Source organism: Capricornis sumatraensis, chromosome 2 (assembly GCF_032405125.1).
Source record: "Capricornis sumatraensis isolate serow.1 chromosome 2, serow.2, whole genome shotgun sequence".
In the NCBI taxonomy this organism is placed as follows: Eukaryota; Metazoa; Chordata; class Mammalia; order Artiodactyla; family Bovidae; genus Capricornis; species Capricornis sumatraensis.
In genome coordinates, this window is record NC_091070.1 from 124,989,978 (window position 1) to 125,062,066 (window position 72,089).

The window sequence follows — 72,089 nt, forward strand, 5'->3', positions numbered from 1 at the left end:
TAGTCCGTATGATTTTGATTTTCAGATGTTTATTGAAAGTTGTTTGGTGGCTCAGTACAAATGGTCTGTCTTAGTGAAATGCCACATGCACTTGAAAAGAATTCTTTAAATTGCCAACAGTTGCTGAGAGTGATGCTTTATAAGAGTGGGTTTGACACCTTCCTTCAGGTCTCACCCTCTTCCTGTGTTGTGGACATTCTCCTCTTGTCACTTGGGACTTGACTCCCAATTCCTCAAACGCCCTTGCTTGGGAAAGGCACTGAGCTACAGCATCTTGTTCTCTCAGCACTAACTAAAGGTCCTGGGTCTCACTGAGACCCATGGCGCCTATCTGAGATCATCAAAATGCATCGTACAGCTTTGCCTGCTGTAGGGATGCTGTAAGTGGGCATTTATACCTCCTATCCCCTCCAAGGCTGGGGTTGAAGAGCTAATTCCCCCAGCTCTTGGAAATGTTGGAGGCTGGTAGACTTTATCTAGTGTCTCTGAAGACCGCCTTCAGCCAAAGAAGTAGTAGAACAAGAGTTTAGAGTCGATGAGTGGAACTGATGAACCACGTAGACAGAGAAATAAAGGGGAAGGCAGATGGGGGCCAGAACCTTACTTTTGTTTTATTTTCAAACATCTTTGCTGTAAAACAAATTTACATGTCATAAAATTAACTTATTTTAAGTATACAATTCAACTATTTTAAGTAAAATTATGAACTTGTATAACCATCACCATAGTCCTATTTTGGAACATTTCTGCGTTTGTGTGTGTGCATGTGTGTTTGTGCTAAGTTCCCTCAATCGTGCCCAACTTTTTGCAACCCTATGGTCTATAACCTGCCAGGCTCCTCTGTCCATGGGATTTCCCAGGCGAGAATACTGGAGCAGGTTGTCCTGTCCTCTTCCAGGGGACCTTCCTGACCCAGGGATGGAACTTGAGTTTCTTACATCCCCTGCATTGGCAGATGGGTTCTTTACCACTAGTGTTACCTGGGAAGCCCTGGGACATTTCCATCCCCACTAAAATATCTCCTGCACCCATTAGCAGCAACTCCTCATTCACGCTCGCCAGCTACGTCAAAGCCGCTCAGTCATGTCCAACTCTTTGTGACGCCATGGACTATACGGTCCGTGGAATACATCAGTATTTCATTCCTTTTAGGTGTCGAATACTGTTTCATTGTAGTGATCGCTCATTGTCTGTTTATTCTTTTACCAGCTGATAGTTGGGATGTTTCCACTTTTTGTACTATTACAAAGCTGTTAGGAAAATTCACATACAAGTGTTCGTGTGGATGTATGTTTTATTTTCTTTTGGGTGGATAGCTAGGAGTGAAGCTGTTGGGTCATATGGTAAATTTATCTTTAACTTAAGAAATTGCCTAACTGTATTCCAAAGTGGTTGTGCTCTCTATCAGTACTGAGTGAATATTTCAGTTTCCCCACATTATTGTTTCTTCATATTCTTCAACTGACATTCTCTATTTTTTAAAAAAATTCTTTACTTTTGGTTGTGCTGGGTTTTCATTGCTTTGCACAGGCTTTCTCTGGTGGTGGCAAGTAGGGGTTACTCCTTCTGGTGCATGGGCATCTCGTTGCGGTGACTTCTCTTGGTGGAGAGCATGAGCTCTAGGCTCACAGGCTTCAGTAGTTTCAGCACGTGGGCTCCGAAGTTGGGGCTCATGGATTCTGGAGCATGGGCTTGGTAGTTGCAGACACGTGTTTAGTGGCTTTGCAGCATGTGGAATCTTCCTAGACCAGGGACTGAACCCAGGTTCCCTGCATCGGCAGATGGGCTTTTATCCACTGCGCCACCAACGAAATCCAATGTTATCTATTTTTAAAACCATAGCCATTCTTGTGGGTAAGAAGTGGTATCTCATCTTGGTTTTGATTTGTATTTCACTAATAATGAGTGATGCTAAGCATGTTTTCATATGCTTATTAAACATTCCTATAGCTTTTCGGTGAAAAATCTATGTGGTTCTTTGACCATTTTAAAATTGGGTTATTTATCTTTTTGTTTTGATTTGTAAAGTGTTTTATATTCTGTATCAAGTTCTTTCATAGATACACGATTTGAAAATATTTTTCCAAGTCTATAACTAGTCTTACCATTTTATTGATAATGTCTTTTGTTTTAATCCTTAAAACATGTTTTTACAATGTTGTGTTGGTTTCTGCCATACAACAGTGCAAATCATGCCTAATGACCCATACACCCCTCCCCTCCCTCACCTCCCCGCTCCCCCCATCCCATCCCTCCCGGTCGTCACAGAGTGTCAGCCTGGGCTCCCTGTGCTGTGCAGAAACTTCTCGCCAGTTGTCGATCTTACACCTGATAGTGTGTATATGTTGATGCTGCTTTCTCCACTCTTCTCGCTCTCTCCCTCCCCGCTGTGTCCACAGTCCATTCTCTGTACCTCTGTCTCCTTTCCTTCCCTGCAAATGCTGGAGAGAATATGGGGAAAAGGGAACCCTTCTGCACTGTCAGTGGGGATGTAAACTGATACAGCCATTATGGAGAAATGTAAGGCGATTCCTTAAAAAACTAGGAATAAATCTACTGTATGACCCAGCAACTCCACTACTGGGCATATACTCTGAGAAAACCATGATCCAAAAAGACACACGTGCCCCAGTGTTTATAGCAGCACTGTTTACAATAGCCAGGACACAGAAGCAACCTAGATGTCCACTGACTGATGAATGGATAAGGAAGATGTGGTGCATACATACAATGGAATATTACTCAGCCATAAAAAAGAATGAATTTGAGTCAGTTCTAGTGAGGTGGGTGAACCTAGAGCCTGTAATTCAGAGCGAAGTAAGTCAGAAAGAGAAAAGCAAATATAGTATATTAATGCATATGTACGGAATCTAGAAAAATGATATTGATAATGTCTTTTGAAGAATAAATATTTTTAATTTAGTCTCATTTTTCAATTTTTTTTCTTTTACCACTTGTGTTTTTGTCTAACTCAATGTCAAGATGTCAGGAAGATTTTTAATCTATTTTCTCTTCTAAGGAAGTGTATGGTTTTAGCCTTTACATTTATGTCTATGATTGATTTTGAGGGGATTTTTGCATGTGGTGTGAGTTAATGGTCTAGTTCAGATGGTCAATTGAAAAGATGTTGAGTAACTTCAGTGGGAGAAAATGATAGCCTTTAAACAAATGCCAGTGGGACAACTGGATTGTCCTCCGTCCCCTTCAAGACTGAGATTTGTACCTGTTCAGGGAAGGTCAGAGCATGTTAAGTAAGGCCGGGCCCATCTGGGTTACCACCTGTTGGCATTGGAGGTTGGGAAGAACTCCTCAATATGACACAGCATGGGCTGAATAATATGCTGCATCAGGGACACTCACAAAGGCCAAAGGTCAGCAAAGGAACAGAGGGCATGATTCCCCCATCCTTCTATCCTACACTGACTGATGCATAAACGTTCAGGAGACTGCTAGGCCTACAGTATGGGTCTGTATTCTAGTGTAGGGACACAAGCTTCCTTTATTCTTTTTTTTTTTTTTAATATGCTGTTAGTATAAGAAAGTAGGCTAATCAATAGAGGAACATGCATACTGTTGGTGCCAAGCAGTCTGGATTTGGAGTGCCAGCTATTTATAAGTTATACGAGGGGACTTCCCTGATGGTCCAGTGGCTAAGACTCTGTGCTCCCAATACAGGGGACCTGGGTTTGGTCCCTGATCAGGAAACTAGATCCCACATGCTGCTACTAAAGATCCTGCATGCCACAAGGAAGACAGAAGATCCCATATGCCGCAACTAAGATATGGTGTAGACAAATAAATAAATATTTTTAAAATAAAAAGTACTAATTAAAAATAATTAATTTTGAAAAAGAGTTGTATGGGAAAGTCAACTGCCCAGCACCTACAGTCCATGGGGCTTATAGGAAGTGTTTTCCTCTCTTCGGAAAGAAGCCACTGTTTCCATGGGATCTATTCATGGTACAGTCTCTCATGCTGGGAAGAGGGAATTCCTTTACTTGGATAAGTTGTGAAAGTCCTGGGCCACTTAGGACAATTCAGTTCCTTGTGCCACAGTTCTAGAGAGGCAAATTTGGAAAGAGAAAGTCTATGATAATTTTTTAAGCCACAGGATTAGGTGAGATGCTATACGGAAAGAATGCTTGTGGATAAAAGGAAAAGCCTCAGAACCGAAACCCAGGAAAAACTTAACAACATATAGAGGTTGAGCAGAGGAGGAAGAACCAGCTAAGGTGATTGAGCAGGAGTGGTGTAAGGCAGGAGGAAAATCAGGAGAGTACGACGTTAGGAAAATCACATGAGGGAAGTACTTAAAGAAGGGAAATGTGGTCAACTGTTTTGGATGTTGCTGAAGCATCAAGTGCGATGAAGAAAACAATTGACCATTGGTTTCGACAACATGGAGTTCATAAGTAACTTGGTAAGAGCAATTTCCATGGATTTCGAGATTCTAATTGGAGTATATTGAGGAATAGATTGAAAGAAGTCAACAGAGTGACTACAGAAACACACTGGGTCTTGTTTTTTGACCCACTCTGACAGTCTCTGTTTTTTAAATCTTATTTGGTGTATTTAGACCATTGATGCTTAAAGGAAGTATTTATATAGCTGGGTTAATATCTATCATATCATAAGAAATAACAAGTGTTGGTAAGGATATGGAGAAGAGGGAACACCTCCATTGTGTATTATTTGTGGGCATGTAAATTGCACCCACTACAGAAAATAGTATGGAGGCTCCTTGAAAAAATAAAAATAGAACTACCATATGATCCATCAGTTCCACTTTTGAGTGTTTATCCAAAGAGAATGAAAACACTAACTTGAAAAGATTTATGCATCTCCCATGTTCATTGCAGCATTCTATACAATAAACAAGACATGCAAATAATCTAAATGTCCATCAGTGGGTAAACAGAAAAAGCAATGGAGAGTTAGTATATATGGAGAGTTAGTTCAAGGAACTGAACAATACAAGTGTGTGTCTGAAACACAAGAATCTGGGAGAGGCTGGGATTAGATGAGGCTGTCAAGGTGAGCTGGGCCTTGACATGCACAGTCTTGAAGTCGTGATAATGATTTTGGCTTTCTCCTAAGAGCAATGTGAAGTCAAAGAATTTGAGTCACGCAGTGGCATGGTGAGAATTACATTTTTAAAAGATCACTTTGGCTCCTGTGTGTAGAACAGATGAGTGAGAGCTAAGAAGACTCAGAGAAATCCACTGGGAAAGGAGTTTGGAAGTGTAAGACAAAGGATGGTAACTCACTCTCAAGTAGTGATATGGAGACAGAGAAAAGGTGACAGGCTCATTAGAAATAGAAGGAAACACTGCAGTCCTTCTAAACCACATGCCAGGTACACATGTTATGGTCTGTCTGAGTATAGCCACTGGCTGGTATGTGATACTCCCTGGAAATCCACGATTATTAGCTTTAAGTAGAGTGTGCTAGTTCAGATTCATACCCCATGTTCTATGCTGTGTTAGTTGATTTTGTAAGAGGCGGGAGATGGACAGTTTGTAATAATGTCACAAGGTATGTGTTTTGCCTCCTGGAGCCAGCAGATGACAGGCAGCGTAAGGGGTGTAAGCAGGTCAAGAATGCAGGGGAAAGGCTCACCCACTCCCTGCGGGCCCATTGATTTAAAACGTTAAACGTCAGTCAAACCTGTAGCCTTATCTAGTCTAGCTGAGCCACTCTTTCTACTCACTTGACAGGACTGTTAACCGTCATTAAACATATTTGATTAGTGAAAACTTTCCTCTAAACCGTCCCATGAAATGTACCACATTATTGAAAGAATGCATTAATCCTTCTAAATTCAGTACCAATAGCTCAACACAGAACCCAGTGTAAATATACCCCAAGTATATGATAACAAGGAGGGGTACCAGATAGGGAAAAGGAGAAGCAGTATGAGAACAAACAGTTTGTCTGCTCTACTTAAGTCTGATGTCATAGCATGAAAGCTACGAGTATCAAAAATTAAGTAGATGCCACAGACTGTGTGGTCTGCAGTGCCTAAAATTTTACCGTCTGGCCCTTTAGAGAGAAAAGCGGTCTGTCTCGAAACAGAACCTGTTTAAGAGAGTAGTAGGCTTCTTTTTTATTATTAGTTTATTTATTTTTGGCTGTGCTGGGTCTTCCTTCCTGCGCGGGCTTCTCATTGCAGTGGCTTCTCTTGTAGAACACAGGCTCTAGGGCACGTGGGCGTCTGTAGTTGTAAGCACGTGGGCTCAGTAGTTTCGGCTCTCGGGCTTTACAGCACAGGCTTGGTAGTTGGGGCATATGGGCTTAGTTGCTCCGAGGCGTGTGGAACCTTCCTGAACCCGGCATTAAACTGGCATCCCTTGCACTGCAAAGAAGATTCTTATCCATTGGACCACCAATGGGAAGCCCTGCAAGTTCTTGATGTCCATGCATATATGTAGTTACTACTGTTTACAGAAACCTTTGAATAGAAATTCTATTTGGCATTAGTGACAAATGGAAATGGAATTGTTCATTGTTATTGAAGTGTAAAGCCAGACATGATGTACTGGGTAAGAGGAACTCCAGTCAATAGGCCTGTAGTGATGTGGTGGTAAGGTCTGTGTTAGGGAAAGTGTTTTCTAGTCCTGTGGTTAGTCTTGGTCTTTTGATGAGCCTGTAACCATGGACTGTGAATTTTACCAGTGCTTCTTGGTCTCGCCTTGCCCCCTTAAGTGGGACCAGGTGACTAGAGGGGGCTGGAGTTGGGTATTTTCCATCTCCCAAGTTGGTTTTGAAAAACTAAGATCATGGCATCTGGTCCCATCACTTCATGGCAAATATATGAGAAAACAATGGAAACAGTGACACACTTTATTTTCTTGGGCTCCAAAATCACTGGAGATGGTGACTACAGCCATGAAATTAAGACACTTGCTCCTTGGAAGAAAAGCTATGACAAACCTAGACAGCATATTAAAAAGCAGAGACATTACTTTGCCACTAAAGGTCCACCTTTAGTGGGCCATTGTCAACGCTATGGTTTTTCCGGTAATCCTGTATGGGTGTGAGAGTTGGACCATAAAGAAGACTGAGCGCCAAAGAATTGATGCTTTTGAGCTGTGTTGTTGGAGAAGACTCTTGAGAGTCCCTTGGACTGCAAGGAGATCAAACCAGTTAATCCTAAAGGAAATCATCCCTGAATATTCATTGGAAGGACTGATGCTGAAGCTGAAGCTCCAATGATTTGGCCACCTGATGAGAAGAGCTGACTCATTAGAAAAGACCCTGATGCTGGGAAAGGTTGAAGGCAGGAGAAGAAGGGGATGACAGAGAATGAGATGGTTGGATGGCACCACCAATTCAATGGACATGAGTTTGAGCAAGCTCTGAGAGATGGTGATGGACAGGGAAGTCTGGTGTGCTGCAGTCCACGGGATCTCAAAGAATCAGACATGACTGAGAGACTGAACAATAAAAACAAGTTGGTTCAGTTCAGTTCAGTCGCTCAGTCGTGTCCGACTCTTTGCGACCCCATGAATTGCAACATGTCAGGCCTCCCTGTCCATCACCAACTCCCAGAGTTCACTCAAACTCATGTCCATTGAGTCGGTGATGCCATCCAGCCATCTCATCCTCTGTCATCCCCTTCTCCTCCTGCCCCCAATCCCTCCCAGCATCAGAGTCTTTTCCAATGAGTCAGTTCTTTTCATGAGGTGGCCAAAGTACTGGAGCTTCAGCTTTAGCATCATTCCTTCCAAAAAATTCCCAGGGCTGATCTCCTTTAGAATGGACTGGTTGGATCTCCTTGCAGTCCAAGGGACTCTCAAGAGTCTTCTCCAACACCACAGTTCAAAAGCATCAATTCTTCGGTGCTCAGCTTTCTTCACAGTCCAAATCTCACATCCATACATGACCACAGGAAAAACCATAGCCTTGACTAGACAGACCTTTGTTGGCAAAGTAATGTCTCTGCTTTTGAATATGCTGTCTAGGTTGGTCATAACTTTCTAGGTTGTGATAAAATCCTAGTACGTGAGGGTCTGGTAAAATGGTTTCTCTTGAGGGCATGCTCATGTTCAGTTACTCAGTCATGTCCAACTCTTTGCGACCCCCATGGGCTATAGTCTGCCAGGCTCCTCTGTCCATGGGATTAAATCAGCAAGAATACTGGAGTGTCTTGCCATTTCCTCCTCCAGGGTATCTTCCTGACCTAGGGATCCAACTCGCATCTCCTGGGCTCCTGCATTGGCAGGCTCTTTACCACTGCACCATCCGGGAAGTCCCTCTTGAGGGCAGGCCTAGTTAAGAACAGAACATACTATTGGGACTTCCCTGGTGGTCTAGTGGCTAAAACTCCAGGCTCCCAATGAAAGGGGTCCGGGTTTGATCCCTGGTCAAGGAACTAGATCCTACATGCTACAACTATGACCCACTGCAGCCAAATAAATAAATAATAAATATTTTTTCAAAAAAGAACAGAATTCACTGGAGTACTTCAAAATGGTTACTTTCCCCTCCCAGTGGAAGCTCTGTGGGATTTTTCTGATATTCACTGTGAGAACCTAGTAGAGCTCCTGTTGGTAAAAGTAAAGTATGGGGCAGAGTCTCCCCTGACTGTTTCCTCCTGGAATTTTTTATTCTCAGATTTGTCCACACTGAGCCTCCAGCAATTCATCAGTTACAGTTCAGGTTTTCTAACGTCAGGGGTGGTTTTCATGGAGGCTTCTGCTCATGGATTTCTGCTCAGACAAATTATAGTTCTCTGTATCTGCTAGTTCTTCCAATCTGAGGGGCAGTGGTGTGCCCCATGACCTCACTTTTCTGGAGGAACTAGAGGAGCTGTCGATTTTTCAGTTTGTTCAACATTTTGCTTGTTTTGGGGATGGACTGGCAACTTCCAGGCTCCCTATATCTTATATTGGGAATCAGAAGTCCCCTATAGTGTTTAATTTTCACAGTGAGAATCCAAGGAGATTGGTATTATTTAGTAGAAGAAGCAAAAGATGTTTTGGGTCTTGCTAAGTGTCTTGAAGATAGTGGAGTCAGAATCTGAATCCAGATAGCCTGACCTTGGAGTGACTCAAAAGCTGATCCTCTTTATCAGAACACATTTCTTTTACACACTCAGTGTTCTATCCAATTGTTGAAACTTTCTAGTGGGGAGGATTTCTCTGCCTTCTTTACAAATGTATTCTAGTGGCGCTAGTGGGAAAGAACCCACCTGCAATGCAGGAGACATAAAAGCTGCAGATTCAGTCCCTGGGTTGGGAAGACCCCCTGAAGGAGGGCATGGCAACCCACCCCAATATTCTTGCCTGGAGAATCCCATGGACAGAGGAGTCTGCTGGGCTACGTCTGTAGGGTCACAAAGAGTTGGACACAACTGAAGAGAGTGAATATGCAGGCACATAGGACATCTTTAGAGGCCAAGAAGTCCCTTCTGATGTTTCATATGTTATCCCTCCATGTAACTGAGGACATTCTGTTTTCCACACTTTTGATTCATTGGACACTCTCTTTATAACATCTTTGCCCATTTCCCTTTGAATCTTAGATCCATCCCTCTGAGTCCAGAAGGAAAAGCAACTCAAAAAATAACACACACATGTGTCCAGGACCAAAAAAAAAAAAAAAAAAAAAAAGAATACAGTTATCACCCAAGTAGATGTGCCCAGGGAGAGCTTATATCAGATTCTCTCCTAAAGTAAGCTAACTCCATTATCTGCACACCAAGTTACCTTCATGCCATATGCTATTATGATTTATTTCTCTTTTACCCCAAACCAGTCTGGACGGCTCGGTCAAGATCCCAGCTGGTGACTTCAGGACTGAAAAGACTTCCTGGCCATTATGCCTACTTAGAAGGTGCAGTAGGCAGTGTACCCTGTAATAAGTACAGTTATTACAGAGAAACTTGGCCAATTTTACTGCATGTTCATCAGCCATCAAGATAATCTTAGCATGAAAATAAAAAATCTGATTTATGAGATTGTGGTGAGGTGGCTAGTGGTGTGGATGTTCTCCTACCAGTGATTTCTCTGGTTTCAAACCTTACTGTCAAGGCTGCCTATTTATTCTTTTGGACCACAAAGGACAATGTGGTACTGAGATACTCTCATCTGGTTTCTGACATAAGAGAATCATGAGACCAGAGTCACAGACTTAACACAAATTGGAAGAGACTTCAACAAGTGGTATCTGAGGCATAGTTCTGTGATCTAGAAGTGGAATTCTAGAGAGTGAATTTCTACAAAGTGCACTAAGCCCCAGGGGATGCGATGCTGAGTTGTAATGGGCAACGGGGATATGGGGGCTGAGGAACAGGGCAGAGAAGAGCAAAGTCCATCTAGACATGATGTGGCTGGGCTATCCAGTTCTCTCAGGAGTCTGCCCAAAGCCTATCGACAGTCAGAGTCCATGTTCTTGGGGACCCCTGTGTAAGAGATTACTTTTTAGACTTTAATCTGTTTAGTTGGTTGAGCACTCTGTGGAGAAAGCCTACATCTATCCAGTAAAACTAAAATATGAGTGCAGTAAAGGCCTCTCCTTTCTCATGTGCTGGTCAAGAACTGATGCCTGTGTGCATGCTCAGTTCCCAGTCATGTCTGATACTTTGCAACCCCAGGTTCCTCTGTCCATGGGATTATCCCGGCAAGAATACTGGAGTGGGTTGCCATTTCCCCCTCCTGGGGATATTCCCAACCCAGGGATCTAACCCTCATCTCCTGCATTGGCAGGTGGATTCTTTACAACTGAGCCACCTGGGAAGCTCTCCAAGGACTGATACAGTCAATTTTAATTTGCGTCCAGAGTCCCCGAAGCTCTTGTCTGAAAACTCCTTACTACCTCTCCTGGAGGTCAGTGTGCCACACGGAACAGGTATACTTAATGGGCCATTAGGTCCTGTAGCATCCTAGGTCACAAGCACAGATATTTTATGCTTTCTCTTGCCTTTCTGTTCTCTCATGTCTTTGGTCTTGGCTCTGTGAACTAAAGTAAAAAACATTCTGGAAGATTCCCGCAGCAGGGTGTGAATTAGTCTACACTGTGACCACCCCTGCATCATAACCCTTTTAGATCCTGTGAACCTTCCACATGTTTCTTCTCCAATCTGTGTGTTGAGGGCCTTCTTCAGACCCATGGTCATTTAGGCCTCCTGTCCCACAGCTGTGCAACTGTGATTGCAGTGTCAGCCAGGCAGGTGCCCTTGGACATGGCACTTCATTGGTATGTCCGTAAGCTTTGGGCACAAGCACCTATTCTTGCTGCCAAATTAAGACCCCCTCCTTGGCTTCAAACTGACCATGAGCCTGACAATGAAGGAGCCACTTTTAACTTTTAATTGAATAAAAAGATAGGGTCTAGCACAAGGGTCACAGTCAATTACCTTTTTCCTTTTAAAACCCATTAACAGTGCCATCTAACTCACTCTCCTGGGCCTCTTTTCAAAGACCACAATTCTATAAGGAGGCTACTGCTCTTCAAGTATTCTAGCTGCAGTAACTTTCCTTTCCTTCTTTCTTCTGGTTCATCTGTTCTGCCCTGTCTGATAGACAGGGAGTATGATTTTTGTTGGGGAATATTTTATGTGGATAGCTCTCTGTCCAGAGTCCAAGTTTCCACAGTTACGTCATAAAGATATAGCAGATGTACAAAAAATAGAGCTATTTCCGTCATTGCTGATCTGCCCTTTAAAGATCTTTAATTCAGAGAAGAATCAAAGGAATCGATGATTTGGGAGTCTGGGTGTTCACATCTCCTATATTCTGGGTTCTGAATATACCCCAGTATAGGCAAACAAGATTCTCTAATGCCACCATAGTTTAATTTCTCTTTACAAATATGTAGGTGGCATATACTCCATACCTTTGGGTAGGCAGATGGTTAGAGCGTTAAGAGTTATGATCAGGGAGGCTACCACAGGACTGCTTTCTCTTTCCGTCTTTCCCACGCTATCTAATGTTCCCTTGATCTTGGTTATATGCAATAAGCTGGGCAACAGAGTGAAGGGTTAATAGGGTAGCAGAGATGTGCCTGCAAACGGGTCTCTCTGCTCAGGCTGAGCGTCCTTGCATACGAGGCGTTCTGCCAAAGAGTCTGGACACAGCCTTGAGTTTAATGGTCCCTTGCAAACGAGGGAGCATTCCCTTCTTGAGATAAGAAGGAGATGAGGGCTTTGGGCAGACTCTTCAGTAGACAGAGATTTCACTCCCCTTTGCTATACGATAACATGTATGCACCTGCACTGTACTAAAAAGGCTTATTCTTACAGTCTGGGATTCTGCCTAAGGAGGGCTTTATAATAATAAACGGCAATTAGTTTGCCCAGTTGTTCCTCTGGCCAGAGTGGTGTCCTGTCTGTCTTTTGTATGTCTTGTATGTTTTATGTCATTTCACTCGTAATCTCCAGAAATCTCCTACACAGAGGACCTTTGTTACAGCAGGAGTTCATGCAGAAAAGTGTTGGCCTAGTACTGATAGGAGACTTTCTGTGTCTGTTGGCTTAGATAGTGATTGATCCAGCTTCTTTCTGTTGGGAACTAACTGTGTTCCCTCTGGGACCACTGTATTTCTCCATATGTGGCAACGCAGTTTGATCCAGCTTTGTCTTTTTGGATTAATTCATTTAACACATATTTACTGAAAGCCTTCCATGGAGCTGGGCCTGGTTCATGCTCTGGGAATGAAGAGGTGACTACAGCTGATAAAGGGTGCTGTGCTAGTTTAGATGAGCAGTAAATAAAGGAGAAGTTAATTGCCAATGTATTAAGTGCTGGGAGGCGAAAACACAGGGTGATCTGATGAGTAAAGGAGAGACTATTCTATATGGGATGGTCAGGGAACTCTCATCTGATTGGGGTGGTGACATTTAAGTGTAGTTAGTCGCTCAGTCTTGTTCGACTCTTTACAACCCCATGGACTGTAACCTGCCTGACTCCCCCTGTCCATGGGATTCTCCAGGCAAAAATACTGGAGTGGGTTGCCATTCCCTTCTGCAGGGAAATCTTCCCAACCCAAGGATTGAACTCAGGTCTCCTGCATTGAAGGCAGATTCTTTACCGTCTGAGCTAAGCCGAGATCTAACTATAGGGAAAGAGCCATTCATGGGAAGAGGATGGGGAAGGACATTTTATGTAGAGGGAATAATAGGGATGAAAGTCCAGAGGCAAGAGTTTTACTTATTTAAGAAACAGGGTTGCAGATGTAGAGAACGGACTTGTGGGCACAGAGGGGGAAGAAGGTGGGAAGAACTGAGAGAGCAGCATTGAAATACATACATTACCATGTGTAAAATAGACAGCTAGTGGGAAGCTGCTATATAGCACAAGGAGCTCAGCCTTGTGCTCAGTGATGACCTAGATGGGTGGGATGGGGTGGGAGTGGGTGGGAAGGAGGTTCAAGAGGGAGGGGACATGAGTATATTTATAACTGATCCACTTTGTCATACAGCAGAAACCAACAATTGTAAAGTGATTATCCTCCAATTAGAAATAAAAATGAATTTAAAAAAAAGGAATAGAAAGGATGTATTTTGGCTAAGGCATGATGAGGGAAGGGGAGAATGAAGGCTGAGGGAAGAATCAGGAAGAACCAGATCATGCAATCTCCTGGACAGCTGATGCTCAGTGTAGAATTGATACTGAATGGAATAGGAAACAATAGAAAAGGCTTAAACAGGTAAGGTATAGGATTTGCCTGTCAGAGATCATGGCATCCAGTCCCATCATTTCATGACAAATAGATGGGGAAACAATGGAAACAGTGACACACTTTATTTTCTTGGACTCCAAAATCACTGCAGATGGTGACTGCAGCCATGAAATTAACAGACGCTTGCTCCTTGAAAGAAAAGCTATGACAAACCTAGACAGCGTATTAAAAAGCAGAGACATTACTTTGCCAACAAAGGTTTGTCTAGTCAAAGCTATGGTTTTTCCAGTAATCCTGTATGGGTGTGAGAGATGGACCATAAAGAAAGCTGAGCGCCGAAGAATGGATGCTTTCAAACTGTGTTGTTGGAGAAGACTCTTGAGTGTCCCTTGGACTGCAAGGAAATCAAACCAGTCCATCCTAAAGGAAATCAGTCCTGAATAATCATTGGAGGGACAGATGCTGAAGCTGAAGCTCCAATACTTTGGCCACCTGATACGAAGAACCCACTCATTAGAAAGGACCCTGATGCTGGGAAAGGTCGAAGGCATGAGAAAGGGACAACAGAGAAGGAGATGGTTGGATGGCATCACCAACTCAATGGACATGAGTTTGAGCAAGCTCTGGGAGTTGGTGGTAGACAAGAAAGGCTGGCATGCTGCAGTCCATGGGATTGCAAAGAGTAGGACATGACTGAGCAACTGAATTAAGTACTTAACTAGTAGGATTTGCTTGTACTTAAAAACGTCAATGACTGTTGTACAGAAAACAGACTATAACAAGGACCAAGACAGAACATGAACACCCGTTATGAAATTATCAATATTTATTTAGGATATCGGGAATTTATCCTTAACTTCCTTAATGTCTTCAAGTGTCAGATCTTATTCAGCCAAGTGCCCCTGCTCTAGAAGTCTGTTCTTGCTGACTGCTGGTCTGGGGAGTTTTTACTCTGATAGGGCATTTATTCATTTTCCCATCTCCCTTTTCACCCTTTCCAGTCCATCTACCCATCTATCCATCCTACAAATGTTTCTTGAGATGCTGCTATATGCCAAACCCAGTACCAAGCGTATAGTTTCTTTCTCAGAGACATGTAAAGTCTATTTATGGAGAGAGACAAATAAACATAACACATTATAATAAGGATTGTAATAGTGTAATGTGCAAAGCACAATAGGAAACCTTTAGCAAGTAGCCAGGTAAGAATAGGTGATATTTGAACAAGATACTAAAAGATAAATAGGAATTTGCCAAATAATAATCATAAAAGCTACTAGCTCTTTATTTTTTAAGAGGAATTTTTCAAGTTTTATTTCTGTATTTTAATTTTTGGCCACATCCTGCAGCATGTGGTAACTTAATTCCCCCACCATAGCTTGAACCCACACCCCCTACATTAGAAGGTGAAGTCTTAACCACGGGACCACTAGGGAAGTCCAAAAGCTACTCTTTCTTAAACTTAGCGGCTAAGCATTGTGCTCTGAACGTTATGTATGTTATCTCTCTTAATCTTTCTCCCAACCTAATAGGCTAGGTATTATAAACCTCATTTTATACACAAAGACATGGAAGAACAGAGATCGAAAAACATTCTCAAGTCTCAGTAACAGTCCTGGAAATCCTATGTCTGTAGGACTCCAAAGCTTATGTTTTTACCTATATAATTTCTCTGTTGTCTACAGATAGGAGTATGATTTTTGTTGAGGAATATTTTATAGGTATAGCTCTTCTGTTCCTGGGTACATATTTCCATAGTTATTTCATAAAAACATAGTATATTCAAATAGTTTTCATCACTAGCTATTTCAGCCATTGCTGATCTGCTCTTTTAAGATCTCTGCTTTCAGAGGAGGATTTCGGGCAAGAGAGCAACATATACAAGGCAGTGAGGCAAAGAAGAGCATTGGCGTATTTGAGGAAGACGAGGGATTTGGGGTGGAGTGGTTGAGGGTGCAGGAATAAGCTGCTGGCCAGGATGGGACTCAGGCAAGAGGGCATCATGCACCCTACTGTGATTTTGTCTTCCTCCTATGGGCAAACTCTGCAGTCAGGCCATTGGCTCTCTTTCTTTACAACCTGGAGAACTGGATCAGGTCCTGATTGATCTCAGCAACCGATCGGCAACCTAAAAAAAAAAAAAAGTAGTTTAAAAGCTCATTTCTCTGAAACCCCAGTCATCACCCCACCATGGGGACAGAAACAAGCCTTGACCCTTGTCCTCACCCTGATAAAATGTTACATATACAGAATTCATATCACATAATTCTGATTACATTGGGAATTGTTTTGTAAGCCTGTGGTTGCGTCCTCTTTTAAAACAGCCATGGCAAATTGGGATGGTAAAAAACTTAAAAGCAGTATTTCAGCCTTTTGAAAAGTCAGTTTGTGTGCAGAGAATACACCTGACTACTGAACCACCGGGGAAGCCCCTGGTGTTGATGATAGGTGACAGGAATGACAGGTGAGGGATGCATAAATAACTCATAAAATGAACTAAGTCAGCAGAAGCAGGAATTTGGAGCCAGAGGTGCTCTCATCAGAAGTGACAATGGTTTAGACAGCTCTGGGTTTCCACGGGGCAGACAGAATAGTGCAGCTTTGGAGAGGGTAGACTTCCTCAAGGAGCACAGAGATGCCAGAATAGAAACTGCTGATACACTGTAGTAGAAATAAATATTTAAACTATGCAAAAATGTCTCAGTAGTTGCATCAAAGTGTGTGATACCATTTTGAGACACTTTTAAGCATCTGTTCCCATTTAAGCCCTGGTGCTATTTGTATACTTGTTCTGCTTATCAGTATAAGCTCATCAGATGGAGTCTTGGTCCACATGGTACCAGGGACACTGCCTTGTTCTTGGTAGAGGTTCACTAAAGGTTTAACAATGAATTCATGATTACAATGCATTCCTGTTTTTTCATTACTGTAAATTAGGTGGATATTCACACTAAAACACTTTGGCTAAATTAAAACAAAGTGGGTAATTTTGAGCAATAAAACTCAAGAAGATTCAGCCCCTGTTGAATCTTCTCTTTTAGCCCCTGCCCCTTACAAGAGATGAGACTTAAGTGAGGTCTGTGCACACATGATTTGTATGTGCACAGTTTCATCTTCCAAGACAAACTGGGATTGTAATATTCCTATATACAGTTTTGGCATATGGTCTCACAATTAGGAAAAGATGATTTCTAAGCTTATTTTCATTTCACAATAGTGCAAATAGGGTACTCTTCTCAGGGCTGCGATGTCACAAGGTTACAGAGGAAAAATGTCACACATCTCCAGGAGGTTTAGGATAGAGAAGTCATACTGACTGATCACCTCCAGGGTGCTGGTTTTGTGTCAAGCATCTTACATGCATTGTGCAGGGAAGGGCTAATCTTGGACTGCAAGGAGATCCAACCAGCCCATCCTAAAGGAGATCAGTCCTGGGTGTTCATTGGAAGGACTGATGTTGAAGCTGAAACTCCAATACTTTGGCCACTTGATGCAAAGAGCTGACTCATTGGAAAAGACCCTGATGCTGGGAAAGATTGAGGGCAGGAGGAGAAGGGGCCGACAGAGGATGAGATGATTGGATGGCATCACTGACTCAATGGACATGGGTTTGGGTGGACTGTGGGAGTTGGTGATGGACAGGGAGGCCTGATGTGCTGCGGTTCATGGGGTTGCAAAGAGTCAAACTTGACTGAGCGACTGAACTGAATTGAACTGAATGTGAAACTCTGTGAGGTTTCACATTATGATTTTCTATTTGAGTGAGTTCCACCGAAAACACAGCCCTCCTCACCTGAGACCCCCTTCTCCCCAGGGATCAGCTTGGGGAGTCTTTCCTGCGGGACAGATACCCACAGAGAATGCTGAGGGGTGCCCTTCAGCCTGGGTTTTCTCTTCTTTCCCTTCTTCCCCAAACCCTCCTGCCCATCCCACATTCGGTTGTTGATTAGTCATTTTTCTCTGCATTTAAACAACACATTCTCATTGGAGAACAATTCGAAGGAAAGGAATATAAAAAGTTAGGCACAAAAGTATTCGTCATCCTGTTTTCTCTTTTTTTTTTTTTCCTGACCCCAATTAAAAAGAGTGCTCTCTACCCTTTGTTTCAGAAAAAGATTTTCCAGCCTCTATTTCCATTCCAATGGTTGTTAAGTATAAACTTTTGGTGGAATAAAAAAGCTTTGTTATTGTGAATCCCCCCACCAGGCTTCTGTTTTAAAAGTTCAGACATAACGTCACAAAGACAGGAGAAAATATTTGGGGGAGCAAGAGAAGTCACCTCAATCTCTTGGAACCTGCAGAACTCATAGATCTTTCCATCTCTCTCCCTCCCAAGGGCAAAAGACATCAACATGATATCTATTCACACTTGTGCCCTCCTTGCCCTCATGGGAGAGACTTAGTAACCTTGGGTTATTTATTGACTTATCTTCATAGGCATTGGCCCCAAATGGACAGTCCTGGTCCTTGATGCCTTAATCCACTCCCCAAGGTTTCCCTCCCCCCCCATTAATCTACTCAATTGAAAGGAACTGGCATTAATGCTGGTCTAAGTTTTCTAGCTTAAACTACTTAAGCCCAAAAGGCTGAGTTCACAGCCCCAGTGAACACTATGTAGCTTGGATGCTGAGTACAAGATACTTGTCTAAATAGCTGATGAAAACCAGACTAGGAAAGACCTGGACACCTTGCCTTGTGCCTGGCAGATGGCAGACACTTGGTAGCATCATCTGTGGAAATAAGTCAATGCCACAAAAATGGTCTTGACTCCACTTCAGAGCTCTTGATTCATTATTTTGTTACTTCTGGAGGAAGTTTCTGTTATTACCAAATTTTAGAGTTGAGGCCTGAATGGAGGTCTTATTTGGGTTTATCTTGTCTGCCTCTCATGTTACAATCTGTTACCATCTGCAGCAGACAAAGGCAAGCAGAGGCAGAGCTACCGGTGATTGACTTTGGGCAGGCCAATTTTCTAGGAGACAGCTCCAAGCGTTTTAGGGCATTTAACATCCTTGATCCCTGAGTACTGAACACCTCCAACACCAACCCTGCATCACTGTGCCAATGAGAAAAAAAGATAAGCCACCCCCACCCCCAAACCAAATGATTCGGAAGAAGGAAGTTCCCATCATTAGCAGAGAATCACTATTTCACAGGATCCCTGGATTCCAGCGATCACATGGATTTGCTGAACACATACAAGTTTTTCTGAGCACTGCTTTACAGTTACCTCATTTTTGCCTGATACCTGCCTGTGTGTAACTTTGAGACATTCAGGTCTGTCTTGCTGCCTGTGGTTACGCAGGATGATGTTTCTCCTTCTCTCTGTTCTGTCATCCTGCTTGCTTCCACCTCCCCAGTTCCTCCAAGCATTCCCTGTGACTTAATTTCTCTACTCTTCACAATCCATGAATCTTACTTAAAAGATCACCCCTAGAACTACATCTGACAAGTCTGATGGGATCTGAGCAGGCCAAAGTGAAATGGGACCCTCTTTACCACCATCTGAAATTGCATTTGCTTTTGTATCACATTCTGAGTTTGTGCTTGACTGGCTCAGATGGTAGAGAATCTGCCTGCAATGCAGGAGACCCAGGCTCAATCCCTGGGTCAAGAAGATCCCTTGGAGAAGGAAATGGTGCCCACTCCAATGCTCTTGCCTGGGAAATCCCATGAACAGAGGAACCTGGCGGGTTTACAGTCCAGGCAGTCACGAAGAGTCAGACACGACTGAGCGACTAACACCTTCATTCCACTTTTGTCTCGGGCATTTCCTCTGTGCTCTCTCTGGGTTTGGGGGAGGCGAGTGAGAAGGAAGGGCCTGAGCTTCTCTTCTTTAGACAGCCTGCTTTCAGCTCTGAGGTAGGAAAAGCATGGTAAAAACTTACCTGTCAGCGTCATGGAAGTGTGGAATTCATTTTTTAAAATGTCCAAAACTTCCTTAACACCATGTTCACCCTGCTCACAAGACAGAGAAAGGAGGAAACACAAAGCGGCGTGAAGGAACATCCAGATCACAGGCTGAGTTTCAATACTAAGTGCGGGGACTTCCCTGGTGGTCCAGGGGTGAAGACTCCATGCTGTCAACGCAGGGGCCTGGGTTTCATCCTTGGTCAGGAAACTAGATCCCATACGCCTTGACTAAGAGTTCGTGTGCCTCCACTAAAGAACCCATATGCCACAACAAAACTGAAGATTCTGCGTGACGCAACTGAGAGCTGGCACAGCAAAGTAAATAAGCATTAAAAAATATTTCTAAGTGAGCTCAGAGCTGCGGTGGGGAGGATGGGGGCTATCTGTGAAATTTGAACTATGTTGGGAATTAGAGGAAAAAGGTGGGGCTGAGAGCTCTTGAAAATTTACAACATGCTATGGAAGAAGTGTGGAGGGGCAGGTGAGGTGTCACTGCCCTTCAGGATCTGTGGCACCTCCAAAAACTGGTTACACTTGGAGGTGAAACCACAGAAGCACATGGAAACAAATGAGAAGTGGGGTGCCTTCCGGTTGGTTTTCATTTTACCACTCTCACCTTGCAGGCAAGACCCCACAGGATGGGTCTCCCCACAAAAACGCACTTAGCCCCGAGGGCTAGAGCCTTCAGCACATCGTTGCCAGTCCAGATCCCACCATCCAGGTACACTTCAACCTTCCCTTTCACAGCGGCCACCACTTCTGTCAGGGCATCGATCTGAAAGCAAGAGACAAGTGTGGCTCAGAGACTTCCCTCTGGACTCTCAGGGCGTCACGGGACGGCACTGCCCCCCAGGTTTGGCCGGCTCCAGGAGGTCTAAGCTGGGGGCAACGCCTCGTGGTTCTACGCTTGAGGCTGCAGGTGCTGTCAAAGCAGGGTAGCTACGTTTCCAAGGCCCAGGGACTCTTTCCAGGCTACCCTCTCCTGCCATTTCCTGCTCCAACAGAGTTCAGGTGTTTACAACTTGGAAGAAATTCTTGGTATCTCTTAACATCCCCACGGGGGCATTTTCCATTTGTAGTGTTCGATTTTGTGTGCTGAGTCACTCACTTGTGTCTGACTCTTTTCTGCCCCATGACTGTAGCCCTCCAGGCTCCTCTGTCCAGGGGATTTTCCAGGCAAGAATACTGGAGCAGGTTGCCATGCCCTCCTCCAGGGGATCTTCCCAATCCAGGGACTGAACCCAGGTTTCTTGTTTCCCCTGCATTGGCAGGGAGATTCTTCAGCACTAGTGCCGCCTGTTCTTTCTATTTCATTTTATTTTTTACAAACATTTTATATTGGGGTATAGCCAATTAGCAATGTGATAGTTTCAAGGAGACAGCAAAAGGATTCAGGCATACATATACATGTATCCATTCACCCCCAAACTCCCCTCCCATCCAGGCTGCACACAACATTTTAATGTTCTTCTTTTTAAAGGACATTTTGACTTTTGATTCTCTTCCACCTTCTCTGCTTCTAAGGCGGCACAATTAGAAATGTTCTCCATTGCTAAGGCCCTAAGTCTTTTTGGCCAAACAAATGTGATCAACCGTGACCCTAGTGTCTGAACCACAGCCTGTTCCATATAACTGGGCTGTAACTTATTCCTGACACAACACATCTGAGCAACTTGTTCCTGACTCCCTTACGAGTTATCTGAGACGTGGGAGAGAAAGACAGCGGTGACATTGTAAGAGCAGGGTTGAAGCCTTAGAAAGACAAAACAAAAACACCTGATCACACTCGCTGCCACCGGATCTTTTCTCCCACCTTTTCTCTTTCATTCCCAGCTGTGTGGTCAACAGCCCTGTGGACTTAAGGTGTCCCAGACAGAGCTATGTTCCTGAGTACTTTCAAGTCTGTAAGGAGGGGTGAGGGCAGAGTCTGGGGGGAGGGTCCTGCAGGAAACGTTTCTGGAACTGCCTCAGGGCTCCTGTTCTGTCTCTTTGAGGAATGACTGAAAAGGAGTAGAATCTGCAACGGAAGGAGTCGATTGAATTCTGCCTGAATATCCTTTGGTGAGACCGAGCAGAGTATGAAATCAGGGAGGAAAGAGGTTTGTAGTTTCCAAGTGGGTGGGGGAGAATTGAACATTTTGTTAACCTACATGTAAAGACTGGAGGGAATGTGCATCTAAATCAGGGTATTTTTACAGTCCCACCATGGTATTATGAGAAACATTTCTACAAAAGGCTCGATAGCTGTGGCACTTGGGCTTAGTTGGTCTGTGGCCTGTGGGATCTTCCTGATCCAGGGATCGAAGCTGTCTCCTGTATTGGCATGCTGTGCGAAAGAAAGAAATGTACTTGTGCAAACTCTTCTGCCCTGTGCACTTAGTTGCTCAGTCGTGTCCAACTCTTTGCAACCCCATAAACTGCACCCTGCCAGCCTCCTCTGCCCATGGGGATTCTCCAAGCAAGTATCCTGGAATGGGTAGCCATGCCCTCCTCCAGGGGATTTTCCCAACGCAGGGATTCAACCCAGGTCTCCCACATTGCAAGGGGATTCCTTACTGTCTGGGCTGCCAGGAAAGCCCTTCTAGTGAGCCATATTGGACGATGGAACTGACAGTAGTTTAAGAAGCACGATAGGGGGTGAATTTCAGCCTAGGGTTCATGCAGTATGGCTTGAGAGTTAACGTTTGATAAGCCACAACAGGGCATTCATTAGAGCCTTCTGGGGCCAAAGCTAGCTTTCCCCTGGTTCTGGAAGGAAGCACAGGAGTGTTAGATATGGGACATTACAGAGATGGACTATCACTGAGACAGTCACACCCCTCACAAGGAGGGACTGGGTAGAGAAGAGTGAGCAACTTACCCCAGGCACAAAATTTAAAGGGTGTCAAAAATATAAATAATATTTGAATACAACGTTTACAAAAATCAAATGGCAAACTTTGACCTGCAAAGCTGGGGGCTTGTTTTTATAAATAAAACTTTATTGGAACCAGCGCCAGGGTTACAGTGAAATGAGTGAGGCAATGTTATGCAAGTGCAGGATCAGATCCTATCTTTATTAAAACTGTTGCTATTCACTGTGGGTTTTTCTGCATTAATTTTCATTTTTCAAACAGTGCATGAAACTATTATTCCTAATTCAGTTTTTTTGGCATCTTCTTGAATTTTGAGCCAAGGGTGGGTCTCTCACTAGCCTCCCACTAATCTTGGTACTGTCCCTGGATGATCTTGGGTTTGGCTATTAGGTCAGATGGCTTGGGAGAACAGTGTGTTGATCAGTGTGATGGGGCAGAAGAAACTCTTTTTGTTCTGGTACCTTCCTTCATCACTGCTCATTCTTTATTGAGGAAGTGCAATGGGAAAATTAGTGGGCTACTGATCCCCACTCCTCTCTAAGAATTCCGTGAGGGAGCAAGACTAGCTAAACTGATTAATGAGAGACAGCTGATTATATAATGTTTTATTAGAGTTATTTCAAAAGTCAGTATTCTACCCTGTTTGCTGCTGGTTGGTGAGGGGCTCTTTGCTTTCTGTTCTCATTGTCAGCACAGTTGGGTCAGGTCAGGACATGCTATGCTCTGCACCCTCTATTCTGTCAATTACTGGATGCGTGAGAGATAGCTTTATGGGTATCCTTGAAGGACTTGGGTGAGAGAGCTCAGCGCATGTTCTGAAGACCTGCTACTGCTAAGTCACTTCAGTCGTGTCCGACTCTATGTGACCCCATAGATGGCAGCCCACCAGGCTCCCTCGTCCCTGGGATTCTCCAGGCAAGAACACTGGAGTGGCTTGCCATTTCCTTCTCCAATGTACGAAAGTGAAAAGTGAAAGTGAAGTCGCTCAGTCATGTCCGACCCGTAGCGACCCCATGGACTGCAGCCCACCAGGCTCCTCCATCCATGGGATTTTCCAGGCAAGAGTACTGGAGTGGGGTGCCATTGCCTTCTCTGTCTGAAGACCTACATTCTCCTAAAGTCTTAGGTCAAGAGTTGGAATGGGAAGTAGGAGGCTTGACCATTCCCTGTAGTTCAATCCATGCTTATTTGCTATGAGGTAGAACCTGGTAGAGAGGAGGAGGCCAGTGATTGGCATTTGAAACCTCCAAGTTTCATAAGCCTTGAAATGTATAAACTGGCTGGTGTAGCTTTTTCTATTTCCTGTAATTCTTTTTAAAGGAGAAATTGAGGATGTGCTAAAGATTTCAGGATGGTCACTGATGTATTGTTTAAAAGAGTGAACCCTTGGAAGCAATCCAGATGTTAAACAATAGGAAGTTGGTCATATAAATTGTCCATTCATACTATATACCATTAAAAAGAAAAGCGAATTTATTGAAGTAAAATGATGCTCTTGATATATTGATAAATGAAGAGAAGAAAATTGCACAATATCATATATAGTTTTCAAACCTAAAATGTTACATTTACATTAAGTTGATTACCAAATTATTGTCATTAATGACTTTTATCTTAATTCTTTTTGTTTAGGTATATTTTACAATTTACTTGCAGTGAATATGTCCTACTTAAAAGACAAAAAAAAAAAAAACAAACACAAAACCTTAAGAGGAAAAAAACTCACTTGCATTTCTCAGAATGAGTCAAGCAGCACAGAAGAATCCCTTGAAAAATACAAGCTATCAATCTCCATGAACATCAGTGAACTTCCTTTAAAAATTCTTTCCCTGCCTCCCTCCTTTTCATTTTCTTTCCCCAGAGTCCATCTCTAATGGACAAATTCATAATTTAGGGGAAAATTTAGACTGTCTTGGATTTTTAGCAAAGGATTCATAAGGCATTTTAAAGTTTTGCTGTGAAAGTTATTTATTAGCTTAAGTGAGGCACCATTTCTTCCTGGGATGTGTCATATGAGAAAATATTAGGTTCCAATCCATGCAGACAGGCAAGCTTCCAGCTGAATGCTTCTTCCAGAAGGCAGGTGACCTTTATGCCTTGGGAACAACTCTTCTATCAAATTTCACCTTAACCACTTATTAACTGTGTGAACTCACAAGTTACTTAACATCTCTACATCTTACACTATCCTCATCTGTTAAGTAGGGATAATAATGCAGGACTGTTGTGTGCTTTAGAGATGACATATGTTGAGTTTGTAAAAATAGCCTGGCACACACTAGACTATTATTAATGATTAGAAGTCCTCCATATATATATATATATACACATACACACATACACACATACACAGACATATAACCAACATAGTCGGTTAGGGAGAGGGGACCGAGCACCAAATATCACAGAGTGCCTTGCTGTGGACACACACGTACAAACGCATGTGCACACACACAGCACTTACAAACACACCCACTCTGAAGTCATTCTACTTACAGAAGCAGGAACCTCATCAAGCTGCCTCCCTCCATGGTTAGAAACGATGATGCCATGGACGTTGTGCTTCACAGCTAACTCTGCGTCCTCTTTTGTCAAGATCCCCTTAAGGATGATGGGCAATCGAGTCATGCTTTGAAACCAGGAGAGATCTTCCCAGCAGATGGATGGGTCAATTGGAGACATTTGGAAATAAGGCGTTACATTTCCCTGTGGGGAAAAAGAGAACCTTAAGCCTTGAATTTCTTTGAGACTCTCATTCCAAAGATGAGGCACATTTGAAAAGCTGCCATTTGTAAGCTTGAAAAGAGGAACCATACAAGCCAACACTACTTCTAGGTCCTTTCCAAACAAAACTTTTGTTAAAGAATTTCTACTCCCATTGTTTATTTGTTAACCATTACTTGTGTCCCTGCTCAATAATTTTGCTAAGACCTGGGAACACAAAAACAAATGAGACACAGTCCTTACTTTCAAAAAACCCCCCAAAATCTCAGAGTTCATTGAGATAGATGAGCAAAAACATTTATAGGCCCATGTGATTGTTGTGACTGAGATATGTACAAGGTAACCATAACTAAGCAAAACTTCAATAATCTTAAGTCAGATATTGTGTGCCTGCTCAATCATGTCGACTCTTTGTGACCCTCTGAACCATAGCCTGCCAGGCTCCTCTCTCCATGGAATTTCCCAGGCAAGAATACTGGAGTGGGTTGTCATTCCCTTTTCCAGTGGCTCTTCCCCATCCAAGTATCAAACTCACATCTCCTGTGTCTCCTGCATTGGCAGGCAGATTCTTTACCACTGAGTCATTTGGGAAGCCCAAGTCAAATATTACCCAATATTTATCTTGGCTCACCATGTGAATCAAATATCTATAGGCCTCAAGGTGTCCCTGGAGTCTGAGCTAAGATTCCAGAAACACTCAAGGCCAGTTTGTGGCTAAAGGGTAGAACCATTGAGTCACTTGGCTGGATATCACAGCTGCTCATTGGCTGAAAAGGCTGGTATCATTATTTCTAATGCAGTCAAGGGATTCCAACTTTACCACAGCTTTCTCTCTCTGGGACACTTCATCCCATTGGACTAAAGGATTTTAATGGAGGAAGTGCCTTTGTAGTCACCTTGTTCAAAAAACTACGCTGTGGCTCTCTGGTGCCCCATGGATGAGTTCCAGGTGTGCAGAGATATTGCTGCCCAGTTTTCAAGGCAGTCCTGCTCCATAGGCATTCACCTTGAATAGGAGCATCTTCTTCAGATGGTCCTTTTATCTATGTGTGATCTTTTTCTAAGTGTGCCATAAAGTAGAAAATGTTGGAAGGAACTTTTACTCTCCTGTCTCATGAAAAAAACAAAAACAAAAACAAAAACAAAAAACTGCTTTCCCTAGCTTTCTTGTTTCTTAACACCCAGCCCTGCCCAGAACACTTCTGGGGACAGACTGGCCAGCTCCAGAGGTGAGAACAATTTGTCTTATATTCTGCTTGTCTGGAAGTTCTGAGCAGTGGAACTCCATCTGCTTTTTGAACTGTGGCATCCCTAGTGCCTGGCACAGAACAGGTACAGAACAATGACTTCTTGAGGAAAGAGAGAAGAGAGGAAAGAGGGATGGAAATCTGCCTCCTGTTACACCTGCCCTCCCGGCTCTGGTATCTTTCCTACCATCTCAGGTGATCCGAGATCTTTCAACAATAAATTCTTCATCAAGTCCACTTGGTTTGTAAAGTCATGTCGTCTGTTGCCAGCTTTGGGTACGTCCACAGTGATGACCAGAGCTTTGAAACCCAGGGATTCCACCTTTTGGATCATCTGTTTGTTTATCTGCCGGTTTGGGTGCACATACAGTTGGAACCACCGCAGGCCCCTGGGGGCAGCTGCAACGATATCTTCAAGGCTACAGCTGGCATACGTGCTGGTGATGTAGCAGATACTGGCTGCTTGTGCAGCTGTAAAGCAAATGAGCTCAGGTTGGAGGACAGTGACATTCTGAACTGGGGTGAAATGCCCTATAAGTCTGTGTTCCCTCTGGCCAGCTTGCCTGTGAGTGAAGATAAAGCTTGACTTCATTCTTCTTCCCTATCAGGCAGGCATCAGAGGTATTTGATCAGACTGCCTGGGTCCTCCACTGTATAACTGGTCTTATAAACTCTGTATTCCATTAAAATATTTCAGGCTAGAGATGACATTGAGTCCCCAGAACCATTTCCCCAAACCATTTGAACATGTTGCAGCTTTCAGATTGGAAATGGACATCTTATGAACCCATTAATGAAGCAGAAAGGAACTAAAGAAGGCGAAGGTTGAGAACATAATTCCAAGGAGAAGACTGAGCTTTGCAGTAGAAAAAGCATGCTCTCTGGAGTTAGAAGAAAACTAGTTCTACCACTGCTTAGCTGTGTGGCCTTGAGTCTCTTTTTCTTTATCTGTAAAGGGGGAAAATGATAATATCACTCTTATAGGGTTGTTGCAAGATTAAATAGGATACCAGCTATGGAAATATTTTTTTTTAAAGCTATGATGTGAGGTACTGTACAAATGCTAGTAATAATGTTGTTGACGATGGTGACAATGATGATGATGGTGACAGTGATGTGCCAATTGCATCTTTCTCATTTCCCACTTTAATCATTTTCAGGGGATTCCCTAAGAGGTTAATGTCACTACCATTCTACAACTCACGGGTAAAGAATTTGACCTAATCACAGTTAATATTTTCAGTTCCTAACATCAACAGGAGATATCGCTTTCTCCTGCCCCAAACAACCCAACACCCTCAACCATGAAGATTTAGTAAAGCAGTCATATTCATACAGGGTATTCATATTTCAACTCAGCCAAATTTGTTCCTAACCAGATGGATGTCACTTTAGCTCTGGAATTCTTGGATTCATCACTTCCTGTATCACAGGGTCAAAGGAAAAGACCCCAGGGAAGCCTTGAGCAACTTGAGAAAAAAGATTTGGTTTCAGTTGAAGATGGCAAATGAATCCCAGGAATACTTTTGCCCCCTGCCCTTCCCATCTCCTCTCTCCTTATTTTTTGGTGGTGGCAAATGAGGGAAGAGACTGAGATGGGACTAGGAAGAAGACAAATCCCAGTGGAACACTTTTTGTCAAATACAAATCAACTGTGGTTTTTCGGTCATTAAGTTGTGTCCAGTTCTTTGCAACCCATGGACTGCAGCACACCAGGTTTCCCTATTCTTCATTATCACCTTGAGTTTGCTCAAACTCATGTCCACTGAGTCAGTGATACCATCCAACTATCTCATCCTCTGTCATTCCCTTCTTTTCCTGCCCTCAAACTTTCCCAGAAGATAAGAGAAATGGAACATTTGGACAAGAGCACCTGCCAGGACCTTGTGTTAGAAGTAATGTCATGACTTTCTCCTCGACCTGAATTCAGAGACTTGGCATTTAGCCCCAGCCCTGGCCCACGAGGGTTCAAAGAAAGGCCTCCTACTTCTGGCCACATGAAGCAGTCCTTACCCCACAGGGCCAGTGCCCCTTTCTTGGCATGGCTTGGTGGGGTTTTCATACTCTGCTATTCATCTGTAGCTCCCTCCCACCCCAACCATTCTTTATAATGGAAAACTGGTATTTCCTCAATCTTAGGTGAAATATCAGGCAAATGTAGCTTTAGCCATTCCTTTTTCCTACCCTTGATTCCAACCAGGTTCATGTCCCTAAGCCCCTTCCATAGAGAAGCTGGTTGCCCCTGCCCTGAAGGACACGTCTGCACGCCTAAAGGGCCTTGGGAGGGGAGCCTCAGGGTGGGGGCAGCTCACACCTCTGGCTGTGCTCAATTCTCCATCAGGCCAGGCGAGGCGGTGGAAACCTGTGGGTGCGATACAAATGGGAGTGCTGATCTCTGCTCCTTGGATGGTGGTCCTCATGTCCACCTTAGACACATCTTTCAGGTACCGAGGACGGAGGCGGATTCTGTGCTGGACAACAAAGAGATGTTCTGTTGGTGGGATCATTCTCCAGCATGAAGGTGCTGCTGGGACCTCCAGGTTCCTGGCACAGGTCTAGGACCTCACTGGGTCCCAAGAAATCACTTGTGGAGTCAGTTGGCTTGTGAGGCAGTATAGACAACCAGGAGGCTCCTTTATTCTGGAAAGCCTCTCCCAACCCCCCATTCCACATTAACCTGGCCTTCCCTGAACTCCCACTGCACATATAGTTTTTCTGTTCCCTGCCTGCTCAATCAGAGGTCTGTGTCTTGGAGCCAGGCCTCCATGACCAGACTCTCAGCATGTGGAGGCTTTGATTGATGCATCACAACAAGAACTAGAATGGATATAAATGAGCAGGGCATAGTTCTAGGCTCTTCTCTCTTAGGTTAAACACAAGTCTGTGTGTGTGTGTGTGTGTGTGTGTGTGTGTGTGTTGCTCAAATGTCTGACTCTGTGTGACCCTGTGGATGTAGCATGCCAAGCTCCTCTGGAAATCTTGCCAAGATTTCCCAGGCAAGAATACTGGAGGGGGTTGCCATTTCCTCCTCCAGGGATCATCATGACCCAGGAAACAAACCCTGGTCTCCTGCATTACAGGCAGATTCTTTACTATCTGAGCCACTAGGGAAGCCCACACACAAGTCTCTTTAAGGCAAGAAAAAGTCATTGCAAGAGGACAAATCCCAGAGAATGATCACAGTTTTTTTTTTTTTTTCCGGTTAGAGGCTAATTCATTGAAGATCTGACTTAAACACTACTTTAGAAGAAGGTAGGAAAATTAACAAGTATTAATTATATGAAACTCATTTGTAAGCCCCAACAGAGACTTAGTTAGCTTCAGGGTCCAAAAGTGCTTGTTTTCCACAAAATACTATTATTCCTGTACATAAACTCAGAAAAATTTTTCTGGAAATACTGACTGTGCAAACTTGGGTCAGAGAGCCCCAGTTACTTTATCTTTTAAATAGGAGTAATAATTCGACTTTCCTAAAAGTCTTGTGAAGACACATGAGAGGGAGCAATTAAAGTGCTTACTATAGTGTTCAATAAGCATGAAAACACAGAAGACAGTGTTCACCTTGCATCCCATTTTCCAGTTTTTTCTGGCCTCAGTATCACAGAGGTCAGCAAACATTTTCTGTAAAGGGTTAGATGGTATATGTTTTAGGCTTAGTGCCATGAGGTCTTTGTCACAATTACTTGGCTCTGCTGTTGTAACATCACAGCAACCACTGATAAGATGTAGATGACTGAGCATGGCTGTGTTCCAATAAAATTTTATTTATGGACATTGAAATAGAAATTTCATAGAATTTTGACATATTGCAATTCCTCTTTTGATTTTTGTCAATGATTTAAAAATGAAAAAAAGCCCAGCCTTAGCTTGTGGACCATCCACAAACAGTGGGCCTGACCTGACCATCCAGAAATTGGCAGTGGGCCTGACCTGACCTGACCTGTTTACTGACCCCTACTTTACCACTGCTGTGCCAGCCCAGCTCTTCTCTCTTGAGTCAATCTCCCGTTCTCCCCAAGACTCCTTGTGTCTCCATATTTCCTCCCTCTCTCCTGTTATACCTCCAAGCCAGAAGTTCAGGCATTCAGGAGATTTAGGCTTACCCAGCTGGCTTCTCCTCCCTGCCCAGGATGCTGGAGACCCTGAGACTGTTGTGCTATCTTTTCAAGTGGCAGACTCACCATGTTCAGCAGAGGGTGACTCAGTTGTGCTAGTTGTGCAGAGGCACTGAGATTAAAGGTCTCTCCACCCATCTTATCCCCATTTACCCACTCATCTGTGGAGAAAACCCCCCAAATCCCCACCACCACCGAAAGCCCATTATGATGTTTTGAATACTCTCTTCTTTGGAGGCAGAAACCAGGACTGCTAGCTTCCAAGGAGCTTTCAACCTGGGCACCTTAGCTTAGCAATAGAAAGGATACGGAAGACCAGACTTTTTAAACGCTGCCATGTTGTCATCCCGCGTGCAGCAGTCATCAGCTCCTCCTTCGATAAAATCCCAGGTTGACTTAGACAGGTGCTCCCGTGCATGCGCCTGAAAGTCTGTCAAACACATCAAGGGCATTTCTGGACCTTTAAAGGAAAAACCAAAACCAACCAAACAAAACTCAATGAGAATTCTTCAGATAGTTGAGGCGGGTGAAGGGGTAGGGGTGGACTATAGCACAAAGCTGTTTGGATTCAACATGAACCCCTGTGTAATCTTCATCTCCAAGGAGGGGCTGCCAGAGATGCTGATTCCCAGACTGAGAGCAGGGAGTCATGCTGCCCTCCTCTGCTCTCCCAACCCCAGCTCCCACTCCAGGTTGTTGGGTCTCCTAACTGTCCCTCAGGTCTCTCCCCTGTTTCTAGGCCTGCTGCCTCAGATCTTATTGAGGCCCACCACCTCTTATAAGATTATTGTGAAAATTTCTTATCTTATCTCTTAGTCTCCATCTTGTCTCCCTCCAGCTGCCTGGGACCTTTCTAAAATGCAAGTCTGGTCATGGCTGTTGGCTTTCAAGTGCCCATAGTGTAGCATTTGCACCTTTCTAGGACCTGGCTCCTGACACACCAGCTTAATTTCTTGGTGGCTTTTTCTTGTCAGCTGAGTCACTATAAACAGTTTCTGAACATTCTGGAAGGTTATTTTCTATCTCTGCCTTTCAGGAAGGAGATCCATCAGGGCAAGAAAACTGGGTCTGAACAGAAATCAATATCTGGGAGTTCCTAGGAACCTCTGAGTATGTGAATACATGGAGTAGTTAGTTCATTATCTGGTAGGAAGCTGACTCTTTTCAACTCTTTGGCTGGGTCATTGAACATGGTGCCAATTTTGAGCCAAAGAAAATGATACATGCTCTCTCCATTCATTCCTATCCCCTTATTTGAACCTCGTAAATACCTGGAGCTTGGTACTTCTGCTATGACCATCCCTGAAAGAGGAAAGAGGGCAGGTTTAGTGGGCAAATCTCTCTAGTAGGAGCAAGTATCTACAGAGATGCTGAAGGCACTGGTTACGATCAGTCTCAGCATGTAGAGCTTCTGCATAAGAAGGTTCCACTATGAAGGGTGATGAAATCTGTAGTACATAGCTCGGCACATCTCCCCAGCAGTTGGCCATGGGGTGAAAGTTACCCAAAGGCTGTGGGTAGAAACTAAGTGCCTACCAAGTTATCATCTGAAGGATGAGGATAAGACCCAGGGACTAGGGCTTTCAACACTAATGAGGCAACTCCCTTAATGAATGATGGGACCAGAGAGGCCAGATGAAACGTGGGGTGTTGGGACTCTCGGTGGAGGTGGGGCTGTGCCAGAATCCAGTTAAGTCAAAGAGGAAAGTAGCCTAAACACCAGCCTGAAAGGCTAAGCAGAAAGAAGTTATACAACAGACAGGAAGCACGCCTGGGATGTGCCATGAGTTCTGCAAGGAGGCCTGGAGGTGGACTTTGGAGCACAATCACAGAGGTTTTTGTGGACAGCACAACCTGTCATGGGCAGAGAGCAATTGGGGTGCTGAGTTGAGTTTGGCAAAGTGCAGCAACAATGTCTAATTGATCTCATTCCTATCTGACCCTTGAAGGCTCAGTGACTTTCAGTGAATGAATTCGTCATTGTATTTATCCAACTGTATTGCAATCAATTATTTAAACCTCTCTGCGCATAAAAGGGTTAACTAAGCAGACCCGAGAATGCTAGGCCTCGAAAAGCTTGCATAAAGTTTGGACCTTGGCTGAAGTCTGGGAACTTGGATTTCAAGCGGGTTCCCACCGTTTCCTGATAAGAATGTCTCTCTGTGTCTAAACTATTTGTGCAAACAATGTGCTCTATGCTGAACATCTGCTTTCCTCTGAAACTCCAGAATTTTGGTACGGGTTAGGCAGACAGTGTCCCTATGACCAGCTCCCAGCAAAAAACCTTGGGCATCAACTTTCTAAAACAAGCTTCTCAGGTAGTCAACATCTCACAAAGTGCCGTCACAGCTCATTTTGGGAGGAATTAACTACATCGTGTGTGATTCTACCGGGAGAGGACTCTTGGGAGCTTATGCCTGTTTTCCTCTAGATTTTGCCCTTTGTCCCTCGCTGATTTTGCTTTGCATTCTCTCACGGTAATGAATCATAGCCTCAACTGTCTACGGTGTCCTGTAGATCTTCCTCGTGAATCACTGAACCTGAGACCCTCAACACACTTTGCCTCCCCAAGCAGTGGGACACTATGTGATGCTGAGTTGCTGTTCATAAGTGTTTGTTCCTTGAATTTACCGTTCCCCTGTGTATCATCTCTCTGCTTTGTGGGCTGAGAATTCATCATCAAGTTTCAGCTCCCAGTGTCTCAACAAATCCCCATATCCTACACATTACCCGCTCACAGAAATGTTCTGCAGACTTTTAGCATTAAAATGTAACAGGATTTGCTTCTGATCTAAAGGAAATGGTACAGCCTCACTCAGAATCACTTGCCTGGAATAATGTGAAGAAAGCTGCTTGGAAATAAATAATGCAGCACCTTTACATATAGCAAACACAATTTAATCGAACGTCTATCTACTGTTTCCTTTCTCACCTACTATTTCCTTTTTGCTTCCTAGTGAAGTGGATGGAGAAGGTATTAGTTTCCTCTGAAGAGAATGGAGCCTGGGAAACAAAATACCTTGTGAAGGTTTAGACAGTAAATTATTACAGAGGAAGGCTCAGAAGCATATCTTCTGGTAGTTTCTAAAGGTAGACAGTCTTCATTTTCAATTTCATGGTACAGAGCAAAGTAGTTGGTTTACCTAAATTACTTTTTATACTGAATTTAAAAGAGTTTTGTAGGGTGAAAGTATGATGATGATGCTTCTTTATTTTCTTTTCATAGCATATGTAAAGGTTAGAGTCCTGAGCCCGTAATTTTTAGTAGAGGTCCAACATAAGGTTTATAATCGAAGGGAAGGACAACTGTGTTGTTTCAGCATTTTTTGTCTTCTTTTCGTCTCTACCTCAGTTATGCAAGAGGAAGAGAAAATGGAGAAAAGGATGAAAGTCTTTTGCTCGCTGATCAGCAGCTTAGCTCATTTTAGCTCATTTCATCTGTTTAGCTTTTTTGGTCTAGGGTAAAAAAAAGATGAGGTGCAACTTACATACCAGTAATAAGGAAACTAAAACCTAGGAGTAAGGATGCTCAGTGGTACCTGTTATTAATGATCTGAAGTTCAAATCTTCCTGAGTGAGGGAAAGGGGAAGGTCATAGACTGGGGCTGGTTGGCATTTCAAGGCAGATTTTGCTTTCTTCAAAATTGCCAAGTCCCTACAAGATTAGGCTAGATAACAACCTGTCTTCCTCTGGAGTCTCATATGCCTCATATGTTGCTGTCTCTTCAGGAATACTTCGACTTGTATGCACTCCGTAAGAAATCTCGGGGTGGGGGTACATCGTGGTACAGGTGGCTGAGATTCAAGGGAGAATCTCAGGGCTATCTCAGATGACCTGCCTCCAGGATCAAATGCTTGGTGTCCTTTAAGACCATGTGGCCTTGTCCCCTAGGAGCTTAGGCTCCCCAGTTTCCCAATGGAGTGGTAGAGATAACATCAAGGCTACATGCTGGGAGCCTTGTTTGAGACATTACTCTGTTCAAGGTTGGCTGAAAGTGCTTTAATCTCTTTGTGAGTGACTGTCTTAAGGACAGTGGCTGCAAAGCCTGGAACCATTGCCATAGCAACAGTGGCCTTGGAACCGGAGAAACTGTAGCAGGAGGAGGCCCTGGGAGTGGAAGGTGTGGGCAGGGGAAGGAGGGGTCCTGGTGTTGCTGGAGCCACAGGCAGTGTCAGGACCAGGAGATGGGAGTCAACAACACCCATAACTGAGGCAGGCGAGCCCCCAGGGAACCCTGAAGTGAGGAGGAAAGGTCAAGGTCAGGGACTCAGATTCCTCTGTTGATGGACATCAGATGAATGGATAAGTAAGTTGTGGTAAATGGAATATTACTCGTCATAAAAAAAAGAGGAACGGAACTGGGTCATTTGCAGAGATGTGGGTGGACCTTGAGATTATCATACAGAATGAAGTCAGAAAGAGAAAAACAAATACCATATATTAACGCATGTATGTGGAATCTAGAAATATGGCATAGATGATAGTATTTGCAAAACAGAAATAGAGACACAGACATAGAGAGCAAACATATGGACGCCAAGGGGGAAAGTGGGGGTGGGATGAATTGGGAGATTGAGATTAACATATATACTCTATTAATACTATGTATAAAATAGATAACTGAAGAGAACCTACTGTATAGCTCAGGGAACCCTATGCAGTGCTCTGTGGTAACCTAAATGGAAAGGAAATCCAAAAAGGAGAGGGTGTATGTATGCGAATAGCAGATTCACTTTGCTGTACAGCAGAAATTAACACAACATGTAAAGCAACTAAACTCCAATAAACTAAAAACAAAAACAAAAACAGGACTGGGACTCTCAGGAACATAAGGTCAGATATCAGAGTAAAGATGGCATGGAAGTGTCCCTAACATTGGAGTGCCTTGAGGAACCAAGGATGGCATTTATATGAGGGCCTGGAGGCAAAGGGCCCAGTGTGGGTCTGACGGGTGCCGGGAGTCTAATGCTCCAAGAACGTACCCAGGGTTCTGTCAGCCCAGGGTCAGCTCTGGCCTTTTCCCTGAGGCTTCCCACACTGAACGGAGGACTCAGGACCCCTTCCAGGACAAGAGGGCCGTGGTTTTGTTTTATTCTGTTTGTGCAATAATAATCTGTCCTCTCCAGCCACCACCCCACCATCTTTTCTCATTAGCTCGTTTTTCTTCCCAGTCATTAAAACTCTGCTCTTGACCTGTGGGCACATCCTCCTATGAAAAGTCGTACACGTGGGCTCTTCAGAACCTAGTCTGCCGTTACCTATGGAGACTGTCTTTGTTTTACTCCAGGATCTCTGTTTAAGGAGATTGTGAGGTTGTGAGGGGAGGTACATTTATATTAATGCTCATTCTGGAGCTGTGGTGACCTAACTAGGTCATTAGTGACCCAGTGTCCCACCTCTGCTGACGGTAATGATTGCAAATCCTGCCTGGTGAGAATGAGAAGACAGAGCGGCTGTGCTTGATGGAGCTGAGAGGGACTTTAGAGAGATGGAGGGACGTCCCCAAGTTCACAGCACAGCAGAATTAAAAAATGAGCCTGGGTCTCCTGTCTCCATGCCCAGCCTCTTTCTGACGTAGTATGTGACTCAGAATTTCCCTGAAGAGCCTGGCGAAATTACCCGGAATTTGCTTCTTCTTACATGGGCATTAGTTTCTAGCATAGACCTGAGGTTTCTAGAGACTGAACTTATCTGCATTGGATTTTATCACTCCAACTCCTTCTGACCCTGCTTGGTTAGCTAATATCAGCAAAAAGGGGCTGAAGCTGGAGGAATAGAATAGACTCTTGCTGTGTAGTCAGTGGACCCACACTTGTGGGGGATGGAGAAGCAGGCTGCTTCAGAGGAGGTTACTGACACTTAGTTCTATGAGCAGAGGCAAGTTACTTCCCCTCTTTGGACCTCAGTTCCTCACTGGAGAAACTATGGGTTTTATATATTTAGGTATAATCTCTACCAGATTTGGGGGGCTTCCCAGATGGCACTGGGGCTTCCCAGGTGGTGCTAGTGGTAAAGAACCCTGCCAACACAGGTGACGTAAGAGACACAGTTTCCATCCCTGGTTTGGGAAGATTCCCTGGAGTAGGAAACGGCAACCCACTCCAGTATTCTTGCCTGGACAATCTCATGGACCAAGGAGCCTGGCAGGCTACAGTTCATGGGGTTGCAAAGAGTTGGACATGACTGGGTGACTGAACAACAGCAATACCAGATCGAAGCCACTAGAAATTAAAGGTTGGGCTCATGTTCATGAGGTCCTCATTCTGTGCTTCCTTTGCCCATAGAAATGCAAAGACCTCTGTTTAGATGGATCACGTTAGCATTCTTGTTCAGCACTTCTTCACGGTGATAAAGCGCAGAACAGGGAACAGCCTTGTTTCCTGCAGAACAGCCCTTATCTGGGCTGGTTCCTGACACCAATCAGCTGGAAGCTCACAGACATCCTTTGCTCTTCCTCACCAGCCTTGAGGCTGGTTTTTACAATCTCTTCTGACCCTGTGGTGCAACCAGAGGCTTCAGCAGGAACACTTTCACCAGTCAGTGCACCGTTTCCCTTTTACAGGCAGGTTCTCACCCCACCTGGGTTCCTAGACGGCCCACCAGCTAATCCATCATTCTACACACGTATCCTCTTGTTTCCCTGGTTACTCCAAACTATTGGTTGATTTTTCTTTCAGGAAACCTTTCTCACTTTTTTCCTTTCCCTAGTTTCTCCCGTCTCCTTCCCTTTTCCATTTGCAAACCAAAAATAACCCCTTCATGGTGGATGAGACTGGTGTTGTGGAGTTCCTTGGATTATGAACAAAGTGAAAAAGTTCTGAAGTCATGTTAGACTTGGTTAAAGAAAACCTTCAAAGCCTTTGAATATACCTTCAGGGGCACAAGATTTCTACCCTCTGTCACCAGAGTTCTTTCTTTGTCTAATTAAGCCTGCTTGTCCTCTTCATCAGCATTTATAAAAACAAAAGAAACTATTTAGTACCCAACCTCTTTTTTTCAGTTTTAGCCTATTGCTAGCCCTACAGGACTCTATACTCATTTGCATTGCAAATATGCTAATTTTCTGCTACTCTGGAAATCACGTGGGTATTTTCAGTAACCTAGGAATCCAGCCACTATCTTAATAGCTTTCTTTCTATGGGAAAATATGTGCTGAGTTCCAAACAAATGACCTAGTAGAGCTTTGGAGCGCAAGCCTTGTTGTGAATAGTATGCTTTCTATGGGGTGTTGGCTATCATTTAGGACATACTGGGAGACCTTGATCCAAGGGTTCACAGGGTGTTTGCAGAGACTGGGAATTTTCTTCTCTTGAGCAGTGGAATCATTTGATTACACAAAGACCTTTGGAGACAGCGTGGTGGCTCCTTAATAACAAGAATAGTGACAATAAATGTGCAACAATTTATGGAATGCTTCATAACGTGTCATGTGCTGTGTAACTTATTTTAGGTGCATTAATGTGTAATCTCCAAACACAAATATTATTATCCTCATTTTGCAGATGAGAAACCGGAGGTTCAGAGAAATTAAAATATTTTGCCCAGCATCACATATCTAGTCGTATACTCTGACTCCTGTGGCTTGGCTGTTAAGCATCATGAAAAGAAGCAAATATCTGCAGCCAAGTGTGGTTTGTAGGGTGAGAGCTGGCATCGAAAATGGTGAGAGTACCATTTTATAGATGAAAAAATTAAAACTCAGAAAATTCCAATAAGTTGTCTCTATTCACATGATGAGGATGGCAGGGCCTGACTAGGAGTTCCTCTGGTTTGCTCTGAATATTGTTTAGTTGGCCAGTACATGGTGTTAGTGGTTTGCTAGGCTTCCCGGATGGCGCTAGTTGCAAAGAAGCCGCCTGCCAATGCAGGAGACATAAGAGACGTGGATTCAATCAGGAAGATTCCCTGGTGGAGGGAATGGCAAACCCACTCCAGTATTCTTGCCTGGAGAATCCCATGGATAGAGGAGCCTGACGGGCTATAGTCCATGGGGTGGCAAAAGAGCTGGACACGACTGAAGCGAATTAGCACAGACGCACAAGATCAGTTCAGGTCTCTGCTCTATAGGGTCAGAAGAGTCGCACAGGGACTTGCCTGTTGATCCAGTGGTTAAGACTCTGAGCTTCCAACACACGGGTTGTGAGTTCAATCCCCGGTCAGGGAATTAAGATCCCACATGCCTTGTGGCGTGGCAGAAAATAAAAGAGCTGCACAAAGTGAGCTTGGTCAGTTCCCACAAAATCTAGGCCACTGGGAAAGGTGTCCTGTGTGGAGATCACGGCCCTGCACCTTCGTTTGCTCAGAAAAGGTGAAGGGCACTAAACAGATGTCAGAAACGACACACAGGTTCAGAACAAGCTCTGAACTCTACTATTTTTACTCCTGACTTGAGGTCTCGTAGGCATAGCTCTACGCAGGAGTGGCAGCTCCTGAGAGGTGGCAGGAGAGGAGTGAGAAGACAGAGAAGCTGCTCGCGATACTCCATGAGACATTAGTAAGTAGCTGAGGGAGTGCATGGGGCCGGGAGGACAGGACCTCATAAGTGTTATGTCTTGGGAAACATGGGCTCAAACTCAGCTCTGCTGCTTGTTCACCAGGTGCCAGGAACAGGTTATTTGTAAAAGAAGATTATTAATGCCTGTCCCACAGGGCCTCATGAGGACTACAGTCCACGTAACGTTCCTAGAGCAGTGCCTTGTATAGACTAAAGTGAAAGTGGAAGTGTTAGTCGCTCAGCCATGTCTGAATCTTTGTGACTTCATGGCCTGTGGTCCATCCTTCAGAGGACCAGGCTCCTCTGTTCATGGGATTCTTCAGGCAAGAATACTGGAGTGGGTTGCCGTGCTCTTCACCAGGGGATCTTCCTGACCCAGGGATTGAACCCAGGCCCCTGCATTGCAGGCAGATTTTTTACTGTCTGAGCCACCAGGGAAGCTCTTGTATAGACTAGACTATCCTTAAATGGTAGAACCATTGGCATTCTTTCTCTTGTTGATGACATTCTCCTCTGAGGCTCTGGAGGTTGAAAGTGGATTTCACCTTCGAGTAATTCTGTGATGGTATAATTTATTTCTTTCCTTCTTTATTGGAATATAATTGCCTTACAATATTATGTTAGTTTCTGCTGTACAAGAAAGTGAATTGGCTGTATGCATACATATATCCCCTCCCTCTTGGACCTCTTCCTTCTACCCCCTTACCATCCCACCCATCTAGGTCATCACAGAGCACCGAGCTGAGCTTCCTGTGCAATGCAGCAGCTTCTCACTAGCTAGCTATTTTACAAATGGTAGTTTATATTTGTCAGTCCTAATTTCCCGATTTGTCCCACCCTCCCCTTCCCCTCCTGTGTCTGCATGTCCATTCTCTAAGTCTGTCTCTCTACTCCTGCCTTGGAAATTGGTTCATCTACCATTTTTCTAGATTCCATGTATATGCATTAACATACAATATTTGTTTTTCTCTTTCTGACTTACTTTACTCTGTATGACAGACTCCAGGTCCTTGTGATGGTATAATTCAAACCGTGTTGGATTTACTCATTGGTTAATCCCACAAGGCTTGTCTAGTGTACACTGTCAGCCAGGACGAGCAGAGGCAGTCACTGTTCCGCACGGGCTCCTAGATGGTTCCCAGCTGCTTATAGGTAGGCAGGCTTTATATGACTAGTTCTGGTCAATGGGCTAGGAGTGGAAGTGACATGTGTTCATTTTGGACCAAGAATTTAAGAACTTCTATGTGACTGTCTGTCTTTTTTTTTTTTCTCCTGTTACAACACTCCAGGGGCCATGTCCATCAGGAGGTATTGCTATAGGATAAAGGTAGCTTTGATCCCTGAATCATCACCTGAAAAGAAGGAGCCCTGGAGATCAGCTGATTTTTTGTGAGTAAGAAATAGACGTTTGAATGTTAAACCACAAAGAATTCAGGGTTTATTCCTTACCACAGCAAAGCCAAACCCAACCTATTATATCTAGGCATCATGCCAAACACTACAGGTTTTTAACACTATAGGTTTTTAACACTACAGGTTAAAAAAAAAGCTACATGATGTTAGTCTCCATTCCCAAGAAGCTTACAGTCAAAAGAGAAGATGTATTTCAACAGTTAATTCTCTTTTAGTCGATACGATGTTGCCTATAACAGAAATCCTTTTCTAGGAAGGGTTACCCAGGAATGTGGGAATATTCCCATTGCTTCTCAAATGGTAGCTGATAAGTGATGTTCCACTCTATCTAGTCTAGACAAGCTCCAGTTTTCATCTATCTATAAAGTTAGGTTATGGCTGTCTATCCCACAGAGCTCTTGTGAGAATCAAAGGATCTTGTCAAATGCAGAATAGCCTAATGATAATAGTAAGCTATCATTTAAATAATAGTTATGAAGAGTTCCAAAGAATAGCAAGAAGAGATAAGAAAGCCTTCCTCAGCGATCAATGCAAAGAAATAGAGGAAAACAACAGAATGGGAAAGACTAGAGATCTCTTCAAGAAAATTAGAGATACCAAGGGAACATTTCATGCAAAGATGGGCACAATAAAGGGCAGAAATGGTATGGACCTAAAAGAAGCAGAAGATATTAAGAAGAGGTGACAAAAATACACAGAAGAACTACACAAAAAAGATCTTCACGACTAAGATAATCACGATGGTGTGATCACTCACCTAGAGCCAGACATCCTGGAATGTGAAATCAAGTGGACCTTAGAAAGCATCACTATGAACAAAGCTAGTGGAGGTGATGGAATTCCAGTTGCGCTGTTTCAAATCCTGGAAGATGATGCCATGAAAGTGCTGCACTCAATATGCCAGCAAATTTGGAAAACTCAGCAGTGGCCACAGGACTGGAAAAGGTCAGTTTTCATTCCAATCCCAAAGAAAGGCAATGCCAAAGAATACTCAAACTACCACAAAATTGCACTCATCTCACACGCTAGTAAAGTAATGCTCAAAATTCTCCAACCCAGGCTTCAGCAGTATGTGAACTGTGAACTTCCAGATGTTCAAGCTGGTTTTAGAAAAGGCAGAGGAATCAGAGATCAAATTGCCAACATCCGCTGGATCATGGAAAAACAAGAGAGTTCCAGAAAAACATCTATTTCTGCTTTATTGATTATGCCAAAGCTTTTGACTGTGTGGATCAGAATAAACTGTGGAAAATTCTGAAAGAGATGGGACTACCAGACCTTCTTCTTGAGAAATCTGTATGCAGGTCAGGAAGCAACAGTTAGAACAGGACATGGAACAACAGACTGGTTCCAAATAGGAAAAGGAGTACATCAAGCCTGTATATTGTCACCCTGCTCATTTAACTTCTATGCAGAGTACATCATGAGAAACGCTGGACTGGAAGAAGCACAAGCTGGAATCAAGACTGCTGGGAGAAATATCAATAACCTCAGATATGCAGATGACACCACCCTTATGGCAGAGAGTGAAGAGGAACTAAAAAGCCTCTTGAAAGTGAAAGAGAAGAGTGAAAAAGTTGGCTTAAAGCTCAACATTCAGAAAACGAAGATCATGGCATCTGGTCTCATCACTTCAAGGCAAATAGATGGGGAAACAGTGAAAACAGTGTCAGACTTTATTTTTTTGGGCTCCAAAATCACTGCAGATGGTGATTGCAGCCATGAAATTAAAAGATGCTTACTCCTTGGAAGTTATGACCAACCTAGATAGCATATTCAAAAGCAGAGACATTACTTTGCCAACAAAGGTCCATCTAGTCAAAGCTAAGGTTTTTCCAGTGGTCATGTATGGATGTGAGAGTTGGACTGTGAAGAAGACTGAGCGCCAAAGAATTGATGCTTTTGAGCTGTGGTGTTGGAGAAGACTCTTGAGAGTCCCTTGGACTGCAAGGAGATCCAACCAGTCCATTCTGAAGGAGATCAGCCCTGGGTGTTCTTTGGAAGGAATGATGTTGAAGCTGAAACTCCAGTACTTTGGCCACCTAATGCGAAGAGTTGACTCATTGGAAAAGACTCTGATGCTGGGAAGGATTGGGGGCAGGAGGAGAAGGGGGCGACAGAGGATGAAATGGCTGGATGGCATCACGGACTCGATGGACGCGAGTCTGAGTGAACTCCGGGAGTTGGTGATGGACAGGGAGGCCTGGCGTGCTGCGATTCATGGGGTCGCAAAGAGTTGGACACGACTGAGTGACTGAACTGAGCTGAATGATAATAGTAAATTATCATAGTAAATTATTACTATTACTTCAATAGTAAAGACTTTGGAGTTTTGCCTCCTGTTAGGCGGTAGGATATCACAAAAAGCAATTTCTCCCTTGATCCTGTTTCCAGACTCTCTACTACAATCCACTGATCTGGGTATCTTTCTACCAATACCACCCTGACTTGATCACTGTTGAGGGCAGTTCTTCCCAGACTGATCCATCGATTCAACTTGCGTGCATGCATGCTCAGTCTTTGGAAACTTATGAATTATAGCCCACCAGGCTCCTCTGTTCATGGGATTCTCCAAGCAAGAATACTAGAGTGGGTTGCCATGCTCTTCTCCAGGGGATCTTCCTGACCCAGGGATCGAACCTGCGTCCCCTGCGTTGCAAGCAGATTTTTTTTACTGCTGAGCCACTGGGGAAGCCAGACTCAGCTTGACCCAACCCTAATTTCAGGAGGCTATACACTGGAGGGAATTGTTACCCAGTTCCAAGCAAACTTACTCCCCAAAGAAACTACACCAGCCCGACTGTCTGACAAACATTAACTTTTTTGCTTTTTAGAAGCAGTCGCTGCATCACTTATCCTCTGTCTGTGGCCACAAAGCAGTGGTCAAGTGACAAAGTAGATCCCCGAGGGCAGAAACTGTGACTTTTAGATTTTCCAGAACCCTTTCAAGTGGACATCTGTTAAGCTATGTCCCCTCCTAAAGACATCCATAAATACTCCCTCAGGGCTGTTCCTTGATGGCCTAGCAGTTAGGATTTCAGGCTTTCATTGCTAGGGCCAGGGTTCAATCCCAGGCCTGAGAACTGAGATCCTGCAAGTTGCTTGGTATGGCAAAAAAAAAAAAAAAATTTACCCCCTCAGGTGGTTCTAAAACTTAACTTCCCTAGACATAGCCTCTCTATCTATAGCTGTTTTTTTTTGAGTATAATTGTATCACAATGTTGTGTCAGTTTCTGTTGCACAGCATAGTGAATCAGCTATTTATGTACAAATATCCCTTCTTTTTTGATTTTCTTTCCATTTATGTCACTACACAGCATTGGGTACAGTAGGTTCTCATGAGTTACCTAGTTTATATACACTACTATGTATAAAATGGGACTTCCCTGTTGGCTCAGGTGGTAAAGAATCTGCCTGCAATGCAGGAGACAAGGGTTGGATCCCAGGGTCAGGAAGATCCCCTGCAGAAGGGAATGGCTACCTTCTCCAGTATTCTAGCCTGGAGAATTCCATGGACAGAGGAGCCTGGTGGGCTAAAGTCCGTGGGGTCGCAAAGAGCTGGACACGACTGAATGACTAACACTTTCACTTTTTTACTTTTTTGTATATAATAGATAACTCATGGGAACCAACGGAGTGACTTTGCAGCAAAGCCTTCCTTTGCTAGGCCCCTCAGTGTCCTACTCCCTGCATCCACATGGCATCTTTCTGCCAAGACTCTTCCTTTGAAGACTCACATTTGAGCACCTCCAGTGCCTCCTGAAGTCTCTAGCCTCTCTTCTCGTCCCACCTGCCACCTGCTCTCCCACCCCAGTTCCAAGTACACGGGAGACAACCAGCAACACACCTGGTATTAGCCTCTTCCAGTACCTGGGATAGTGGTGTCCGGCGGCAGCCACCCCGATCTTGGCTCACAGCAGGTGGGAATAGCAGGTCTCCATCCACAGCCCCCTGAAGACAGAAGAGGTTCAAAGTCACAGGTTAATCTTTAATGGGAACAACATCTAGCTTGGAAGCCAGTGAGCAAGTGGGCCAAAGCATGTTAACCATGAAATGAACTTTGCCAAGTTACATCACATTCAAGTGACATTCGTTACCAAATTCAACCTCAAAATGAAATAGTTGCTAATTTGCTCAAGCCATATATTTCTCCCCTTGGGCAGCAAGGAGATCAAACCAGTCAATCCTAAGGGAAATCAACCCTGCATATTCATTGGAAGGACTGGGGCTGAAGCTGAAGCTCCAATACTTAGGCCACCTGATGTGAAGAGCTAACTCACTGGAAGACAGTTAACTGGGAAAGATTGAAGGCAGGAGGAGAAGGGGATGACAGAGGATGAGATGGTTCGATGGCATCATGGATGCCATGGACATGAGTTTGAGCAAATTCCTGGAGATGCTGAAGGGCAGGGAAGCTTGGCGTGCTGCAGTCATGGGGTTGCAAAGAGTAGGACACGACTTATTGACTGAACAACAACAATTTGTTTTCTCAATGCTTCAAAGATGGTTAAAGGAAGAGAATCGGTGATTTCGGGGGAGAATTACAAAACCCCCCATGTTGTAAAGGAAAGGCTTGTCTGGGGAAGTGCTGAGGGGATGGATAAGGAACAGTCACGCCTGGTAACTGGAACACAGGCAGCTGTCACCCAGCCAGGATGGACTGAGGGCTGTGCTGTCGAGCCCTCCAGGCCTGACCAGAGACGAATAAGGGAAGCAGGGAGAACCACCGACACTTCTGAGTGGGCGAATGACTCAGTAATCAGGTGGAAGGCTGAGGAAGCCAACGCAAGTGTTGTTGTTCAGTCGCTCAGACTCTTTGCAACCCCATGGACTGCAGCACCCTAGGCTTCCCTGTCCTTCACCATCTCCCAGAGCTTCCTCAAACCCACGTCCATTGAGTCGGTGATGCCATCCAACCGTCTTATTCTCTGTCGCCTCCTTCTCCTCCTACCCTCCACCTTTCCCAGCATCAGGGTCTTTTCCAATGAGTTGGCTCTTCGAATCAGGTGGCCAATGCATTTCACAACAGTACATGTTAAAAAAAGAAGAATCCCCCAAGAGCAGTCCTGTGGGGCTCACTAATGTCACTAATTAATGTCCAATTTGTCCAGGCCCTTCCCGCTGTGCTCCTGAGCCAGCCCCTCATTCTGCACCAACCACCAGTTATGAAGTGCTGACAATAGGCGTCACATGTTACACACATTATTTCACTTGATCTTCACAGCAACCATATGGGTTAATATTATTTTCCCATTTTTCAGAAGAGAAAATGAAGTTAACTGGCTGAAGCTTTCCATCAGTAACGAGAAGAGTTGGGATTTGCATCTAGCCTGTAGCCACCATTCAATGGCAGGGGAAAATTCTAGGCTATTTCAAGGACCATGGCAGCGGGATTTCCCTATCTTTCAGAATCTGCAGCTGAACTGAAAAACAAGTTTGCTGCTGATGTATTTACCTTCCCCATTCAAGGCTCATTCTACATTCACTTGAGGGTAATTGCTACCTGCTATATTACCACTAGATGGCAGGCTTACCTCAGAAATACTTTCAAAGTGAGCAGCCGGCAGGATCTAAAAATCGCTTTGCCACAGTGATTTTCACCCCTCCATAGTCAGCCTCCAGGCCATGCCCACAGTCAGCTCTCACACCACCGGGCCTCCTAGCTATCCAGGAGACATTATGCTATGGTCAGGAACACAGGCCCTGGAGCCTTGAGAGCGCCTGAGTGCCAGTCTGTTGCCCCTTCTGACTTCTCAATGCCGCAGTTTCCTCCCAACGTCTCCCACACTCTGATGAGAAGTAAATGAGTTGATACTTATAACGTTCGGGTAGTCGGTAGAACAGTGGAGGTTCTATAGCTCTTATAGCTAGATTCATAGTTTGAATCAACTTCAAACTAGGTTCTCAAGTTTGAATCTAATGTGAAGTCCTGGGGATCTTTCAAATCTGGTCACTGAGCTAAGGAACATTTTCTCTTCTTTAGTATCAGTCTTCACTGCTGTAGCCTAAGTGAATTAGTCCCCACAGGGGCACAGAGGGACACAAGCAGAGCTGTTTGAGGTGGTCTGTAGCATCTCTCGAATTCCAGAGACTGTGTTCATGATGGGTTCAACGTTGGACTTGACACTGGGTTGGACAGGACAGCACCGGTGGGTTTGGAGCATGTTTCAGGAAAAGGCTGTAAAGAGATGCTGTTTTTCAGGTGGCCCTGGGGCTCCCCAGCTGGCGCTTGTGGTAAAGAACCTGTCTGCCAATGCAGGAAAGAAAGGAGAAGTGAATTTGATCCCTGGATGGGGAAGATCCCCTGGAGGAGGTCACGGCGGCCCACTCCAGTACTCTTGTCTGGAGAATCCTATGGACAGAAGAGTCAGGCGGGCTACAGTCCATAGGGTCACGAAGAGCTGGACATGACTAAAAAGCGACCTAGCATGCACGCACGCGCGGGGTACCTATTAAACAATGTGTGTGTATGTGCTAAGTCACTTCAGTCGTGTCCGACTCTGTGCAACCCTATGGGCGGTAGCCCCCGAGGTTCATCTGTCAATGGGATTCTCCAGGCAAGAATACTGAAGCGGGTTGCCATTTCCTTCTCCAGGGGATCTTCCCAACCCAGGAACTGAACCCATGTCTTTTATGTCTCCTGCACTGGCAGGCGGGTTCTTTACCACTAGCACCACCTGGGAATGTGCCTGCTTAATTTGGGTGAAGAGAAATGATAGGTTATTCTTGAGCAGTCATGGCCCAGCTCTCAGAGAACAAACATAGTTCTGTGAGCATAAAGGCACCCCACAATCCCCCATGATGGGGGGCATCTGGGCCCTCCTGGTCCCAGCTGTGCCACACAGCCATCTGTCTTGCTTAAGCTGAATACAGAAATCAGATGAACCTGGAACTTTGAGGTCTGGGCTCAAGCCCACCACATGCCTGACCCTAAGGAGCTGCAGGCAAGTTAATATTAACCTTGAATTATTGAAGCCTGAAGCCAACCAGTTGTGGATGGGGTCAAACGAGGGGCAGTTTGATCTTTCTGCAGCTACTGAACCTCTCAGAGGCTAAGAGGCCAGCAGTGTGGTTGTTACCCTGGGTGGGGGCAACTGCGCAGTGAGTCACAGGGAAGGATAGGGACACAGCCTGAAAAAGGGCTTTTTTGGGGGGGGGATATGGTCATATGCCAGTGACTTTTGTCACAGGGCTGCGTTGCCTGTCCTTGTTTCACAGGATCTGAAGGAGGAAGGAAAATTCTTTCTCCATTTGCTAAGTTTGCTACATAGAACAGGTCTGATAGGAAGTAGAGATAGCTTCTGAATGTGGAGGTGAGCTAGGCAGCAAGAGCTGGGATTATAAAGCTTCCCAAGATCGTGGAGAAATTTGGGTGCTGGGTGCAGACAAGAGTTCAGGATCTCAATTCTGCTGGGTGTCTGGGGTCACAGGCACGGCTATCCCCATGGGAGACAATGAGGGAGCTGCCATCAACAGCCCATTGACATGAGAGCCACTGGCATCTTGGAGATGATCTGTATCCTTCAGAAGGCTTATGCTGATCCAGGATCAAACACAGTTTATTTATGAGTTAGGTGACAGGGAGGGACAGTTGGTACAGGAGAGGAACCAGTGGTTTCCTCCCTAAAGACACCTCATTTGTGACTTGGTCTTGCTCAGACACCAGGGTGTCTCACAGCTGCCCCACGATGAGGCGTGTGAAAGTCCTCACACTGTGCTCAATAAATGGTAGTGTTATCCTTAACAATAACCAATAACACTTAAAGGACATGTACAATGTGCCAGGCAGTGTTCTAAGGGCTTTGCATGTTTTAATTCATAGGGATCAATTATCCCCATTTTACAGATAAGGAAACTGAAGCACACAGCAGAAAAGTAACTTGTTCCAGATCACACAGCTGGCAAGCACAGAGCTGGGATTCAAAGCCAGAAAGTCTGGCTCCAGAGTCTACACTGTTAGATAAAGTGACAAAGTGTTAGTCGCTTAGTCTCGTCCGACTCTTTGCGACCCCATGGATTGTAGCCCGCCAGGCTCCTCTGTCCATGGAATTCTCCAGGCAAGAATACTGGAGTGGGTTGCCATGCCCTCCTTCGGGGGGATCTTTCTGACCCAGGGATTGAACCCTGGTTGCCCACATTGCAGGCAGATTTTTTACTGTCTGAGCCACTAGGGAAGCCCCACATTGTTAACTATTATGCTATTAATTCATATTTCAGAGAAGCTTATGGGAGACCAGAGGAGGAAGAGGTTGCTTCTGGCTGGGGTGACCAACAAAGCGGGGGACTGAACTAACAGATGTTCTTCGGGCGCTTTCACATAAATTTGATTCTATTTCCTGCTCTCAATCCCAGTCTGTGGGTCTGAACTTGAGCCTACAAGTCCTGCTCCTATGGGGACGGAGCTGGGGTGTTCAGCTGAGGCCCCAGACCTGCTGAACCCAGAGCCAGTGGGCCAGTTAATGAAGGACTCCTAGACATCAGGGACTCCACTGGCTGACTCTTGTCCCCGCTTGCAACTGAAACATGATGTTTCCATGTCTCTGCCTGTACTTGCCATTCCTTCTTCCTCAAATATTCCTTTTTTTTTTTTTTAGTTTTTAAAATTAAACTTAAAAAAATGTTTTTTAGATAATTGTAGATTCACGTGAATGGTTCCTGGAATATTCTTATCACTCCTACTTGTCCTTATGATCCAGTCGATGTGTCTTCCCAACCATGAAGCCCTCCCCAGTGCTGTCAGGCAGAGCTGGCACTGTGTGTGCATGTGTGTGCGTGAGTGAGTGTGTGTGAAACATGTCACACGGTATTCCAATTGGTCCATCATGGCTTTGCAGGATTTGGAGTTCCTTGAGGCCAGGAACCCTGTTGTATTCATTCTTGAAACTCAGCCCACCAGAGCCTGCCATGTGATGAGTATTTGTTGTAGAATTAGAGAACAGGTGAAGAAGCAAGCATAAATGCTGTCAGCATCTTCCTTTACATTTCTTCCCAGCCTCTCTCTCCTCTCTCCTTTTGATCATCTGTCTTACTGGAAGAGCACAGCCCGTTTAATGCAAAGGTCAGGATAACTTTGGTTTTGTGGACTGTTGGCTGATGTTCACATTCCTGAACATGCAATGCCCTCAGCAGATCTAGGGCCAAACTCCACATAAACACGCTGGGTCATGTAGGGACAATCAGCTTCGTGAGGTGGTAGCTTTATTAAAGTCCTCAGATTCTGATCAGCCCCAGCCCCTTGCCCACAAACACCACCACTGACTCCCATTGGAACCCAGCCTTGTGGTTGTTGAATGAGCTGCACCAGCCCTCAGTGGGCTAACTAGCCTGCGATGTCACTACGGATAAGAGGAGGCCTTAGAGTCTCTGAAAGCAGATGCTAGAATCTGCCTTCTCCTTCCCTCTTCATACACTGATTTTGCATGGTCTCCTTCCCTGAAAGTCTCCTAAGTGTGCTCAGGGCTCATTCCTTAAACAAGGTGTATTCAGGACAGGCATATTCAAGTTGCATGAACAGGCTGCCTAGCTATTCTTATATTTTGCAGGGAGGTGACAGCAAGCATTTAATGTGCTTCAGTAATATTTGATCTATGAATTGATAAAGAAGATGGGGTACATGCATACATACATACAGGGGAATATTACTCAGCCATAAAAAAGACCATTTGCAGCAACATGGAGGCAACTAGAGATTATCATACTAAGTGAAGCAAATAAGAAAAAGACAAATGTCATATGATATCAGGTAAGTGTGGAGTCTAAAAAATGATACAAACAAACTTATTTACAAAAGAGAAGAAGACTCCCAGACACGAGAAACAAACTTGCAATTGATTACCAAAGGGGAAAGTTGGGGGAAGGATAAATTAGGAGTTTGGGATTAACACATACACACTACTGTATATAAAATGGTGGCTTAGATGATAACAAATTTGCCTGCAATGTGGGAGACCCAGGTTCAGTCCCTGGGTCAGGAAGATCCCCTGGGGGAGGGCATGGCAACCTACTCCAGTATTCTTGCCTGGAGAATCCCATAGAGAGAGGAACCTGGTGGGCTACAGTCCACACAGTCACGAAGAGTCGGACATGACTGAGCGACTAATGTACATAAAATAGATAACCAATAAAGACCTACTGTATAGCAGTATACTCAATATTTTGTAATAACCTATAAGGGAAAAGAATCTGAAAAAGGATATCATACATAATATAAAAGGATATTATATATGTGTGTGTGTGTGCTGCTGTTGCTGCCTCTTAGTCACTTCAGTCATGTCAGACTCTGTGCAACCCTATGGACTGTAGCCCACCAGGCTCCTCTGTCCATGGAATTCTCCAGGCAAGAGTGCTGGAGTGAGTTGCCATGCTCTCCCCCAGGGGATCTTCCCACCTCAGGGATCAAACCCAGGTCTCCTGCACTGCAGGCAAATTCTTTACCACTGAGCTACCAGGGAAGCCCTATATATGTATGTATGGAAGTCATATTCCAATATATATATTAAAATATATATATTCAGATAAATATATAAATCACTCTGTTGAAACTAACACCTGAAACTAACACAAGATTATAAATCAACTATACTCTAATAAAAAAAAATCTGGGGACTTCCCAGATGGTGGGGCAATGGTTAAGACTCTGCACTCCCAATGCAGGAAACCCAGGTTGGATCCCTGGTCAGGGAACTAGATCCTGCATACCATAACCAAGACCCAGCTGAGTCAAAAAAAAAAAAAAAATCCATAAGCTGCTGAATCTAATTCCTAGAACCATGGGTTGACTATCATTTAACTACTAGACTACAATTGACCCCACTGTCCCAGCCCCAACTCCCAGTTATTTTCACTAAGGATTGACTGTAAGATTCTTGATGGTTTAAGGCCTAAGGCATGGAAAACAAAGTGGAAGAGAAGGCAGAAATAGAAACAGAACAGTTATGTTCCCCCAGTAGCTGAAACAATCTTAGGTTTCATTTTTAAAATTAGAATGTAATTTTTATACAATAAAACAAACTGATTTTAAGTGTACAGTCTGATGAATTTTGGCATAACTGGTATAACCACCGCCAGTGTCAAGATACTGAACATTTTAATCACCATAGAAAATATCCTTGTTTCTTTCCTGTCAGTGGCTTCCCACCCACAGCAGAGATCACTGTTCTGATTCCTATCACTATAACTTAGTTCTGCCTGTCCTAGAATTTACATTATTGGAGTTAATTAGATGGTTATTTATGTATGGATAGGTCCTTTTACTCAACAAATGCTGTAGAGATACATTTCTGTTACTGGTATAAGTAGTTTATTTCTTTTTTTTAACTGTTGAGTATTGCTCTATGGAAGAGGGTGAGATGGTTGGGTAGCATCACTGGTTCAGTGGACATGAACTTGGGCAAACTCTGGGATATAGTGAGGGACAGGGAGGCCTGGTGTGCTGCAGTCCATGGGGTTGCGAAGAGTCGGACGTGACTTAGTGACTGAACAACAGCAACATCATTGCTCTATTATATTAATATAACACAAATATGTTTCTCCATTCACCTGTTGGTAGGCATTCAAGTTGCTCCCAGTTTGGGGGTTATTATGAAAGTTTATTATGAAGCTTGGGGAAGCATTTCATAGTTTCTGTGGCATTTCTTTTACAATTCTTTTTGTGAATGTGTTTTCTTTTCTCTTGGATAGATGCCCAGGAGTAAAGTTGCTGAGTAACAGAGTGAGTACATTTTTAACTTTGTAAGAAAAGTGCTCCAGACCTTTGAAATGATTGTGCCATCTCACACTCCCAACCGTCAGAGTACTCCCACCATTCTCACAGTAGGAGAATTTGGTTACCACCGAGGCTTCATTGTATTATCTCATAGTCGCTACTTAGAGAAACAGGTCAAAGAACCTTAACATTGGTTCTTATAGATTTCAGAGAGTGGTTTGTCCCCATGAAATGCCTCATTCTTGAGTATCCTTGATAGGAAAAAGATTTTCCATTCCTTGGGACCTTAGACCCGGCGTGCAAACTTAGGAAGGATGCTTGAGTACTGGTGAAGGGGGATGGCACTATAGCTCAGCCCACCATGCAGGATCAAACCCAGCTATCAATTTGATAACAGATGTTCAAGCCAGATCGGCCTCATCTCCAAGAGTGGCTTTGTAACAAGTCACTATCCCAGGCCTAAGTAATCAGAGAATTTATTTGCAGTCTGTTAGCTAATTGTTCCCATACTGAGCACAGATCTTAACTAAATGCCAAAGTGACATTTACATTTCTGGTCTCCATTATGAAACAGCTGATGAATTACCCTGCTTATATCCTGCCAGTAGAGTTTAATTTGCTTAAGATTGCAGCTGATTTCTGAGATTCCTAAACAAGATAGGATACATATCCCAGGATATGATGGAAAAGTTAGAGAAGACACAGATTTGCAGCCAGGACAGGGACATTGCACTCCAGCAGCAGGACATTTAGCAAGTCACGTCACTGCTCTCAGCTTCAGGTCCCTGAAAAGCAAAGTGGAAACAATTCCTATTTCTATCCACCTACCTGCTAGGGTGGGTATGAGATTCAAATCAGATACAGCTGCATTCAAATGCTGGCTCTGCCACGTTCTACCAAAAGTTTGACTGTGTTACTTATTTAATTCCCCAAATCTGGGGTTTCACCCCTGTTAGGTGAAGATCATAAATGAACGCTTTGTGTGTGTGTTAGTAGCCCAGTTGTGTCCAACTCTGTGTGACCCCATGGACTATAGCCCACCAGGCTTCTCTGTCCACGGGCTTCTCCAGGCAGGAATGCTGGAGTGCCATTCCCTCCTCCAGAGGACCTTCCTGACCCAGGGACTGAACCTGGGTCTCGATTGCAGGTAGATTCTTTACTGTCTGAACCGCCAGGGAAGCCCAAATGAATTCCTTGCACAGTTATAAGAATTAAGTAATGTACATAAAGCGCCTACTGGTAATGAGAACCTCAATATTAAGCAGACTACTTGAGTTATACATCAACCAGATGGCAGTTTTCTCAATCAAATGGCAGATTTACTTACTTGCCAACCAACCGTTGTTGAACTAGGCACCATGTCCTGCTGATAAAGCTCACACAGTGACAGCAACACTGCCTGAGGGGTGTTTTGCAACCCAAATTTCAACTGTTTTTCTTGTATTTATTCCTCATTGACCCAAATGTAAAATACATCTTTCCTCTTTCAGTGAAGTCATTTCCTCTTTTCTCCTATCATGTACTAATAACTCGGGTGGTCTGTTATGATTTATTCAAATAAAAGGATTTATTATAGCCCCTACCCATATTTCTCCCCTTTTATTTTCCCGCACTTCGTGTACAGAATGGCTTCTGACAGTTATAGTTTTCTTAAACTCACACTTAATCATTTTGTGTAAGTGCAAACATGTGACCCAATTACCTGTCCTAATTTGTTCATGTGCGAATATCTACATATTGAAACACATTTTTTAAAAACCATATGCTACTATATGTTCACCTTTGTACTATATTAATAGTTATGAAATTATATTAATTTTCATAATAATGTGCATAAGTGATTTTATTGTCAATGAATTTAATTTTAGAGTGGTAGGGAGGACAAAAGGCTTCCCAGATGGTGCTAGTGGTAAAGAACCTGCATGCCAATGCAAGAGATGTAAGAGACGCAGGCTTGATCCCTGGGTTGGGAAGATGCCCTGGAAGAGGGCATGGCAACCCACTCCGTAATTCTTGTTTGGAGAATCCCATGAACGTAGGAGCCTGGTGGGCTACAGTCCACAGGGTCGCAAAGAGTCGGACATGACTGAAGCGTCTTAGCACAGCATGACACAAAGGGGACAAAAGCTAAGTATACATAGCACAAAGAGAGTGTTGGGTCCGACGGTGCTGAGAATGATTCTTATGGGTGAATTGGGGTGGCATCTTTCCATTTCTTGCTCCTCTTTTTGCTAGTACCACTCTTGTAGAGCACGGGCTATTGACTGTAAACCTGCAGTAGAGTTTGGGGTCTCCTTGGGACCCTCCTTTGTCTGTGAGTGCTATATCTGTGTGCCATCTGCTCCCCTGTCTTTCCACTAGATGCCAGCAATGTCCCAGGAGACTGCCTGGCTGTGCTGGGCCTCCCTGATGGTGATGGTTATGGTTTAGTCGCTAAGTCATGTTCAAGTTTTGTGACCCCTATGGACTGTAGCCTGCCAGACTCTTCTGTCCTTGGGATTTCCCAGGCAAGAATACTGGAGTGGGTTGCCGTTTCCTTCTCCAGGAGATCTTCCTGACCCAGGGATCGAACCCACATCTCCTGTGTCTCCTGAATTGCAGATGGATTCTTTACCCACTGAGTCATCAGGGAAGACCTGGGAATTTTCAAAACAGCACAAGGGAGTTGCTCCAGCTCCAAACATACAGCAGTCCTCCTGGAGTTGGAAGGTTGCTGATGGTATCTCGAGCGTGTGGTTTCCTTCCTGCTCTGGTGTTAGAACAAAAGGGTCAAGTTTAGGCACACAGCAACGTATCGGGTGAGATCCATGGCATAACCATGGATAAGATCCCAGCTCCTGTGCTGATGCCCTCGCTGACCCACTCACTCACCCACTGACCCACCCACCCACAGAGAACATCTGCTGGAGACTGACCATAAATATTTACCTTTCATTAAATATATCATCACTGCCGTTCATCCAAAGTCTCAAGAGTACCAGCTCAGAAGCCAGGGGGGCTGGAGCTCAAGGCGGCCAAGAGTGAACCTGTGATTTTTCCAACCCCTGGAAAACAGTGCTGTGCATTCTGCCTTGGTCCAGGAGCCTAGGATAAGGCTCTGTCTGTGTGGAGAACTATCTAGCTCTTAGATTTTGCTGAACAGAATTGAAAATGAATGACAGCCCTCTCAAAGGAAACCTATGTCTTCTCTGGATGATTTTATAAAGCTGAATTTTTGGTTAATTTGCTTTCAGCCAATAATAGGTTTTTGTGAATTTCCTTTTGGCAAGCTGGTTTTGCTTCCGGGTTCCTAACAGTTTTCCTATTCCCTTAAAAATCTCCTTGCTTCCCCTCAAACTAACCATCCCTTTACCCCTTATGCCACCACCAGACATATCTGGAAATATGCATGTATCTGGAAATATGCATTCCTTGTTCTTCTCCAGGGACGCTCCTTCCAGCCTGAGGAGGAAGCATTTCATTTCAGACTAGCTGTCTCGGACTGTGACAGTGGTGGGCTGTCATTGGTGTCATCCTGGTGAGGCTAGACCAAAGATTTGGCTTCAGTTCTGATTGGCTGGGGCTTGCATCATAATATCTATCAAACATTTTGATTATCATCTCTGGCAACTATTATGTGGATAGAACATCTGTTTTAAAGAGAGATAATCCCTGATGTTGGTAAAGGGATACTGTGTCCAGAAGCTTCCTACATTTTGCTCTTATCAGCCTATGAGAGCCTTAGGGCAAACCCCATGTCTGTATTTTTCTTGTTTGCATCTCTAATGACTGACCTGTGTCAGACACACAGAGGCCTAGTGGCTAAAAGCGAATGAGGACTGGTCTGGATTCAGAGCCCGCTAGATATGTGACACTGGTGAGTCCTTCCACCTCTTGGAGGTGTCTGTCCACTGGGGAAAATGACAACAGCCATCTGTCTCATCAGGATGCAGGGAGGAAGGGATGTCAAGGGCTTTGAACAGAGTGTGACACGTAGTGAGCACCCAGGAAGTGCTAAGGATCACTGATGAATGAGTGAGTGAATGAATGAGAGAGAGCTGGTTTGACGCTCACAGCAGTCCTGCCAGTTCGGCATTATTATATGCAGATAGCCCACATGTCCCTTGGGCCTCCATGCCCTTTGGGGAGGCGCTAGTGGTAAAGAACCCACTTGCCAATGCAGGAGATGTAAGAAATGAGGGTTCGATCCCTGGGTCTGGAAGATCTCCTGGAGAAGGGCACGGCAACCCACTCCAGTATTCTTGCCTGGAAAATTCCATGGACAGAGGAGCCTGGCAGGTTTCAGTCCATAGAGTCACAAAAAGTCAGACACGACTGAAGCAACTTAGTACACTCAGGCCCTTTGGAGATTTAAGTAAAATATACTCACACCTCAATTCCAGGACTGAGTAAGCCTGACTTCTCCATAGAAATCCTCGCTTCTTACCCTTATGTTCTTACTGTTTTCTCTTCCTGACCCTCTTGATTCTCCTCCAGGAACCTCATATCAGATCCATATTTCCACAAGAATCCAACTATACTTAGCCTTTTCTGAAGTGGGTCATTTTACTGAAATTTTTACAGCAGGTCAATAGCACCCATTCATCTCTCCCCCCCCACCCCCCAAACAAGCCTCCACCATGCTCCCTGGACTTTTGGGCTCTAACCCTTTCTCCATTTGACCTTCCTCCTGACCCCATAACCCTGCAAAGTGCTGTCCAGTTCTGGTTCTCCGGCTGTGTCATTTCTCACGAGGAGGGGTCTTGCTGGGCCCGTTTGCTACTCCTCAGCCTTCCTCTCCCCAGTGTCTTACCTTCCACCCAGAATTCTGGTCCAAAACATCCTCAATATCAAGTACATCTTGTTTGGAGAAAAAGATTTCTAGCTTGTGTCAAATCATGCAGACAATCTCCTCATGCAGAGCTTAGTGAGAGGAAAGTATCTGGCTTTATCGTATCTGTTTGTTAGTTTTTAATTTTTTATTGAAGTATAGTTGATTTATTGGGTTGGCCAAAAAGTTTGTTCAAGTTTTTCCGTAAGATCTTATGAATTTTTTGGCCAACCCAATAAAATGTTGTATTAGTTTCTGCTGTACAGCAATGTGAGTCAGTTATACATATACATCTATCCATTCTTTTTAGATTCTTTGTGCATACAGGTCATTACAGGGTATTGGATAGAGTTCCCTGTGCTACACAGTAGATCCAGTCAGTTATCTATTTCATAGTTATATATGTGTATGCATGCTCAGTCGCTTCAGTCATGTCCAACTCTGCAACCCTATGGACTGAAGCCCACCAGATTCCTCTGTCCGTGGGATTCCCCAGGCAAGAATACCAGAGTGAGTAGCCATGCCCTCCTCCAGCTTCCTGATCTAGGGACTGAACCTGCACCTCCTGGGTCTCCTACATTGCCGGTGGATTCTTTACCGCTGAGCCACTGGGGAAGCCCTTATAATATATATAGTAATGTGTATATGTCATCTCCAATCTCTCAATTTATCCCTGCCCCACACTCTCCCTGCCACCCCTGCCCTTGGTGGGTAAGTTTGTTTTCTACATCAGTGATGCTATTTCTGTGTTGTAAATAAGTTCATTCATACCATTATTTTAGATTCTATGTATAAATGATATCATATGATATTTGTCTTTCTTAGTATCTGTTTACTTGTGGCATCCAGCTTGTCAACCCATTCCTCCAGAGAGGTTGCTGATATGGAGAGGGTCCCTTTCACTGCTGGCTAAGATGACCTCATTCCCCACTGGCTTCATCCATGCCAGTGAAGCAGCCATCCCAGGAGGATCAAAAGTGGCAGCATAGAGGAGAAAGGTGGCCTGGATGGTGGGCAGAATTCTCAGCCACATCTGCTGCTCGTCCTATCTCCCCATAGATAGATAGATAGATAGTGAAGTCGCTCAGTCGTGTCCGACTCTTTGCGACCCCATGGACAGTAGCCAACCAGGCTCCTCCATCCATGGGATTTTCCAGGCAAGAATACTGGAGTGGATTGCCATTTCCTTCTCCAGGGGATCTTCCCGACCCAGGGATGGGGAACCCAATTAGGTAGAGTGGCATGTTCTCTCTTCCCCACTTCAAAAGTTTTCTGTATTTTGTACATTTCAAGTTGTTTTGCTCTAGGCTCAGACAGTCCCTCACTCTGGCTTATTTTCCACCTGTAACTTGGGAAGGCTTCTGGAGGCAGGCAGTCAGTCACAAGGAGCCCATCTTACTGCAACTAAAACCAACGGGTAGACATTTCCACTCAGAGTTTTGAGCAATTCTTTGCTTTTCTGGAATCCACCCACCTCTACCAGGGCTAGGTAGTGAGGCTGGGGGGTGGGTGGGCCTATTTGAATGGTCACATGCAGACTGAGGGCCCTCCTGGCCAGAGCTGAGCAACCTGGACAGACTCCAGGTCAGATAGACTTTGAGGAGGAGAGGGAAGACAACGTGGAGGAAGGCCTAGCGGGAGCCCCAGAACTCAGTCTCTGGAGGCTCAGCCCTGCAGGCCGCTCGCTGTCGAGTCTCCCCTGCTCTCCCTCTGGTCTCCATTCATTCTCATACTGACAACTTCTCCTTTCTTCTAGTCGCTGGTGAAGACTGAACCACTTCCAGAAGCTCAGGCCCCACTAGATCTTGCTCCAGTAGGCCCAGTTGTCCAAGGTGATCTCTTGTGCCGTGGCTTACTCTTTTAGCTTGTTCACGAAAATCTCTTCTTTCTAGTATTGCTTCTGTTCTGCATTTTCTCCTTTTCTGAAGTTGAGTCTGGCTGAGGAGGCTGCTCTCGCTCTTTGCCCCATGAAGTCATAGGCCAGTTAGCGGTGAGGTGGAGGGGAGCTTTCCAGGATCTTCCCCAGCCTTGCTGACTTGCAGAAGCCTGCTCTGTATCAGCACAGATCTCTTGCGATTATAGCCCTAACCTGTGTCCCCCTTCTCTGCCATTGGACATACCTCAGTAGAAATATTTGAGAAGCGCTGGCTCTGGATAAAGGGGCTCACCTGGGCTGCTTTTCTCCTAAGCCTTAGGCTAGAAGCACGAACAAGCCTTTGGGGCTCACACATGGTCTACCTCACCAGGAAACTTCACAGAGATGTGGGTTCCAAAGCCTCAGATCATAACAAGGTATTTGCTCACCTGGGGCTCTGTCCTTATAAATCCCTTGGAGACTTGAGCCTTGTGGGAATGTTACAGCCATAACCAGCAGCCAACAGAGTACTCTCTCTGCTAGTCACAAGCCAAGGAACCCATGACAAGTTACCCAAGTTCTCTGAGCCTTGATTAACTTATCTGTAATAGGAGAGCTATAGTTTGTATTTTATGAAGGACTTTGATGAGAATTAATTAGGATGATGAGTGTGGGAACCTAATATGATGCTTGCTATGTGGTGCCAGTCTTCTGGACTGGCTTTTTGTTCACCCCTTGTTAGACGTCATACTGCGTTGCAGGCAGCAGGGCAATGCCTCATGCTCCCATCTTCCACACCTTCCCTTCCGTTTCATCATCAGAGTCTATCTGACCTGAGTCCTATCCCCTAACCACTCTGTTCCCAGAACTGATGAAATAAGTCAAGCTAAGGTGGGATGAAATTCAATAGGCATCACTATCGTGTGTTATTTTATCAGACACTGTAGGCTGCACACATCAAATTGATCCTCACACCTCCCCCACTCCCAACTTTCTTGCTAGTAGAATCTGATTTTTTCCCAGGTGTATACCCTCTTTCATGTAGCAGTGTCCCCAGAAAACTCCATCCAATTTCCAGCTCAAGGGTAAAAGCTGAGTAGTCTAATCATGGGAAGTCCAATCTCTAAGCCAGTACTTAGTTTGGAAGTGGGCATATAGACCTGTTTCTGTCAAGGATGGGGAGGGAGTGTTTGCTCTGGGAACTTTCGATAAAGGTTTCCTCATTTTTTCAGGGTTGCCACTGGAGGCTGCCATGTCTGTGTGCATCACAGTTTCTGTGCGTACTTGTCACCTTGAGGAGGGTCATGTGTCTGTGAGTAATAGCATGCCTGTCACCTTGAGGAGGGTCAACCCAGGCTGTGAGCCAACATGCTGAGGCTGGCAGAGGACAGAGACAGAGAGACCTTGGGACATTGCCGATGTCCTCGAGCTGTGCCATTCCTCAGTCCTGAGACATTCTAACTTCTTGTTATGGGAAGAAAACAAGCTGTCCATTAGGTTAGATCTACTTGAGTGATTTTCTGTTACTTTGGCTGAGACATTCTGAATGATACAGTGTATGGGTATGGAAGATGGAGAGAGGAACATGGCAGGATGTTAATTCCCAGGGAGTGTAAGATCTACTGGGAAAGGCTGTGTGTGTGTGTGTGTGTGTGTGTGTGTGTGTTTGTGCTTAGTTGCTCAGTGGTCTCCTACTCTGCAACCCCATGGACTGTAATCGGCTAGGCTCCTCTGACTATGGGGATTCTCTAGGCAAGAATACTGGAGTGGATTGTCATGCCCTCCTCCAGGGCATCTTCCCAGCCCAGGGAATGAACCCAGGTCTCCCACATTGCAGGCAGATTCTTTACTGTCTGAGCCACGAGGGAAGCCCATGGACCCTGGAGTGGGTAGCCTATCCCTTCTCCAGGGGATCTTCCCAACACAGGAATCAAACCAAGGTTTCCTGCATTGCAGCTGGATTCTTTACCAGCTGAGCTATCAGGGAAGTCCCAGGGAAGGCAGAGGAGGACACAAAAATTTCTGAGAAGGGCTTAAGTAAAGACATGGAAAACAGAGTGGGAGGAGAAAGGAGGGCTGGTTGTAATTCAACCACAAAAACAATCTGGATCCACAGTCCTCTTTCTCAAAGTGAGACAGCTTGGCCTGCTTTTCTGACCAGCTAAGCAATGACGTGATAGCATGAATCTTTAAGTGTTTTTATTTTTTTGTTTGTTTGTTTTTTCACTGTGCTGGGTCTTCGTTGCCACGTGAGGGCTTTCTCTAGTTGTGAACGGGGCTCCTCTCTAGTTGCGGTGCACGGGTTCTCCTTGCGGTGGCTTCTCTTGTGGAGCACAGGCTCTAGGGTGCATGGGCTTCAGGAGTTGTGGTGGGTGGGATCCTAGTTCTGAGGCCAGGGATTGAACCTGTGTCCTCTGGATTGGCAGGCAGATTCCTAACTGCTAGACCACCAGGGAAGTCCCAGTATTTAAACTCTTAAACAGGCAGGTGGTCAGCGGTGGGGCAGGTGGAGCAGGATGAAGGTAAGACAAACTTTTCTAGAGGGGTTTTTCTAGCCAGTTCATGCTAGGCAGAACCCACTTGATGCTCCCAAAGACCTTCCCAGACCCCAAGACCTAGGTCTTCTCTTCCTGGTTCAGTTTTATCCTGGTGTAGGTAAAGCAGGAAGAGCAGGAGGAATAGTGGGCTTGGAGCCTAGGCCCAGTTCCAACAGAGGGCTTTGTTGCTGGAAACATGAGGCTCAAGAGACATTGCCTGTTTTCTTCCAACAGCCTGACTCTGCCTCAGGCCTTCCCCGGCTCCTCTTATCTTGCCCACTACCGTCACTCCAGCTTTCCACCCATCACAGGTGGTGGTGGCTGTGGTCTAGGAAGTTCAGTGGAAGAGACAGACAGCAGGAGAATCCTGAGTGCTGAGGGCACGGTAAAGTGGGGCTCTGGCCAGCTTCCTGCTCCCTCTGTCCTGGAATGCTGAGTGCTGGAATTGAGTGGTGGCCAGCAAAACAGACACTGGAAGAAAGAGCCCAGGGTTTCAAATTCTGGTGCTACCCAAGGACCGAGTCTGGCAACAGGGTAACACATGGGCTACAACTTGGGCTCCTCTTCCCAGCTATACTACCGAAGCTCCCTGTGCTCCCATTTCCTCATCTGTGTAAGGCTTTATTGATTAGCAGTTACTTAAACTTAAAGGGTGTCAACTGAAAAAAATGCCCAGTGTGGGAGTTGTGAGTTACATTTTATTTGGAGCAAAATGAGGACTGCAGCCTGGGAGACAGCATCTCAGATAGCTCTGAGAGACTGCTCCAAAGAGGTGGTGATGGAGGTCAACATATACAATTTGGTGAAGGGGGAGTTCAGCGCAATCAAGCACTTATTTTATGAAAGGTTTTCTGCTACTCACGAGAAGCTGATGTCACCATGCAAGGATATACTGCTTTTCAAGATAAGAGATGCGAGGACTGGGGTCATGAAATCAGGGTCTGAGAATATTTAACTATGTAAAGACCTGTTCCATCAGTTTCCCTGGAGCACAGACTGCCTCACTCTCCACCCTGAACTCTCTTCAGGGTGGGTTGAAGGTCAACAGCTGCGGCAGCACAGGGTTCAATCTCCACAGAGGTAGATGGCAAATGCCTTTGGCGAGTGCTAATTTGTAGTTGACAAGGGCTAGAAGGATTCAATAAATGAAAAAAATGTGTATACAAGGTTATAAGTGTGCCTGGCCCTGAGCTGAAGTGCAACCAATGTTAACCACTGTTGTTCTAGAAAACTGCAAACCTATAGGCCTGGAGGGAGGCGATTATTCTGTGGCATTAAAATGATCAGGAAAAATAGAAACTAACCTTTCACACAATGAATGTTAATGAAGGTTAATGTTAATGTTAATGAAGGTTAATGTTAATGAAGGTTAATTCTTCTTTATGTTGAAAGATTTCTTTTCAAAAGGGATGTCTATAATCATTGTCTCTACTTTCTTTTATTTTCCAGTCAGGCTTTGGTTTCTTGCTTTAACGTTTGAATCCAAGCTTGAATTCTCAGGTCTCCTCTTGAGCTATCAGTGCTGTTAAGGTGGTGGTGGTGGTTTAGTTGCTCAGCCCTGTCCGACTTTTGTGACCCCCGGGACTGTAACCCACCAGGCTCCTCTGTCCATGGGATTTCCCAGGTGAAAACACTGGAGTGCTCTGCTGTCTCCTTCTCCAGGAGATCTGCCTGACCCTGGGACTGAACCTGTATCTCCTGCACTTCAGGTTGCCTCCTGCCTTGTAGGTAGGTTCTTTACTGACTGAGCCACCCAGGGACGCTGGTGTTAAGCTAGGAGGTCACTATTTCTTTCAACTCTTTCTTCCTTTGACCTTTAAGACATAATTCTATCACATATTTCCACTTACCTCTTGCTGGTTCATCCCCATTTTCCTGACTTTTTCATGGTGAAGCATCTCAGGACTCAACCTCACGAATTTCTTCATCCCAGAGATGGGAACTCCATGTTTCCAGTGTCTCAGGCCACTTTCGTCAGGTCTCTTTCAACACTCAGTCCAAACAAGAGGAACTGACCACTGAACGACGTCCACACGCCCTCCAGATCCGTGGGGACTTTTTGTGGCTCTTCATTCTGATAGTGCTTCATCTGGCTACAGTGCTAAAGGAGAAACAGCTAGGAATTATGACAACGTGTGAGGAAAGAGTCAAGTAAACCAAAGACAATGAGATCAACATCACAAAGCTCAGTGCAGTTCAGCCGCTCAGTCGTGTCTGACTCCTTGCAACCCCATGAACTGCAGCACGCCAGGCCTCCCTGTCCATCACCAACTGCCGGAGTCCACCCAAACCCATGTCCACTTAGTCAGTGAGGCCATCCAACCATCTCATCCTCTGTCGTCCCCTTCTTCTCCTGCCCTCAGTCTTTCCCAGCATCAGGTTCTTTTCAAATGCGTCAGCTCTTCACATCATGTGGCCCAAGTATTGGAACTTCAGCTTCAACATCAGTCCTTCCAATGAACACCCAGGACTGATCTGCTTTAGGATGGACTGGTTGGATCTCCTTGCAGTCCAAGGGACTCTCAAGAGTCTTCTCCAACACCACAGTTCAAAAGCATCAATTCTTCGGCACTCAGCTTTCTTTAGAGTCCAATTCTAACATCCATACATGACTACTGGAAAAACGATAGCCTTGACTAGACAGACCTTTGTGGACAAAGTAACATCACAAAAAGACAGGTTTAATCTCCCTTCTTCTCCTGCTTTTTCTACTACTTTTTCCGTTTTATATCTGTCTAGTCAAAGCTATGGTTTTTTCCAGTAGTCATGTACAGATGTGAGAGGTGGACCATAAAGAAGGCTGAGTGCCAAAGAATTGATGCTTTCAAATTGTGATGCTGAAGACTCTTAAGAGTCCACTGGACAACAAGGAGATCAAACCAGTCAACCCTAAAGGAAATCAACCCTGAATATTCATTGGAAGGACTGATGCTAAAGCTGAAGTTCCAATACTTTGGCCACCTGATGCAAAGAGCTGACTCATTGAAAAAGATCCTGATGCTGGGAAAGATTGTGGGTGAGAAGAGAAGGGGACAACAGAGGATGAGATAGTCAATTGCTCACTGACTCAGTGGACATGAGTTTGAGCAAACAATTGGAGGACAGAGGAGCCTGCATGCTGCAGTCCATGGGGTCACAAAGAGTCGGACGTGACTTAGTGACTGAACAACAATCTGTCTTTTCCTGTCCCGTGGATGGACACCTTACATATGCACTGTGAGCTCATCTCTGAATCCCTACAACACTCTCACACACTGCCTTGAGCAGAACAGTGTCTGCTGAATAAACAGGTGGAGAATTTTCCTCAAGGATCCATTCTTAGCTAGGGAATCTGGCCTGAAAGTTTTATTTTGGTGGGAATAAAAAAAGAGGTTTGGGTAGAACGACTAAACCACATTGGTTTTCTTTCAAGAAGGCATACATGGTGGCTCAGTGGTAAAGAATCCATCTGCCAGTGCAGATGACATGGGTTCAGTCCCTGGTCTGGGAAGATCCCACCTGCCACGGAGCAGCTAAACCCATGAGCCGCACTACTGAGGCTGTGCTCTAGAGCCCAGGGGCAGCAACCCCTGTCCTCATGTTCTAGAGCCTATGCTCCATAACAAGAGAAATCTGCACCAAAACTAGTGAGGAGCCCCTGCTTGCCACAGCTAGAGAAAAAAAAATCCTGTACAGCAACAAACACCCAGCACAGCCAAAAATAAAATAATATTTTTTTAAAAAGAAGGCATACATGTGAAATGGAAAGGAGATTTGAGAAGGCAGACATATGGCTTCTCTTCCTGACTCTCTCAGGTTCCACATTCTGGAAAATAACCCCAAAGTTCCCTGCCTTTATTTTTGTTTATCATGAAAAATGAGACTGAGTTTAAGTGGGTCAGGACCTCACATACCAAGTAAACGGGGAATCAGAAATGCTTGGTATCTGGGGGGAGCGGGGCAGTGGAGGGGTAGAGTGAAAGATCTAATGCTTACCTTGTTGTTCTTTTTCATTATGAAAATCACGAAGTCAGATAAAAATCCTTGCTTCTGTTTACCCAACGAGGATTTATGAGATTATCCTAGTGGCTACTTGCTCGAGCTCTGCAGAGAGAAATAAGTTTTATAAAGTGATACAATGCCCACTATTCTATATGAAAATGAATTTAAGGACCAACCAGGACAGGTCCCAACCTGCACAGAGCCCAGTGAATGAATAGAACCACATTATAAGGTTCTCCAGAGAGTGGGGTAAAAGGAACCGATTGTCTTCCTAAAATATACCAGCAAGAATGCAAGCCTTAATTAACAAAGCCCAAGGTTGATTTTTCTTGCTGCCTTTTTCTCTGACAAATCATAAGAAATGAATGAGGCTGAAAACAAATGAGAACCATATTTGGAAAGCAAAGCATAGTCTAACTCTTGGCTGAGCTGGTTGCAAAGAGCTAAAGTTCTTTAATCATCTCACTGGAGATGTAGCCAAAAAATGCAATTTGAAACACACACATACACACATGCACACACACACACCGCACACACATATTTCCACACCATGCCCTCCTCCTTTTTCACTGTAGATGAATCAAGATGGTGGAGACAGGATATGATCAGAACCATTCCTGCTCTCCACCAACTTTATAAAAGGCTTTGGCAATAGGTAATCTTTGCTGCCATGGTCTGGGGAATTCATCTATCAATTCCTATTCTTTAAATGTTCACTGTGCATGGTGCATTAGCTGCAAGGAGCAAACAAGCAGTTGGGATAGGTAATGGATTGTCAATATGCTAAGATGGCAACCTGTTTAAGATTCAGATTCTTCTAACAGATGATTTTTTTCTAGAAGAAGATGAATTAGCCTGGCTTAAAAGAAGAATATTATTACATCTGAAGGTAGGGATGCGGTGGGAGGGGAAATGACAACTTTATGAGAATTAAAACAGTCTCTTATTAGCTAATAAATTGAGGAAGCACAGAAGGTTTTCCTTGTGTCTGGGTTAGCCACGTCAACTTCACACAGAGGCAGAACTGGTGGCTGAATATGGTGGTTGATTTCAAGATAGTTCAGGATACAGTCCATTTCACTCCAGCCCACAGTACCTGACAGTTTGCTTAAGGCTTGAAAAATTACTGTCTTTGTTAACATAGAGACAGAAGACATATCTATCTTGCTTTATGGAAGTGGGTTAAATGAGATATGGGCTTTTCTAATGAAGCCTAACTTAAAATGCTATTAAATAAATCTAGCTTATTGTAGGAACGTTTTTACCCAACTCATGATGTTACTGTTTGTTAAAGGGAGCTCATTTAGTCTAACTCCTGGCCCCCATTCTCTCTATTACTCTCATTTCCCTAGGGGAGGATGGAGTATCTTAACTGACTGAAACATCTGGGTGTGCTCAGCTCTGCCCCACCCTTCTTCCTCTTGGGCGTGAGCTGCTTAGAGAGAGGAAGGATTCTATCCTGCTCTTCTGGGGGAGGGATCTTTCTCCTCACTGGGGTCCAGTGTTGGCAGATCTACTTGGCTAACAGAAAACCATATCCCCCAACCTGGTCTCTGTTACAAATGAGGGAGATTTTTGTCTCGACTTGACCAGGCTTTTGTTTTACCATCAGTTTGTACAGAACATGGGCACAAAAGAGGAGTGCTGTATACTGGGCTCCTTCAGACACCCCCGCGTGGCTTAGATATAAAGAAAGCTGAATAGAACTGGAAAATGTTAGTTCTGATCCTGGCTCTGTCTTACTTTCAGTTCAGTTCAGTCGCTCAGTTGTGTCTGACTCCTTGCAACCCCATGAATCGCAGCACGCCAGGCCTCCCTCTCCATCACCAACTCCCGGAGTTCACTCAGACTCACATCCATCGAGTCAGTGATGCCATCCAGCCATCTCATCCTCTGTCGTCCCCTTCTCCTCCTGCCCCCAATCCCTCCCAGCATCAGAGTCTTTTCCAACGAGTCAACTCTTCTCATGAGGTGGCCAAAGTATTGGAGTTTCTGCTTTAGCATCATTCCTTCCAAAGAAATCCCAGGACTGATCTCCTTCAGAATGGACTGTTTGGATCTCCTTGCAGTCCAAGGGACTCTCAAGAGTCTTTTCCAACACCACAGTTCAAAAGCATTAATTCTTCTGTGCTCAGCTTTCTTCACAGTCCAACTCTCACATCCATACATGACCACTGGAAAAACCATAGCCTTGACTAGACGGACCTTTGTTGGCAAAGTAATGTCTCTGCTTTTGAATATGCTATCTAGGTTGGTCATAATTTTCCTTCCAAAGAGTAAGCGTCTTTTAATTTCATGGCTGCAGTCACCATCTGCAGTGATTTTGGAGCCCCAAAAAACATAAAATCTGACAGTGTTTCCACTGTTTCCCCATCTATTTCCCAAAAGTTATGGGATCAGATGCCATGATCTTTGTTTTCTGAATGTTGAGCTTTAAGCCAACTTTTTTACTCTCTTCTTTCAGTTTCATCAAGAGGCATTTTAGTTCCTCTTCACTTTCTGCCATAAGGGTGGTGTCATCTGCATATCTGAGGTTGTTGATATTTCTCTTGGCAGTCTTGATTCCAGCTTGTGCTTCTTTCCAGCCCAGCGTTTCTCATGATGTACCCTGCATATAAGTTAAATAAGCAGGGTGACAATATATAGGCTTGACGTACTCCTTTTCCTATCTGGAACCAGTCTGCTGTTCCATGTCCTGTTCTAACTGTTTCTTCCTGACCTGCATATAGGTTTCTCAAGAGGCAGGTCAGGTGGTCTGGTATTCCCAACTTTTTCAGAATTTTCCACAGTTTATTGTGATCTACACAGTCAAAGGCTTTGGCATAGTCAATAAAGCAGAAATAGATGTTTTTCTGGAACTCTCTTGCTTTTTCGATGATCCAGCTGATGTTGGCAATTTGATCTCTGGTTCCTCTGCCTTTTCTAAAACCAGCTTGAACATCTGGAAGTTTACGGTTCACGTATTGCTGAAGCCTGGCTTGGAGAATTTTGAGCATTACTTTACTAGCGTGAGATGAGTGCAATTGTGTAGTAATTTGAGCATTCTTTGGCATTGCCTTTCTTTGGAATTGGAATGAAAACTGACCTTTTCCAGTCCTGTGGCCACTGCTGAGTTTTCCAAACTTGCTGGCATATTGAGTAAAGCACTTTGACAGCATCATCTTTCAGGATTTGAAATAGCTCAACTGGAATTCCATCACCTTCACTAGCTTTGTTAGTAGTGATGCTTCCTAAGGCCCACTTGACTTCACATTCCAGGATGTCTGGCTCTAGGTGAGTGATCACACCATCATGATTATCTGGGTCATCAAGATTTTTTTGTAGAGTTCTTCTGTGTATTCTTGCCACCTCTTCTTAATATCTTCTGCTTCTGTTAGGTCCAGACCATTTCTGTCCTTTATCGAGCCCATCTTTGCATGAAATGTTCCCTTGGTATCTCTAATTTTCCTGGAGATCTCTAGTCTTTCCCATTCTGTTATTTTCCTTTATTACTTTAGGTGTTTAAAATTAGGGAAAACAACTTCTCAATGGGCTTCCCTAGCAGTTCAGTTGGTAAAGAGTCTGTCTGCAATGCAGGACACCTGGGTTCGATTCCTGGGTTGGTAAGATCCCCTGGAGAAGGAAATGGCAACCCACTCCAGTATTCTTGCCTGGAGAATCCCATGGATAGAGGAACCTGGCAGGCTACAGTCTTGGCGTCGCAAGAGTCGAACAAGACTGAGCAACTAAGCACACACACATAACTTCTCAATATTTCAGTTTTCTTGAATGTAAAAGTAGCTCCTAAGATCATTACCTTATAACTATACGTGTAATAGAATGTCACCCCAAGACTTATGTTTATATAATAACGTGTTCTGTTAGAGACCTTTTCCCAGCCAGAAAAAATTTCAGGGCTTTGTAAAGACAGAGCCCCAGGAGTCTCTGTTATTTACATAAGAGTTTGCTGAGCAAGTTGCAATTTTCCAGAGAATATAATTGGACCTTCTAGGTTTTGAGCCTTTAATACTGACTACCTCCTTGAGAAGGGGAAGTCTTGCAAGAGGTTAAGAATTATTTGCAAAAGGATCCCCAGTGTCTTCTGGGAAAACAGGATCTGAGATCTCAACCTTGTGTCCCAAGAATCAACGTTATGATGATGCACTGGAGGTGGATGAGGCTAACCCTAACCAAGACCAGGGATGTGGAAGATCGATGATGTCCCTAAAAATGAAATTATCTTGAGAAAGCGGGGGAAATTGAAGTTGATAGCTGGAGCTCAACACAGAGCTGATGGCACACGGATCAGCCAATAAGAGCACGCTAGCAGTGCATAACAAACAACCACACAACACATATGGGCTGTTGGCAAATTAATAGAAATACAGCTGTAAATGTACCCTGAATTGATGACACAAATAATTTCACATGCAAATGAAAGCCATTCACATGTGGATCTCTATGTCTGACACTCTCCTCTTCTTCCCTTCACTTTCCTGTTTATTAGTTTTCCTGAGTTTGCAGTTACAGGTACTGAGGAAGGGGAAATCTTGATTCCTATGGGAAATGGTGAGTGTTGTGGATCAGAGAAATAAGTATCATTCTGTTTCTTCTCTTCCTAAAATCAATTTTGGAATAATCCTTTCACACCCACTTCCAACAACTGTGTGATGAAAATCTAGCCTCCAAGTTTCACTCAACCAGGGCAATGATTTCATGTTTCCTGTCTCTTGTTCAGAGGAAGAATCCTTTCTTCCTACAAGGCTATGGGTCCTCTGACAAGAGACCACTGGTGCTGGCTGCTACGTGTTTAGAAAAGAGCAGAGGTCTGAGATCAGAGGATACTCTTCTGCCTGCACTGGCCGCTCCTCCCTCGGTCTGTGGGATCTTCCAGCATACCTCTCCCGTGATACCACACTGTCCAAAATAGGGAGTCTCGCAGATTAATGAGCAAACATTTTAAATGAACAAAGAAAAATTACAGATCTTGTCTGCTGACCAGGGCCTGAGGCCATCTCAGTCTACACTGCCTATTTACAGCTTTTAAAGGAAAGGACAGGTCTGCTGGTCAGTTGAAGTCTGGTTTTCTGTGGTCAGTGCTTCATGGACATTTACAAAGAAAAGATGGAAAAAGAATTAAATGGTTTGTGAATATCAATGTACTTTTGTACGGGCAGGATATGAAGACTGGGATAAGGTATTGTAAAAACATTAGCTTTATATGGATACAGAGAAAAGACTTGTGGTTGCCAGTGGGGGAGGGGTTGGGGGAGGGTTGGGGTTAGCAGATGTAAGTTATTATATATATAGAATAGATATACAACCAGGTCCTACTGTATAGCACAGGGAACTATATTCAATATCCTGTGATAAACCATAATGGAAAAGAATATAAAAAAAGAATGTACGCATGCATAACTAAATCACTTAGCTGTACAGCAGAAATTAACACAGCATTTTGTAAAACAACTATATACTTCAATTAAAAAATCATTGAAAGACAATAGCTTTTGTTTTTTTGTTTTAATTATATTTATTGTTACAAACCCTGGAGGAAGGCACGGCAACCTACTCCAGTATTCTTGCCTGGAGGATCCCATGGACCGAGGAGCCTGGTGGGCTACATTCCATGGGATTGCAAAGAGTTAGACATGACTGAAGTGACTTAGCAGCAGCAGCAGCACTGTTATAAAGGTTAACAGTATAGTTACATGATTTAAAATTCAAAGGTACAAATGTTATCCTTGATAAATTCTTCCCTCTAATCCCAAGAATGTATGTTTTCAAGTCATCAATACAGATACAAATCCTGGTCTAACTGATGATAAGCAGGGTGAGCTGGGTAGTTAACTTAATCTCTCCAGTCTCATATAGTGGGAATGGTAATGCTTACATCATAAAGTTGTTATGATTAAATGAGATGATATGTATAAAGTACTTGGCATAACATTGACACCGGATAATGATAGACAATAGCTAATGTTAACAACTATTCACTTCACAAAACAGACTCAGGTGGGGGGAAAAAAAAAAACCCGACTTCTATCTTTCCTATTTTTAGCCTTACTTTCTATCTTGAGTCTCAATCAAACTGTTAGAGAAAAGTTAATGTAAATATTTGTGATTTCTGAGTCATCCTGGGTTACAGCTGGGTCATGGTTGAGGTTTCCTTCTTCTCTTTTACCTTCTCCCAGCTTGGTCTTTGTTCCACTAGGGAAAGGGCTACCCACCCCCTCTCTGGCTGCTGTCATACTTGCCAACGTGGTGTTGAGGGCTGGGATGGGGTCCGGGCACCTACTTCTCAGTATTGGTTTACCTTGGTGCTCTGATGAGAGGAACCCTGTCCCATCCATCTGAGATATCCACCCACACAACAACCACCCTCTGAAATGCAACTGCAGTTCTTTAGAACTTCATCAGTGCTGTTCAGGGGCTGCAAGCTTCTGATGTGGCATTCCGTCATGCTGGTCCCAAGGCCCCATGGGCTTCCTCTCTCCAAGCTATTTTCTGTATCTCACTCAAGAGCCTTGGGTATTTTCAGATGGTCATGCGTACCCCTTCAGGGATGCAGAAAACTCAGGGTACCCTCTGGCTCCATTATGGTATGCCACCATTTTTACTCCATTGTTGATACACAGCAATGTGTCATGCCTGCAGTCTTTCTAGACATCATGCAGGAAGTAAGACACAGATCCTCTCCATTTTCAGACCCCCAATAGAAAGCATGCTGTCCAATAATTCTGGTGAAAGTGAAAGTCACTCGGTCATGTCCAACTCTTTGCGACCCATGGACTATAGAGTCCTTAGAATTCTCCAGGCCAGAATACTGGAGTGGGTA

General features: G+C 44.3%; 1 protein-coding gene across 3 annotated transcripts; it reads right to left on the reverse strand.

The window, feature by feature from the left end:
* Window positions 1–15,309: 15,309 nt before the first annotated feature.
* On the reverse strand, window positions 15,310–44,348 carry HAO2 (hydroxyacid oxidase 2). Of its 3 annotated transcripts, none has more exons than XM_068964862.1 (8): window positions 44,256–44,348; window positions 30,799–30,937; window positions 28,677–28,828; window positions 26,550–26,833; window positions 24,888–25,097; window positions 20,153–20,311; window positions 19,512–19,581; window positions 15,310–15,751 (listed from the first exon to the last, which is right to left on the reverse strand). In XM_068964862.1, exons 2-8 carry the CDS (start codon window positions 30,927–30,929, stop codon window positions 15,696–15,698), a joined length of 1,062 nt encoding a protein of 353 aa, XP_068820963.1. In that variant the 5' UTR covers window positions 30,930–30,937; window positions 44,256–44,348; the 3' UTR covers window positions 15,310–15,695. The 3 variants fall into 3 exon arrangements, with proteins under 3 accessions (XP_068820963.1, XP_068820962.1, XP_068820964.1); XM_068964861.1 differs by having other exon boundaries at window positions 44,233–44,321; XM_068964863.1 differs by lacking the exon at window positions 19,512–19,581 and having other exon boundaries at window positions 44,233–44,321.
* Window positions 44,349–72,089: the final 27,741 nt, after the last annotated feature.

Excerpts from the sequence above, each read along its gene's own strand:
- HAO2 (XM_068964862.1), bottom strand. The coding sequence starts at position 30,929 with ATGCCCTTGATGTGTTTGACAGACTTTCAGGCGCATGCACGGGAGCAC. Across the intron at positions 26,834-28,676 it reads AGAATTGAGCACAGCCAGAG|CTGCACAAGCAGCCAGTATC; the intron begins GTGTGAGCTGCC and ends TTTGCTTTACAG. Across the intron at positions 19,582-20,152 it reads TGTGGGGTCTTGCCTGCAAG|GGTGAACATGGTGTTAAGGA; the intron begins GTGAGAGTGGTA and ends TCTTGTGAGCAG.